This window comes from Porites lutea, chromosome 1, assembly GCF_958299795.1.
Source record: "Porites lutea chromosome 1, jaPorLute2.1, whole genome shotgun sequence".
In the NCBI taxonomy this organism is placed as follows: Eukaryota; Metazoa; Cnidaria; class Anthozoa; order Scleractinia; family Poritidae; genus Porites; species Porites lutea.
This window is the reverse complement of record NC_133201.1, coordinates 40,825,407-40,897,115: the sequence shown is the minus strand read 5'-3', so window position 1 is coordinate 40,897,115 and position 71,709 is coordinate 40,825,407. Positions and strand designations below refer to the sequence as shown.

At 39.4% G+C, this 71,709-nt stretch overlaps 3 protein-coding genes and 2 pseudogenes across 3 annotated transcripts; 2 read left to right on the top strand and 3 right to left on the bottom strand.

The window, feature by feature from the left end:
- Positions 1-7,306: 7,306 nt before the first annotated feature.
- Positions 7,307-8,142, bottom strand: LOC140929795 (uncharacterized; annotated as a pseudogene).
- Positions 8,143-13,239: 5,097 nt separating this feature from the next.
- On the top strand, positions 13,240-17,987 carry LOC140929785 (uncharacterized; annotated as a pseudogene).
- Positions 17,988-22,642: 4,655 nt separating this feature from the next.
- Positions 22,643-46,369, bottom strand: LOC140950930 (uncharacterized). Its single transcript, XM_073400149.1, has 23 exons — positions 45,832-46,369; positions 44,131-44,334; positions 43,072-43,192; positions 41,973-42,197; positions 41,212-41,255; positions 40,483-40,550; positions 40,021-40,092; positions 39,370-39,516; positions 38,692-38,857; positions 37,416-37,643; positions 35,890-36,029; positions 35,517-35,691; positions 34,302-34,568; positions 31,009-32,775; positions 30,762-30,914; positions 29,948-30,167; positions 28,022-28,644; positions 26,858-26,983; positions 26,058-26,140; positions 25,453-25,546; positions 24,913-24,994; positions 23,570-23,682; positions 22,643-23,071 (listed from the first exon to the last, which is right to left on the bottom strand). The coding sequence occupies exons 1-23, from the start codon at positions 46,315-46,317 to the stop codon at positions 22,982-22,984; spliced, it is 5,694 nt and encodes a 1,897-aa protein (XP_073256250.1). The 5' UTR covers positions 46,318-46,369; the 3' UTR covers positions 22,643-22,981.
- Positions 46,370-48,456: 2,087 nt separating this feature from the next.
- Positions 48,457-60,421, bottom strand: LOC140950743 (nuclear migration protein nudC-like). Its single transcript, XM_073399983.1, has 12 exons — positions 60,245-60,421; positions 59,036-59,158; positions 57,466-57,675; positions 56,305-56,412; positions 54,749-54,766; positions 54,336-54,404; positions 53,601-53,660; positions 51,653-51,718; positions 50,801-50,884; positions 50,616-50,684; positions 49,603-49,652; positions 48,457-48,981 (listed from the first exon to the last, which is right to left on the bottom strand). Exons 1-12 carry the CDS (start codon positions 60,320-60,322, stop codon positions 48,930-48,932), a joined length of 987 nt encoding a protein of 328 aa, XP_073256084.1. The 5' UTR covers positions 60,323-60,421; the 3' UTR covers positions 48,457-48,929.
- Positions 60,422-60,502: 81 nt separating this feature from the next.
- LOC140950627 (uncharacterized) lies at positions 60,503-62,646 on the top strand. Its single transcript, XM_073399872.1, has 2 exons — positions 60,503-60,703; positions 61,242-62,646. The coding sequence occupies exons 1-2, from the start codon at positions 60,505-60,507 to the stop codon at positions 62,453-62,455; spliced, it is 1,413 nt and encodes a 470-aa protein (XP_073255973.1). The 5' UTR covers positions 60,503-60,504; the 3' UTR covers positions 62,456-62,646.
- The last annotated feature ends 9,063 nt before the right edge of the window (positions 62,647-71,709 follow it).

Genomic DNA, 71,709 nt, shown 5'->3' with positions numbered 1-71,709 from the left:
CAGGTGGTCTGAGTAAGATTAGTGAGTTACTTAAACTGAAATAACAGCTTCTCTGTTGAACAAGCTTTCAGATATTTTACTGTTAATTACAGGTCTTCAAAATTATTGTTATTGTTTGCAGTGATCATCTTTGACCTACGGTCGGTTAAATGAAACATCACTTGCGGTGCGGAGCTAGGAGAGGTGACTGTTTTCACAGGCATGATTTCTCGGTTTTGTTTTTTTTCTATATTTGAGAAAATAAAAATAGTCCGCGTAAGTAGATAAGACATGGTAGCTAGTACATAAACGTTGAAATTATTTTAAAATTACATACATATTTATTTTACATTTTACATACAACTACATATTTTATTTCATATATATTTTTAACCCGCCACCCGTCCACCCGTCACCCGTCACCCGCTACCCGCCACCCGCCACCCGCGGAAAAGTCCTGCCGTATTTTTCTATGTTAAAGTCTTCTTTGTGTTTTTGCGCGTTTGCCTTGTCTTTGTTTTGTTTTCCATTTTGGGTCATTTATAAATGTAATGTACAAAATTAATGTAGTAGGAATCTGCATTTTCCAAATTTAGACTAAACAGGTTTTTCATACATAAGTGGTAATTTAAGTCAAACTACAGGTTATTAATAATTTGGTTTGCCTTCTCTGAGGAAAAACAAACTACAATAACAGCTAATTATAAAATTCCATGTTATTCATCCTCAAGTACAACCAATAGGAAATAGGTAAAGGATGTTAAATTTGCATTATGTATCAATTAATTCCACCTGCGCCAAGCCCCCCTCCCCCCCCCCGCCCCCCCCCGCCCCCCCCCCCCCCTCTCCGGCTTTATGGGCCAAATTTCAGCCTGATGTTCCAAATCCATTTGTTCTTATATATGTGAGTGTTTACAATGGTGTTTACAAAAATATTATAAAAAGTGTTCTTTCACTTTTCTGGATATGGCCCTTCTTATGCAAGAGATCTGGACTCATTCAGCTTCAATTTCGAGGCTGGTTAATGTGTAAACGTACCAGCACTGATTTATGTAATGTTTTATATAGCTTTTTATCACTAAAATAATGTTTTAAATAAGTATAATTTTTACAAAACATATAGTAATAATTCAATATTGCTCAGGGCTGGATTGTTCAAAGCTGGGTTAAGATAACCCACGGTTAGTGCAAAATTTGAACTCAGATATGAGACGTTAAAAAGCAAATTCAGCAATTCTCTTTGTCTACAATTTGATGATCGGATACTCTAAAAAGAATAAGAGAAAATTATCCACGAGAGTGCTTTTTATAAAAAGAAAAAGAAACCTGGGTTAAAATTTAACCCCGGGTTATTAGCGCCAACCTGCCTTCGAACAAATGGGGCCAGGTTTAAAACTTCAGCAGATTAGATTCAGACATGTTATGCCTACCAGTATTATAGTTACCATTAGATACGGTGATGTTTTAAAAGCATCTCAAATGTGGCTATGGATACAGGTTGTAGTATTTAAGCATAAATTCAGTAGGAGGCCATGTGAACTGTTAACCTGAGATCAGACCCAATTTTAGCAGTTCTCTTACAAAATAAGTCCTGCTAAAATCTCCTTTCGTTTCGCCTTGCCCACCAGAATGTTATTTACAAAGAGAAACGAAAATATAGCCTGATCTCAGGTTAGTGAACTGTACAATTTTGAACTGTTCTTGATCAAGAGGATACATTTCATTGTTTTAAAGATGAGTTTCAGTACAACGATACTTAAGTATAATAAACTAGCAGAATTTGTTCCCACAAAAATGTGAGAAATACAAATGCAAATGTATTTTGCTAATAATATTATTCAAATCAGGTTTGTTGGTATACTGAAAAGGAGGGCCTAATTGTTGGCATCCAAGTGTTACCTAACTTTGTCTGCAGTATGTTAATAAAATTTCCGGTACTAATGAACAGCGAGTTACTTTCTCAAGCAAATCCTTTCACAATGTATGGTTATAAGACAAGGTATAGAGGGCCCTTGTAAGCCTGATTTTCAATGGACCACTATCCTGGTTGCCCAGCTGATTGAAATACATGTATGGCCTGTATGCAACAAACTTGCTACAATACTAGTTGTTACTATCTTTTACTCAAAAGTGAAAAATACAAGAAGAATTTGGAGGTACCTTTAACAATTAGCAAATATCTTAACAGGTTGCCCATGCAGCAAAGTACTTAAAGGAGCTGTGTCATGAAATGCAGCCAAATCAGGTTATTGCAAAATGCCCGTTAAAAGTAACGTAAAAATAACCACTTAAAACATTAAAGGAAGGTTAAAATAACACAACAGATACAACAGCTGCCTCAGATGGGCAAAACTGAAGAAGATTGAAACGGATTGAAATTAGGGTTTTTGAAAACTGTTCAATGCCCTAACAGTTTTTCAAAGTTTATCTCTGCTGTTTGCAGCTTCCAAAATTATGCTTAGTGGACATATTTGTTTGTCTCTAATCTCTGATTTTGTTATTTACATGTAATTTCTTTGCTTACTTTAAGTTTCATAGCAATTTATTGAGGGCGAGTAATTGGCAAAATAAAACAAAATGAACTGGACTGCCGTGACACAGCCCTTTTAAGCACTCACTTATGAAACGCAATCCATTATGACAACAAGCTTAGATGATATGCAGTGAATGATTAATGGACATCATTCACAAGAATCACGGTCTTTTGGGATAAAGTGACCCACATTCAAACCAGTGTACAAATTCATGTTGTCATAATGGATTGTGTTTCATTAGTGAGTGCTAAATAAAAGTGCTGAGCCTACGAGGGCCACCTGTGAAGAGATCTTTGAATGATGGTTATGATTCCAGAGATGTTTTTATTAGTCCTTCTGGAAGCATAGCTATGATAAACAGAGCTATAAATCGTGGTTATGATTTCAGAGATTTTTTTTTTTTTTTTTTTTTTAACAGTTTTTATTGAATTAAAGACAAGTTTTGCAATTTTACTTAAGAATAAACATTAAATACAATTCTACTCAAAAAGGAAAAAAAAATAACAACAACGAAAAATGTATGTATGTATTACAACAACGACGATATTAATAAAGATGCCTGCTAATTTTAACGAACCTATGGGTATCAACTACTATAAAGTGCATTAGTTAGCTTCTCCCACTTTTGAAAATGAAAAAGAAGTTTATTTTTTTCCCTGGCGATTAATGGAGCTCAACATTGAAGACACGTCTTGCCCTAGCAATAAAACCTCTAATTGAAGGTACGCTATTATGACATTTCCTACAGTAGATATAATATTTAGCTAATAAAAAAATATGATTAATTAGAATATAGTCTTCTACAATATCAAATTTTCCAAATATCACATCAGACTCATTAATTGTCTCAACATGAACATCATTATCTCTTAGCCAGGACAAGACATGCTTCCAAAACTCAGAAGATATCCTGCAGGAGAAGAGTAAATGCTCGACGGATTCCGCTGCTTCTTGACAGAAAGTGCAGTTTGGCGATTCCACCACACCAATTAAATTAAGTTTCACGTTTGTAAAGATTATACAATTTAAAATTTTGTAATGAAATTCCCTGATCTTTGTGTCCAAAGTGCAATGAAAGGCCAAAGTGTAAGCCTTTTCCCAATCAATATCTATATTTGCGTAATTGTTTGACAATTTCTGTTTTGCGGTGGGCGCAATTTGCTTTTGCTGCAGAAAGATTTGATAGATCTGTTTAGGAGAGATATCAAGGATTGGCACTACATTACCACTTGGCAACTTAATAGTTGGGGTAATCGGTATGGGATTGGCTGATGTTACGTTTGTAGATGCTTTAATAAGTGAGCGCCATTCTGCGGGAATCGAATTGATAATACTCATAAGAAAAAATCGTTGTTCAGGGTTTGTAAGTGAAGAGAAGTCGCACAAGAAGGAGTTGTGCGCAGAAATTAAATCCTTAATCTTCACGAAGCCTAAATTTACTATATCTCTTCTGTACATCGATTTTTTGTCATAACAAAGAAATTTGTTGTTCCAGATAATTTCGTTAATGATTTCCTCGTAACAACTTGGAGTCTTCCCATTAACCTCCGACCACGCATCGAAGCATTCCTTATAATATGCTGGTAGACTGATTTTCAATTTAGAAGTTTGAAAGTTGCAATGCAATACAAAACGTCCTCCGACTGGTAACAGAAGTTTGTCTAGGATTACTTTCCAAGGACTTGAGTAATCCTCCAATAATTTCTTTAAACATGTTATTCGTTTAGCGCAAATCATAGATTGAATGTCCAACATTTTGAGTCCACCCATTTCTATATCAGATATCAATGCAAGACGCTTCACTTTGTCCTTCCCATTCCAAATAAAGTTGTAGAGAACTGAGTTTGCCTCTTTAATTAGCTCTTTAGAGACTGGTATAACCGATGCTCTGAACATAAGCTTTGGGATTGCGAAAGTTTTGACTATCTGTATTCTCCCTAAAAGGGAGAGCCCTCTCCATTTCCATACGTTGATTGATTCCTTTATACTTTTTAAAGTTTGACTAAAGTTAAGGTTGTTCCTTTGTCTATCATCATAACCAAAATATATCCCCAAGATTTTTATGATCTCACAAATACTATGAGTTGGGAAGTCTTTCTCCTGTAGGATATTATCTCCTAGAGGCATGATTTCTGTTTTTTCATCATTCACCTTTAGGCCGGAACACTCTCCAAAAGAGTTGAGAATACGAAACAGATTTGTATAAGATGTTTTGTCTTTTAAGATACAGGTCATATCATCTGCAAATAGAGACAGTTTAATCATTTCTTCTCCAATTTTAAGCCCTTGTACATTGCAGTCCTCTCTTATTTTTATAGCTAAGGTCTCAAGCGCTAGGATGAAGAGGTAAGGGGAGAGTGGATCCCCCTGTTTAACACCTCTACCTAGTAGAAAAGGACCAGTCGTAAATCCATTGTACATTACACAGCTGGATGCATTTTTATACAGAACACGCATCCACTGCATAAAAGATGGGCCAAAATTGAATTTGTGTAATGTTCTGATTAGAAATCGAAAGTCTAGTGTGTCGAAGGCTTTTTCAAAGTCAATTGCGATCATAAATCCCGACCAACTGTTCTGTTTGGTGTAATCCACAATATCATCAATCGTTCTAATTGCGTCAAATATAGACCTACCTTTAACAAATGCATTCTGACTGGGATGTATTAAATTTGGCAAGACCTTTTCCAGGCGCTTCGCTAAAACTTTAGAAATAATTTTCGCATCGACGATTAGCGATATAGGCCGCCAATTTTTAATTACTCGTTTATCCTTTCCTTTTTTTTCAATTAATGTGATTATAGCCTGTTTTTGTGAGTTTGAAAGTTCTCCAAACTTATAAGAGTAGTTGATGCAATCTACTAGAGGTTTCCCAATCAAAGACCAAAAGCCAAATATAATTCTATTGTTAGTCCATCGTTCCCAGGCGTTTTATTTTTTGGAAAGGATTGTAAGACATTAAAACATTCATTATATTCTATCCTTCCTTCACATACCATTCGCAACTCTTCAGTCAAGGTAGGAACTTCCTTTAAGTCATCTAGAAATGACGATGAATGACTATTATTCTCTTTGTAAAGATTGGAGTAAAAGAAATCTAATTCACTCATAATTGTATTAGGATCAACTGCTATTGTTCCGTCGCTTTTTAAAATTTTCCGCAAGCAACTTTTATTTTTATTTGATTTTTCCAAATTCAAAAAATATTTGTTGTTCTTTTCACCTTTTTCGTACCACGTTGCACGGGAACGAACAATAGCTCCTTGAGTAATGTAATCATACAGTTGGTCGTATTCTGCCTGTAAGCATTCTAAATCTTCAACATTTTGTCTCGATGGATCATTGTCACACTTTTTGGTACAGTTCTGTAATTTTTCTTCCAGTTCATTAAGTTTAGCTCTCCGGTTCCGAGCTTTTGTTTTGCTATAACTTATAGTGAGCTGTCGAATTTTGTATTTTAGCAAGTCCCATAAGACACGCCTATCAACAACATCCTTAAATTCTTCGAGCCAACTTTTGATGTTTGTGTCAAGGAGATCGCAATAATTAGTATCATTCACTAAAGAACAATTAAACTTCCAAAAGCTTGGACCGCGTTTACTGTCATCTATACCGTTAATCGACAATGTAATTGCAGAGTGATCTGATTTAATAGATGGTATTATGTCAACTGAAACAATGTCGTCCTGCAAAGAATCATTTACCAACCAATAGTCCAAACGTCTCTGAATAATTGGGGTCTTCTGTCTCCACGTAAAGCGTTTCTCCGTCGGATTTCTAACACGCCATATATCTATCAAATCCTGCTCCAAACAAATATCCTCAAGAATTTTGACTGATTCCTTCGTTTTCTTAATACCCCCACTTCCATCAAGATCTTGGTCAAAAATCACATTAAAGTCTCCACCGATAACAAAAGAAGAATCCGCAAGTGTGAGCGAGCTTTTAAGCTCCTCTGAAATTTTGTTGAAAAAATCGCACTGCTCGGCACATTTATTTGGTGCATAGATGTTTAGAAGTGCAAATGGAGAATCCTGAATAAGAGCCTCTAGGAGAACGTATCGACCTTGCGAGTCAACCTTTAAGGATTGCAGTCTGAAATCTAGCTGATCTTTAACAAGAATAAGAACGCCTCTACTATGATTAGTTCCATGGGAAAAGAATGTTTTGCCTTTCCACTGTTTTTTCCATTCATTCTCCACTTCTGGGGTGCTATACGTTTCCTGAAGGAAACATATATCGGCAGAAGATTTAAACAGCCAATTAAAAATAGACTTCCTTTTATCAAAAGAGCGAATTCCACGAGCATTTAATGATAAAAGTTTAAAGTTTATGTTTTGGCGCCCCATGTCCGACGAGATAATCTGTAAACTTCAAATGAGAGAAGCCAACGCAAACGGTTCTTTTGAACAACAGGCATAACACGCAAATAACAAAAGAAAACAGGACAATAAGAAAATAACAAACGAAGGCAATCAAACGTAAAACAAAAAGTAAACCTAGATCTAAATAAAGCAAGACAAATATTACAATAACAACTAGAGAACAATACAATACGAAAATAACACGAAAAACAATGACAAAAACTAACAATGGCCACAAAGAACAAACACTACAGATACAAATAGAAACAAAAAAAGCGGCCAGCCAAAGCTGTTATTGCCACCTCTGACTGGCACCTTGCAATCTTGATCTTAATTAATAGCATTCTGGTTTTTGCTCCACAGTTCTTGGCAAAATAATAAAAACACAACTAGAAAATATATGCGGCCTAAATGATTTTTCGAATGTTCTTACATCTCAACACCGTCAATAAACAATTTATCTGGCTCCGCTCTACTGAAAAAAGCGGTCTTACCGTCCTTTTTCGCTTGTTTAAATTGCTCATCTTCTTCTTTCTTCTTTCCAAAATTTCACTTGGAAGGTCCGGCGAAATTCCAAAGTTTTTTCCTTTTAGCTTTCTAGCATTGGACATAACTTCTTCACGTTGAGGATATTTCAAAAAACGTGCGATTATTTGTCGAGGTTTACCACTGGAAGAAACACGCTTTCCAACACGATGGACCCTTTGGAATTCGATTTGGTCTGCATTTTCCATACCAAGCTCTGTTTTAAGGAATCCAACCAAAACCTCTCTCGCATCCTCCTCCATATCGGCTTCTTCTTTAATTCCGAAAAAACGAAGATTTTCCCGCCGCTGATAGACTTCCATGTATAGTTTCTCGTCCCGGAGCTGATTAATTTCGCATTTCAGCTTGTCAAATTTCTCCTTGAAAGACTCGCGTTCCGTGTTCGCAAAATCCAATCCGTCTTCCAGTTCTTTGATCTTTTTTTCTGTTTTGTTTTTGAAAGCCTCGAAACAATCCACCTTTGCCTGCAAATTACTAACTTTTTCATCAACTGCTTTTACATACCGTTCCAAATTCTCAAGTTTTTCCAACACTTGTTCAAGTTTCGGGATAACTTCCCCCGCCATATTCAGTATAGATAACACTTCGTCCGATTCACACAGTTCGGAATCTGAGAGCGAAGCGTCGTGTCTTAACTTTTTGCCATCTGGGGAAAGATTATCGTCTGTGGAAGATGCTGAAGAGCTTTTCCTCGATTTTCGTTTAACAGTTTCGGCCATACAACATTGCCAAGCGCGGAGCAAAATCGCACACGTCTACTCCGACATCTTGCCCGACCCAGTCCATGATTTCAGAGTTGATTCAAGTAGTCCTGTTGGAATCATAGCTATGATTAACAGCACTGTAAATCTAGATATGATTCCAGAGATGATATTAATAATCCTATGGAAATCATAGAGATGACTAAGATTATGATGTTTCGGGTACTTGTCAAATCATATTGTGATTTGTTATGATGTATCCAGGACTACTACGTCATCACTAGTCTGAGATCATGCCCTCTCCCTATTATCCCTAATTGCAGGTTACATCATCACATGAATCATCACTTATGATTTCATAGTCTGAATTCCTTTGCTTATATATTATATTTCGACTTTCTGCCATGAAATTTAAGTTGTGCAATTTTTGTTTTCTGTAAAGCATTTCCCAGCCGTTGGTTGGTTGCTAACAAAGGTCTCAGAGATTCCAGTGATTCCAACCCTCCCTTTTTGGCCGGAAACCTCCCGTTTTCACTGAATATTCTCTGGGTTTTTGAAACTCTTCCTCGCCGAAGAAAGATATTATTTTCTCTGTTTAACCAATCTTTTTTAGCACAATTCTTTGCCGTTTTTCTGAGGTTTCTCAGCCACTTTTACCTTTTTGGCTTCCGAGCATGAGCTTGCGATAATTTTGGGCGCAGTAATGCGCTGATGTGATAGGGACTTAGACCTTAGCTTCCACTGCCTGTTAAAACTCCACTATTCTCCATTGACTGTGATCTCAAAATGCAGCAAATGGCATCTTAGAGGCACATATCTTAAAATTTTTCCTGGAGGAGCATGCTCCTGGACCCCCCTAGTGGTTCTCCCTATGCCTCTCCACAAACCTCCCTTTTTCGCAATTGACAGGGTTGGAATCTCTGGGATCCATCAGACAAAAGCGTCTTTAAGTTGCCGTATATTCTTCCCAATTATAACCCTGTGCTTGTTATAATAGATCATGCTAGGGGAAAAATTCCTCCAGTAGTCAGACTAGTGCATTGGTGGGAAAATACATAAAATTGCACAAGAGCCTGTCCCTTCCCCCCAGCCTCTAAGCATTTCAAACATGAAGTCATTTTTGAGCTATTTTGAAAAAATAGCTCATATGTCAGTAGTGTGAGCGTATGTATCTTTGTGGCTTTGTATGTTGGGATGTTTGTTGCAAGAGCCAATAAGGTTGAAGGTACTATGAGTTGATGCTTAGGAACCAATGAGATCTTGGCATCTATTTAAACACGGCATTGGTAAAGGTCGAACAAGGGCACTTTGAGACCACCATCTTGATCCTTCACAATTTTTTCGTCTTTTATTACGGGTACAGGTGTTTGGAAGCATTACATAAAATATGTCCATGATTCAAACGCTGTGAACAGTGATGCAGCTGTTTAAGGGGTCATATTTAAGTGTGGACGCTGCTTCGAGGCATTTCTGACCTAACTCGGCTATCGGTACAACGCACGTCAGTATGAGTTCTGTTTCACCTGCTACAACTGGGTAGAGTATAAAAGGTCATATATTTTCAAATCTCTTCCAATGAAGCAATAATTGATATTTAGATATAGACTTTAATTCGAAAGTATGCGCCCTATAAAATGTGGTTTTAGAAGTTTAAAAGGCAGCTTATTTTTTTTGAAAGCTGTATCGAGTATTGTTAATCCTGTAAACAAGCTTTAAAAATATTATTCTCTCGCTTACAAAGTTCAACCGACCTTTTTCGTTCTATTTAGTAAAGATGCGTAACTTAAGTAGAAACAGTAGCGTTAGGGAATAAAATTGGAAGAAGCTAGTTGACACAATAATTAGATACTGTTATATTGAGTGGAGTAACATGATATAAGTAGAAGTATATTTCGGCAGTTTGATAATTTTCTTGGAAGTTAATAAATGTTAGGCTATCAACCTTGACGATGCATGAAACATAATTTAATTGCAGATGTTATATTAAAGCCGAGGTGATTTCTTAAAATCGTTTGAGAAAATTTTGTAGTAAAACAATTTGCCTCTTTTTTACGTACGAATTGTGAAAGGGCCAAAGACCAACATCTTCACATGCAAATTGTGTGCATGAGTTATGTTTATAATTCTGTTTACTAGATTACTGTGTGATAACTCGAATTCCCTCACCTACGAACGACGGAAGGGGGCAAAGTCCAACACTTTCATGAGCCAGCTGTGTGAATGTACATCTCATGCAGATTGGCTTTTCACAATAATAATAATAACTTGGACGAATGAAGACCTGTTTCGTTTAGTGACCAATGCCTTAAAAAAAAGGCTCTTGTCTTTTTAGAAGCAATGGCTTTTAAAACATGACGAAATAAATTGTCGGAGTTAAAGACTGTTTCACAAATGTTAATAAATGTTAGGTTATCAACCTTGACGTTGCATGAAACATTATTTAATTGCAGATGTTATAATGAAGCCGAGGTGATTTCTTAAAATCGTTTGAGAAAATTTTGTAGTAAACAATTTGCCTTTTTTTTACGTACGAATTGTAAAAGGGCGAAAGACCAACATCTTCACGTGCAAATTGTGTGCGTGAGTTATTTTTATAATTCTGTTTACTAGTTTACTGTGTGATAACTCGAATTCCCTCATGTACGAACCACGAAAGGGGGCAAAGTCCAACACTTTCACGTGCCAGCTGTGTGACTGTACATCTCATGCAGATTGGCTTTTCACAATGATAAATAGTAACTTGGACGTATGAAGACCTGTTTCCTTTTGTAACCAATGCCTTAAAAAGGGCTCTTGTCTTTTGAGAAGCAATAGCTTTTAAAACATGAAGAAATAAGTTGTCGGAGTTAAAGACTGTTTCACTGAGTAGATTCGCATGTGAAAACCTCGTGAATTATGATGATGCAACCATCTACCACAATGATAAAAATCCTGGTATTTCGTATCTATTCAGTATTCGATGAGTCACATTTTGGCTTAAGAAACTGCGAGGAAACCTTAGAGTTTTCCTTCTAATCAACGTTTGGTGAGTAGAAATTTATTTCACTTTAACGATTTGTTTAACTTGCACCAGATGTAACAGGGAAAGACAGAGGAAAGTGAATATATAGCTTGAGGATCGACTCAGCTGAGCGTTTCGCGTTTGTATTTATGTACCGCGATACGCAATTTCGCACAAAAACCCAATCTACATTTAGGATGAAAGAGGTAGATTCATCACTCTTGGTAAGGTTACACCGAAGCATTAAAGTTACACTGAAGCATTCAAAATAGCTCATGCACGTTTAACGTGCCTATGTTATTCTGCTCCACATTAGTTAACTCAGGTTAACTTTGGTGGTCTATGTTTCGAATGTTGCGCGTTCTTGTTCCATACGAGTAGGGGCTTTTCTCTTAGTCTTAGCTCTGTTGTTCCCTTCATAGCTCAAAGAGGAAGGCGTATACCACACATTGTACTCCCCTTTGCTAGGCTCTTGCTCCAATTCATGGTTCAAAGAACGAGGCATTTTTAATGTGTGGTGTTCCTGTTTTTAGAGACTGGCACAATTAAAGCCACAAGTCGAAACAAAAAAGTGATAAAAGTGATAGCATTATTATATATAAAAATCTATTTGTAGAGATTTGTTGGAGTGAGTATCTGACTAATGTTCACCTTCATAAACTGTTATAAAGCAACAAAGACCTGTGGCATTTAAACCTTCCATGATAATTACTGTTGTTTGAGGGTTTTCCACATTTCTATTAATTCTTTAACGCACTCGTAGCTGTGCCAGCCAGCCAGTCTCCCTTCCTTATTCATCAGATCCGCCGAGTCGACGAGTACCTTCTCGGTTAGAGTTGGATGGGCGGTCTGATTCCTACTATCCTGAAGTGATTTCATCGCTCTTTGGTGCTGCGCCTTCTTCCAGTTCAGCTTCTTCTTGAGTTCATCCCATCTCTGCTTCACATCATCTTTAAGTTAATCGTCAGAAATTCTGTCTATATCTTCCTCTATGTGCTTAACTTTGTAACTTGTTTTGTCATCGTAACAATGTGGGAAAACGCCCTGGTATATCACGACTAGAATTCGCCGGCACAGCTGACTCAGATTGATGGTAGCTTTTTCGACCCTGGCTTGCTGTTCAGAGCTTTGGGTTAAAGGCTTTTTATCAAAGCCCCCAGACAGTGCCGTGAGCTGAACTGTTTCTTGAACGTTCTTGATCTCCTTTCTACGATCGTTTTCAAGAGCGTTTTCATCAAGAGTTTTGTTCATTTCATCCACTTTCTTCGACATCTTTTCTAACTCCTCCTCCAACGTAGCGTTTTTTTCTTCATTGGCCTTGTTCGCTTCTTTCAACTCTACTTCCTGCTGTCTCACTGACTCTAGTTCGACTTCAAGGGAACTCAACTTTCTCTGTAGGGCTGCTTTGTCACTTTCATTGGCCTTGTTCGCTTCTTTCAACTCTACTACCTGCCGTGTCACTGACTCTAGTTCGACTTCAAGGGAACTCAACTTTTTCTGTAGGGCTGCTTTGTCACTTTCATTGGCCTTGTTCGCTTCTTTCAACTCTACTACCTGCTGTCTCACTGACTCTAGTTCGACTTCAAGGGAACTCAACTTTTTCTGTAGGGCTGCTTTGTCACTTTCATTGGCCTTGTTCGCTTCTTTCAACTCTACTCCCTGCTGTCTCACTGACTCTAGTTTGACTTCGAGGGAACTCAACTTTTTCTGTAGGGCTGCTTTGTCACTTTCCAGCTTGTCGATTTTGTTTTCCAGAGCCTTTATCTTTTTGTTTTTAGAATGCAGAGCTACTTTTAATTCCTCATTTTCCTTTCGAAGATCTCTTGTCTCTTTCTTCAACCGCTCAATTTCTTCATCCTTCCCCTCTATTTCGGTTTTAAGGAAGGCGATTTGCGCGGTATGGCGACTGATGATATGAGGATTATAGACAAAAAGTCCTCCTGCAGCGATCATCATCCTAGGAGAAGCATCACCATGTGTATTTACTTCATCGTCGTCCTCCGTTGGCGTCCATCGACTGAAGTCCTTAGATAACAACGACCGAGACCAGGTTGACCCTGCGATACAAAAAACGTCATTTGGTCTTCACGGTTTTGTAGAGGTTTTGTACCAAAATGGCGGACTTGATGTCGGCCACGGGAGAAGGTTTTGTTGGGCGAAGAAGGCAGTCTTTTTTCTGGAATTTTTGTTAGCTAGTGCAGAGATAATTGTAAGGACGCAAGTAAATAAAACTGATTAAGTATTATAGACCTTGTCACGGTTTTCGACGCCATCTTGACGAGTAGGCAAACGCGTGAGAAATTATAGTGTTTGTGAGAATCTAATGTCCACTAATCTCCGTGGAACGGCTGTTCTGAAAAAAATATGATTTGTAAACTAAAGCTTCACTCCTAAGGATTATACTGAAAAAAACTGAGGGCGTTACATGCGCTAGAAGACCTAGAACCACTTTTTTAAATTTTCTATACATTTGTCTGTAAGAAGGTCCCGCGAAAAATAACAGACAAATATATGAAAAATCTAAAGCAAGCCTCTGGAGAAATTTAAGCACAGGTACGCCCCAAAAATTTTTTAGTACAATCCTTTGTTTTGTAGCTTTAGTTTACAAGTCATATTGTTTTCAGAACAACCGTTTTACGGAAATTACTCGACATTAGATTCTCCAGGGGGGAGCCCCCCCTGAGATTCTCATACAAACACTGTAATTTCTCACACGTTTGCCTACTCGTCAAGATGGCGTCGAAAACCGTGACAAGGTCTATTGTTAATAAAATGAATTTAACATCGTATCCTTGTGCAAGTTCCTTCCCGTAGCTTCGCTCGTTGTCATTAATTTAAGAAATACACTAGAGAATTATTAAACTAGTAATAGTTGACACTACAGCTGCCCTAGCCTGTGCCAGGCTCTCAGATAGTATAGTGGGAACGTATTAAAACGAGTAAAGCGAAAATAGAGACCTTTAGCATCAGGTAAACCGCAAACCGCAGACCGCAAACCCCAGTTACGCGTTTGCAGTTTCGCGTTGCCGAGATTTCAAACTTTAGCAAGGCGTTCAGTTCAGTTCAGTTCAGTTCATTTTTATTTAGCCAAAATACAATACAATACAAGAATACACATAGGAATTGTAAGGTTGCAAGGGAGCCCAGAAGAAACCAGAAGGCTTTATGAAGCCTGGACTCCCCAGTCTAAAAGAGATAAGCAAAATAAAATGATATTCGCGGAGTGATACGTTAAAAATAGGAACCAAACAGAGACTGAGTTAAGTTATGAATTCAGAAACAAGATAGAAAAAAAAAAATTAACTCTGGATTGGAACAGAATACTTTCCTTTGTTAGTACGGCAGAAAGGAATATAAAATTGATCTGAACTACGCGTTCATTGTTTAGGGCCGCCATGTTGTTTTGATCAAGTCGAAGTGCATCACTTTAATCGCCCAAAACTCAGCAATAATTCATTGATTCGAGATAAAAATCCAACAAACACATCGCAAACGGATACAAAAAGCTAGTTCATACCTTTAAACGCGAAGCTGTACAATTTTTTGTGGCAAAAAACCTTGCCGTAAATCACTTACCGCTGGAAGCCCTTCCTGCGGTTCAAACGTGAACTGCAAACTGCAGACGTGACCGCAAGGCCGTGGTCACGTGACATTTTGCGGTTTGCGGTTTGCCGTTTCCCACGAAAAACCTGATGCTAAAGGTCCCTAATAAGACGCGCACGACTTGGGAAACGGGGCGGTGGCGGCGGGAAAAATGTCTCTCCCCAGCCCCGCGCGTTTTTCGCATTTCTTATTACTGAACGACTTTCCACCACCATCTCGGAGCCTGGAACAGGCTACAGCTGCCCCCGTTCTGTATATTGTCGGTCAATAGTATTCTTGCTGGTTGTGTGGCTCTTTGAAATATACCGATTCATAATGAAGATTTTCACACATATTCCATACAATAGGTGAGATAAATACAGGAAACGCAAGGTTCCATGCACAGTTTCAGCTCGATTTACACAGCTTTGATCAAAACATTCCCAGTTTCGAGAATAGTTTATTCTAAACCATAGGAAAAGATTTAATTAGAAGTTGAATTTTTCGCTATTTCTCTTTCCCTTTTTACATTCAGTTCATTTCATTTGCCGGAAAGTAGGCCTTAGAAATTAAAAGGACGTTTGATCGATTCACGCTAGCGCATTCTAGTCTTATTTGAAACTTTATAACGGAATGACATCTGTGAGCAGGGAATAAGTCAGCATAGAATTTGATTGCCGGCGAATTTCTGTAAATGTCCATCAATCTGCTAGTGATAAGCTAGCCGTTGTTCACTCGTTTTGCTTGTTTGGGGCTGAGCCTTATTCCGGTCAAAGAGAGAGAAGAGCGTCTGGCAAGGTTTCCAATATAAATCAAAGATTTGTGAACTCGTGTCTGGCAAACTCTCCAAGTGTTTATATATACACAGTTAAACGCACCTTCTAACCTCCCCTGCGCTTAACGAGTGTCTTTTGGTCCATAACTTTCAAAACAACTGCTCCACAGAATGTCACTGCGTAACGCAAAAGAGTATCGAAGTATGACTGCACAATAAATGTCACAAAATCTACCTGAGCAGTCCCTTCGAGATTTTCTGTCTTTACTTTATCCTAACCATTTCGTACTTGCGGGCGCAAACAATAGAAACGTCATCATTACCTACCGATTCCTCGCGGCCCCAGTTCGAGCAAATCGAGATTTTTCCTAGTATACTAACTGTATATTTGAACTGTAAGTACTGTCCTTAGTATACGCGCGAGTTACTAGGGTGCCTCCTCGGGATTTCGCCTCTGGGCGAAATCCCTGCGGGGACAATAACAACGACTTGGACCAGGTTTGGAAGGGTAGGGCGGGTGGGTAGAAGTCTACTACAGTTTCTTATGTCTACGGCTATTCGGTAAATATTCCATTTTTAAAAACTGAATGGCGGTAAATTCGAACACGTGGATTGATCTTTTTACCGAGAAATTCTCGGATTATTCTGGTTATGTGTTAAGCCTTGATGACGCCGTGATAGTTTTAAAAGCATATGTTGTCGCCACCACTTCGATCTTATTAAGCAAACAAAAGGCATTGGAACCACTTCTATGACGAGAAATCCTAGAGGTATATATCAAAATTTACTTTTTAATGAGCATTCTTATTCAATATAAATTTTAATGGCTCAAGAATGAGAACTGGGGAATAACTTAATTAATGCATGGAGAATAATTAACTTGAAAATCACTGCTTCTACATTTGCATAACTTGAAATTATTTTTTTTTGTAGGAGGGACTATTGAAATCAGTGGAATATGTATTGTACACAGTAGACTAGTCCCCCCCTGATCATAAGAGGTTACTCCCAGGTATGCACTATATGTCACTCAACAGGGTTTGCTTGTTGTATCTCTCACCTTGGAACAGAGTATGAAAATCACCCTTTCTTTCTGGATCAGCAGGGTTGTCCCTAAGACTTCAAGTTTCCGGGTCCGGGGTAAATACAACAAGTAGACGGGGAATCAAACAGCTAGGGATTTATTTTGGTTCTCTTTCTATTTTTCCAATGAAAGTAGTCGGGGGCCACTGATTCATAGTTGCCGGGGGATATCCCGGCCCCCGGCTCTTTGACAGCCCTGGATCAGGGACAATTTTTTCTCACAACCCCTGAATATACTTGATGAAGCTTAGGAGCAAATCCCAACTCCCTCTTTCTTTCTCTTTTCTTTTTTACTTATCACTCGGAACCGGTCACAGGAACAGGATTCCTATTTTTATAGTTATTATTGTCAGGAACAGGGTTGCAAATTCAGCACACTCCAGATTAAATTTAAGAAAGCACCCTCCGGGGGGGGGGGGGGGGGTCCTGAATACTCTGATAGTGACCTCTTTTTATAATATTATTATTGGACAGGTTTGTGCAGAGAAATACAGTTCAAAACCTGTTAACATTAGAGGTGGAAGTCCCTTAAAAATAAGATTCCACTGTAGAAAATTTAATTTCTGATTACGCAGCCTAAAGCCTTAGAGCTCCAGACTTACAGAGAAGTTAACAAGCAAACCTTATAGAAATAATTCATTTATTAATAAACGTATATGATATGTTATTAATTTTAGAGAGCTGGATTAATGCAATGAATTGACAACAGAGTTGTAAAGAAAGTGAATGAACTGGTAAAAGATGGTGTCACAAGTGTCACAGAGATGGAGAGGCATCTAGGCTTCCAAATAAAAAAAGGAGCTTTATGATAGTTTTGCCTCTGCCAATGATTTCCCAAGTCGTAATGACACATATATAACATCATGTACACGGCCTCCATACAGATGCGTCACTCCAAAATTGATCAAGAGAAATTGGCCCATAAGATTGCTGAATGGCTACAAGAATGCCCCCAAGATAAATTCTTTTTGCGACCAAGTATGAAGTCTGCATCAGACATTTTTAAGTCAGCACAAGAAGGAGGGGGGCGTAAGGGGGGTATGAATACCGCAAAACCGCACAGAAATACGTATAAACACCGCACAGAACAACATAATTGAAATTACCCCAAAATTTCTAAATGCTGCAAACTGCTTGGTTTTGTAAAACTGCAATACTGCAACTTAATTAAAATAAAAATTCGCACAAAACCGCACCAAAAATCGAGCAAAACCGCATCACCGCAAACCCTTACGCCCCCGGCCCCTCAAAAAGTGTTAGAGGAAGATGACATCATATGGCAGCTGAATGATGGAGATTTATATGCTGACAAACAGTCAACTGATCTGCTGTTTGTTCACTAAACCCACTGGCAGAGAACACTATTTGAAAAAATATGGCAATGAAATTTGCCTCTTTGATGCCACCTACAAAACTTCCTGATAGTCCTCTTTTCTTTTGTGCATCAAAACTAATGTCAATTACTGTGTTGCTGGGTCATTTGTCATACAGCGAGAGACCAGGCAGGCAATTGCTGAAGCACTTGATGTGTTACGTGAGTGGAAACCATAATGGTCGCCAAGATTTTTCAAGACTGACTTCAGTGACCCTGAAATAAAAGCAATCAAAGAAGTTTTTAAGCTTGAGTTTTAAAAATCTTGATCAAAAACGATTTCTTTAAACACAAACAGGCGAATATTAACGTTAAAAGCCGACGTTTCGGTATCATCATGACACCATTCTCAAGGCAAAATGAATAAATAATGCGAAGATTTGATTTCTATAGTCTCTACAAATTAGCATAATAACAAAGGATCACAAGTTCTTCAAGTGAATAAAAATGCTGGAAAAAATTCAATTGTAACATAACAAACTTGAGATGACCATTCAGAATAGTTTATTTAGAAAGAAAACTGTTCCACAATAATCTCTGAAATTCTGAGAAACTAACAACCTACCCTATCCATCAGGCATTTTTTCCCTAAGAGAGTAAGTTAATGCTAATGTTGGGTTAAGGGTGGGTGAGAAGTTACCCGGCCGGCAGTCCTGTCTTCTCTGTAAATTTCACAAAAACCCAGCTAATCCAAACTATCATATGTCGATTAAGAAAAGTGAAGTGATTCTGAAACGCTTTATGGATCTCAAATTTAGCGCTTGGTTTACGCTGGGCTCAGAAAAAAAAAAACATGTTTTGTGATACTTAGAACTTTTTTCAGGTCAACTGCCAGTCAAGGTTTTCAAGATTAGCTGGATTTTTTCGATTTGTCAAATTTACTGAGAATATAAGACTGCCGGATCACTGAGTTAGCATTTTGAAAACCTTGACCAAAGGAAAAGAGACTTGCAGAACACAAGTGCTACCTACTTGTCTAGTAGAGTTTCCTTCTTCAAAAGACATTAAAAAGGAAAATAAAGAATTATTAACATAAAATTGTTTCACTCCTTCATTCTATTTATACTTAATTAAGTAAGCTTGTGGTTATTGCATGAGGTTGTTGCAAGGTTAGGTATAATCAAGGTCGATGTTGCTACAGATTAGTCAGTTATCGGCCAGCAAAACTAACTAATCTGTTAGAAGGTTGCATTGATTTCCAAAATTAACTGTGGGCTCCGCCAATGACATGACAGATATTAAATACAATGTACAAAACAAAGAATTTTATATCTTTACACATTCAGATTGTATGTTTATATGTTGACTAAGAGACTTCAAGTTAATAAAAAAATATGGCGAGTTTTTCTCAGATATTTTGATGTGATAAGCCCTTGATTCTCAAACCTGGTTCAGGTCGTTGTAACGGTCTGAACCAGATTCACTCTCAGTTTGTCAAATATATAGACTTTGAAGCAAATATAAATTAAAGAATCATAACAGCAAAATCATGGATGGATTAGGAAAAACATTCCTTTTTTTTTCGTTCAATAGAATCTTGTGAAACTTCACAGCTCTGCAACACTCGCGTGGCAAAACGGTTCCTCTAACAATGGTAGGTACTTCAAATATGATTCCTATAGTGTACCGATATATAGATTCTTATAGTGTAGTCTTTCTTCTAGTGTACCGAGGTACTTGGCTTACTTTTGTGTCTTGGCCTACCTCAGTTACTTGGCGTGCGATTGGCGTCCATGGTAGGCAAGACCGCATGACGTTTTTCGTATCGCAGACTCAACCTTGTCTTGGTCGTTGTCATCTAAAGGACTTCCGAGTTTGGGAGACCCATTTATGTATGAGGAAATAAAAAGTCTACTTGCACAGGACAACCCAGGCTCATAAAAGATCCGGAACTGCGCATAAAATGCCAACGAGGTTTACATATACGTATGTACTTTTATATTCAAAAATAATTAAAAGTGGGAAATTTCACATCTGATTCGATTGAGTACCCCGCGACAAAGAACCTGGATTTTTCCCAGTTAGACTAAACAGGATCTTAAATAAATGGTAGTTAGCACAAGTTTAGCCTATTTAGGTTCTTAAAAATGCCGTAAAATTCCGAAATTAGCCCCGGGGCTTATATTTTTCAAAGGCCCTTTTTGAGGGGCTTATTATTATTTTTTTTTTTTTGGGGGGGGGGGGGGGGGGGCTTATCTTCGGAGGGGCTTATCTATGGAGGGAAATCGATTGGGCTAGCCATATAGTTGGAAGGAAATTTACCGTTTTTGCTTTGTTTTTCTTTGTATTTGCGGGCAATTTCCAAGCACAAGCCCCCAGGGGGCTTATATTTGGCGGGGCGATTTAACGGAGGGTTTTTTACGTTACGAGTTTGGGGGGCTTATACATGGAGGGGCTTATTTTCGGAATTTTACAGTAGTTTCTTATTTTCTGAAGTAAAAAATACAAAATGTCTAACAGTATTTTAGTGTTTTAGCTGATTCCTCACATAAAATCTGCATACCATTACATTGCAGCTGGAGTGGTAAGGCACGTATGTCTCCAAAAAGGATTCTGAAAGTAGACTTTTCTTATTTGTCCAACTGTACAGAATTTTCTTTAGATTTTAGAAAATAACACCTGGTTTCAAATGTTAGGCTAAACAGGTTCCTATATAGAGGGCTTAACTGGCAAATATTAGTCTAACAGGTTCTTAGGGGTTTACTGTGCTTATTATGTGAATACAATGAAATTCTACAAGACGCAACTAATCGAGTTGAGGCCATGAACTCACAACCTCGTCCAAAGGGTCTTCTTGTTTTCTTCTATGGCGGTATAGCCTGTACGCAGACGTTGTTTTATTTTTCTTTTCGAAAACATCGGCAAGAGAGCGAGAACTGGCGGTCAGTAAATCTCCCACGGTTTATAATTTTTATCACGCGTGCTCGACGGACTTTGAAGAGAAAATGGAGAGTCTGAACAGACTAATGGCGGTAGTACTGAGGCAACAGCTAGTACCCGAGCCATGCCGTCACCTGGGGCAGTCTCCATCGAGACACCCACTGCTCGGCTGGAGACTGAGCTTAGCCATCTCCCTAATCTCTATATTTCTCTTGTGGAAGAAGAGCCTGATCACAGGATAATCACTAGGCTTAGGTTTCCGCCTCCTACTACGTAAGTTCCACTTCCTCGGCTTTTTGCTTCAGTTATTTCTCCTAGCTAGTCTGTGACGTTTTCCCTGATAACTCGCTTAATACGTACACTATTTGGCGTGTCCCTTTGGTGTCCCAGTATGACGTGTCCCCTTGGTGTCCCAGTATGGCGTGTCCCTTTGGTGTCCCAGTATGGCTTGTCCCCTTGGTGTCCCAGTATGGCGTGTCCCTTTGGTGTCCCAGTATGACGTGTCCCCTTGGTGTCCCAGTATGGCTTGTCCCCTTGGTGTCCCAGTATGGCGGGTCCCTTTGGTGTCCCAGTATGACGTGTCCCCTTGGTGTCCCAGTATGGCGTGTCCCTTTGGTGTCCCAGTATGGCTTGTCCCCTTGGTGTCCCAGTATGGCGTGTCCCTTTGGTGTCCCAGTATGACGTGTCCCCTTGTTGTCCCAGTACGGCATGTCCCCTTGGTGTCCCAGTATGGCATGCCTCTTAGTCGTAAGATATTTTGTTCTGAGAGAGCTGACGAAAACGATGTCAAAAGCGTTCATAAGTGACGATCACTAACTAGGGTCAAACACCGGAGAAAAGGCGGACTGACCAAAATCAAACACGCCTCACACTATTTCGCCACTGTTTCTAGTAATAAAATCGTATTAATCCGTAACTTGCGGGTTACCCGTGGCTCTGAGAATAAGCTTATCGTAGCTTTAATTTGAGCCTCACTCAATCACTGGAAAAATCAACGTTTTTGTTTAACGAGACACTACTGAAGTTGGTTGAATGAAATTGAACATGGTTTAGGCCGTCATTTCTAACGACCCTTTTTATTTCTTTACTCACAAGTTATGTGTATTACTGCTATCAGCGATATTTACATTTGGTAAGAAGATTAGTAAGACAAGCAACCGAGACACGTCTTTGCTTTCACCGTTAATACGCGAGGTGCTTCAACGTAACGTGTTCCTTGATTCAGAGTTCGGCTACATAAAACTCAGGCCCCGTCATGTAACGAATCCGGGTGAAATGAAACCGCACACATCACTGAGTTCGAAAATATCCCGTTTCAGTCGTCTACACGCCGGAATTCGCAAATGCGTCGGATCCACCAATAAAACAGTGGAAAAAACGGTTTAAAAAAGATGGGGTTTTGGCGACCGGATTCTCTGCTTTCATGCAGCTGGACGGCTGATTCGTAAAAAAAAAAGAAGAGCTTTCAAAACTATCCGAACTCGTGTGGACGGGGCCTCAGTTCTTTTACGATCCTTTCACGTTCGTTCATGAATGTAACGTCGGCAATGGAGCTGACAGCAACGAGCTGCGACTGGTCTCACAAGAGAATGTCGCACAGAAATGTCGTCTACACAACGCAAGGCTTTGTCTACACTATCCGGATAGTTTTTAACCCTTCACACTGCGTCAAAGAGCGTTAAAGAAAGCTAACTAATATGTGGGGATCCATTTTCAAGATCAATGCTATGCAGCTTCGTGCCGTTACAGAGACCGCACCGTAATTACCGTTCTCATGGGTGAACCTAAGCCCTTTTGACGCAAAACCTATCAGGCGGGTGTACTCTTTACCCGCACCGAGCCTCCACCCCGCTGACTGAAAAAGGAATGTTCAAAGTGTAGAAGATGGGCCTTGATTTTAGTTTCACTGCCTGAACTCCTTTTTCAAGCAAAAATTGATGAACGCAAGCCAAATTAATGAATGCAACCGTTTTTTAAGTCTGTGGATAAAATCATACGTTGCACGACGCTGAAGAAAAGCACTGGTCTCTGTAAACAGCTTAGGATACGCATAAAATTCTAAATTATGATTGATTAATTAAACGTTACTGAGAGGTGTTTTTTTTCATTACTAACGCGCCGACATTCTAGACACGGTATATACATGAGTTTAAGACTAGCTAGTCTAGTTGTATTTAATCGATCGCGGACGTAACTGCCGCGTTATAATACTCTTTGTTTTGTCCGGTTGCTCGCTCCTGTCATCTCGGCTTTCCTGTGGAAGTAATAAAAAAGCAAAATTAGATGGCCTGCTTAGTCTGCCACAAAGCTAGAAAATTCACGAATCTTGGTTATCGTCAGGATAGACTTGACATGAATTGAAAAGCGATTTCTTCCCGCGAAAACGCAATAAAGTGAAAGTTCAAGGTCAGATACTATGCGTGATAAGTCGTTTCCAATTTTGCCAACCCTAATATACGAAGTGTTTGCTGTCATCAGTGTCCAGAAGACTTACAGCCCAGGCTATAAACTAACTCAGTTATTTCCTCAAAATAACCCACTTGGAAAAGAAATCTTAGGACTGCTGATTTTGTTTAAAAACCGCACTCTTTGTTATAACAACCGACCATTAAAGCACAAGAAGAATCTTAGCAAATTCTGTTATATTTTTAAAACGTTTGTAAAGTCTTCCTTCATCTGCGCCAGTAGTTCTTAGATGGTATTTCAAAACAAGGAAAACAACAAGACAACAAACTCATAATAAATGACTCACGCTTTTGCCTGATGACAGCAAGGCTGTTAGGGAGGAGGGTTTGTGGAACAGTTTCCCGCGCTTTTTGGTTGACTGTTGGCTCGGTTGACTCGGAGGAACGTTTTCTTCTTCACCTGTAACGAAACAAGCACGATCAACACTACAACCTCGGAAAAAACCTGCTGAAACAAATTACAAAAATAAACTATTTTTTACACTCGTCCTGACGAATATGCTGACCGTCGCCAATTGAATAGAGACCTCAAGCAAGAGCGGCAGCGAAAACTTCACCCAAAAACAGGATTCACGCTGTTTCAAATTTCATCGCTCTTATTTCAACTCTTCTAGTTTGTCACAGGTTGGTGATTTTTTTGAGGAGTTGAATTCTAAAGGACTATATCTAATTCCACAAAAGAAGGAGGAAATCGTTGTCTTGTGTTCCCGTCCTCTATAAAGGCGATGTTACCCAGGACGATTCGCAACGACGATTTTTAGCACAACACAGCTTTGCAACACTGTTGCGACATTGTTTTAAATGCTTGCAACATTGTTCCAACAATGCAACACTGTGTTGCGCTAAAAATCGTCGTTTCGAATCGTTCCGTGTAACATCGCCTTAAAACGTGAAATAAGGAAGTCGCACGTCGTAGTTGTACAGTAACGGCAAAGAAATGTACAAAAAAGCGTGATGCACGTGCAAAGTTGTTGTTTTGCCAATCTAACCCGCTGTTTTGCCGTCAGCGTTAATTAAGCTCCCTAATGACTGACCGCCCCACTTCCCACTTCCAATGTTGTTTGCAATAACACCAGACACGCAAACGTTAGCTGTTAGTCCAAAACAACATTGAACAGGGGAAGAAAATGACGGCGACTTTGTTCCGTTTAGACGAGATTGTAGCATGGCGCGAAATTAGAAAATACGTAGTCATGTCTCCAGAGTTTTGTCCGGGGTTGTAGTTCTCTGCACGTCACAAAGCATGGCTGAAAAATTTCATAAGTCAATGGCCCTACCCACAAAAACAATCTTGGCTTTTATGAAGGAGAGAAAAACTGACGTATCCGAACTAAATCTGATGAAGTACGAAAAACGCCGCAGGTAAGAAAAACAAAGGGGCGAATAAAGAGGAGAGTGGATCTGGAGGCAAGCCACGCCCTGAACCAGCCACTGTGATTTATTTCTATAGTAAAGGTCACAGCTCTCATTAGGGCGTTGAATTACTCACTTAATGACACTTGAAAAGGTTTTGGGGTGTCGTCAAACCCAATAGAAAATCAACGATCTATACAGAGATACGTGTACCAGACAGGTTTCCAGAGGAAAGGCGAGAAAATGGAGTACTATAAAATGTTATGTAAATACAAACCTGCACTGGTCGCGCCTTCCTGCAAATCCTTGAACAACTTCTTTTTTTCCCTTACACTATCAGTTTTGCAGTCCTTTTCGTCCTTGGAAAATAATAATAACAATAATTAATAAAATGAAAGAGAAAAAATAAGGATTTCACCTACGGCCAGACTGGCGTCCGCTCGTTTCCACACGAAATAATCAATTTCTGACAGAAATTGATGATAGAAAATCGGATGAGTTTTATTTAGCCTTTCATTGCCTCAAGTGTAATAAACTCTTACGTGTGATAACATTCGGTCTTAAACGTAATGACGTCATGCTAACGTCATAAATGACATAAAGGACACGTCATTGACCAACTTAACTGATTATGACAATGGCCACGTGACCTGTCGTACCATCTGTCAAGTTATTAGTCACGTTCTTTTAGTCAACCTCATTATCAACGGATGACAACACCCATGGGATTAAAGAAAGAAATCGACCTTGTTTTATTGATATTTGATCGTTTTTAAATTTGCTTGAGTTTGATTTTCTCTAGCCTCATATGTCTTACCATTGTCGGCAAAACCTCTACTGTCGCTGGAGTGGTTCGTTTATAGCGAGTAGAAGTGGACCTTCCAGCTTTCTTTGTTGATGGTCTCGTTCGTCTGTACGAACAACAAACAAAAAGACATTTGTAGTGATTACTTAATCTAAATCTACATTAGTAATCCACAAATGCGGTGACCCAACCCTTTAAATGTAAAGTTAAACAAAACCACTCAAAAATCATATCTTTTCAGCTTTCAAACGATCAGCATTAAAGGACCTACGGTATGTCCGGGATTGAGAGCGAAATCTTGAAATTTTGCATTACTTACCCATCACCTCAGGTTAAAACGTAGTTATTTTCTTTTCTTTTCAAAAAGTGTCTTTATTTGGATGTGTTTTTTAATGAAACTAGTCAGAGGAGAACCACGATTACTCAAATTTTAAGGGAAATAAACAAAAAAACATAGTTCGACTTAAATAATGTGGCTTTGAGTAGGCGTGTTAAAACTGATCCAAAGGGAAAGTAACATTAGTTCTAGTTGGGGGGGGGGGGGGGGGGGAATTAGAGTTAAAGGAGTTCTACAGTAACAAACATACAAGTTATCGGCAGCATTTGCTCACACTTACGTTTTTCTCACCGATCCTGGGGTGAATTCCTCGTCACTGTCTTCCTTTTTTCTTGACTTTGATGCGGACATTTGGTTCTTGAGCTACATTGGAAGCCGGCAGAAATAATGTTGGTTCTAATCTTTTCTGTTTTTTACCTTACGTTTTGCCTTACGTATTTGTTTGGGGAATTCTCACAGGTAATCATATTCAACCTACTTATGTCATGAATCCTGGCTGCAAATCACTTACAAGAAAAACTGACTATAAATTGTGTGTTCGTTTGAGTTCAAAACATAATTATGGCCAATTTCATGGCTAAGTCCTGCCCCACTTTATTCGAAACATCCCAAGGGAAAATTGGCAAACAAAATTTTAAAAGAAACTGAAATTAAACAATTTTGTTTATTACTGCGCTTTTCACAAACAGGCGAATTTTGAAGTTCAAAAGCCAACTGACGATTGCGTTTTTCGCTACTGTCAATCATCTTAACGGACCTCTTAGGAAACAAAACTTTACTTTAACGGGTTCAAAAGGTCAAGGTTTGTGATTTGTGATTGGTGGATTTCGTTCTGTTTTGTGTTTTTTTGTGTTTCAAGGTTCGTTGCTTGTTATCGTAATTATGATTGACGGCAGTGAAAAACGCAATTGTGAAGGCGGCTTTTGAACTTTAGAGTTTGCATGTTTGTGAAAAGCGCAGTAATTCATCCAGTTGATAACTAATTGATTTTGTGGTTAGTTTACAAATAACCATACTGAAGAAATGCACACAGAAAAACTGTCATTGCTATGGCAGTAATATTACCAACTAAACAAATACCTCAGCCAAAGTTAAATCACTGCTGTTCCGCTTTAGATTTCTCTTCTGGTTTGAACGCAGAACTGACGATTTTACTTCGGTGTCAGAAGCAGGCACGTCTGTGTTCTCGCTTTGAGTGTCAAGATCCTGAAAAGCAACGAGACGATTATTTCTGTCAAACTTATACACAAAATAGGAATACAGGAATGTACACTGTGCAAATTCTTCAACTGAGTGTGAGTATGTGGTGTGTTTTTAATTTTGGTGTAATTCGACTTTCAGGAAGTGGTTAAGGCCTGAAATAGGGTAGGGGTTCATCTCTCCCCGCATTCTTCAGAATATGGCTGTGCGCCCTTTCTCCCCATCTTTCGCTCCAAAACAATAAGGTTATCACACGGAAACCCTGAGTAATCCACTGTCTTAAAAGTTGACTAATCTACCATGGACAACCATTAAGCTGGTTTCTCAAGTACCTTTTCTGATGATTAGATGTGTACCAGATTCTCTATTAGCCAAAATGATGTTTCCACTATTTTTCAACTCGTATGCAAACAACTCACAAACATCAAATTCGACTCTACCGGTACCCCCAGCCCCTTTTAGGTTTCAGCTGAAATTTCAGTCCCCAAGAAATCAACTCCAGGGAAATTCGCCCAGAATTGACATTTTCAGCTAATTAAAATTGACATGACAAAGTTTGGAAAAAACGCGTATTCATTTTAAAAGTGACTTTTCGTCACCGTCGTGGATACTAAAGCTTCCTAAAGCCCCGTGAAAATGGACGCAACAGTGTTGGTCAAAAACTCCAAACATTATTGGATGTTGACTTACATGTTGCGTCTGTTTGCACACCCTGCTGCATGTTGTTGCGAGTTGTTGTTCAAAGTTTGAAACCTGTCAAACATTTAACTACGAGCAAGCGGACGCAACAACTCCCTACATTATTGGGCCAAAAATGTTAGGAGTTGGACGGAGGCAACATTGTTGGATGTTACATGTTGCGCCGTTTGCACACCTTGTTGCATGTTTTAGCGTGTTGTTGGGAGTTGTTGTGCAAAGTTTAAAACCTGTCAAACGTTTAACTACGAGCAAACGAACGCAACAACTCCCAACACTATTGGGCCAAAAATGTTAAGAATTGTTGCGTCCGTTTGCACACCCTGTTAATGTCGGTTCATCACTTACAGATGAAGAAGATCCAGACTTGGTTTTCGCCGCCTTCTCGGCAGCAATCGCTTTCTCTACACTCTCCTTCTCGCATTGTATCTCTTCCAAACTCCTGTCCTTTTCCTCAAGTTGTCTCTGGAAATCCCGTTTCAGTCTCCGCTTTTCCTCCTCCATTTCTCTCTTCATCTCGTTACGACACTGCTCGCGGACAGTTGCGAGTTTGACTTCATACTCCGCCTTGTTCGCCCTCGCCACTTCTAAAGCTTCCCTCATGGTCTTCATAATATTATCCCGCGAATCGTTGACATTTTTTATCTCTTCGTCTTTCGCTTTTAGCTGAGCCACATGAGACGAATGATCTTCCTTTAACTTTTTCATTTCTTCCTCCATCTTTTCAAATAACTTCCTCTCCGTGCCAGCACTCAATGTCTGCTGTTTCAGATTAGCGATCTCAGATTTCTTCTTCTCGAGTTCTTTCTCGGTAAAGGAGCATTTTTCCTGCAATATTTGTAACTCTGTGGAGAGAGTTTCAATCTCACTCTGTCGCTCGTCAATGGCTTGAGCTTGCCCGCTCATAATGAGGTCTTGTTCCTGCAGAACCTTCTTCAGGTTACTCAGAGTTTCCTTCTCTTTTCCGGAATCTGGGCATACATAAAACAAAGAAAATAATAGGAAGCTTAACCACCGACGTTTTTTCAGCGACGCACATCATCCGGAAGTGACCGTTTTTCCCTTTTAATAAGCCTTGACGTTACCACATTTGTATTGCTAAGTGTCTTTACTCTTAAAAAGACGATTTGCCCAAAATTTTTTTCAAAAACAAGGCTCAAGAGTGCAAAAAGTCCACTTCCGCTTGAGGTTCGTCGCTCAAAAACGTAGCCTCTTCCAGGCTCCGAGATAGTCGGATCCTCGGAGATTGAGAAAGCGAGAGCATGAACTTTTATTTCAACACAGTAAACTCATCAGGATAAAAAAGATAAAAAAAAAGAAAAGATTAAACCTCACAGCCTAGAGACTAGGCGTCGGATATTTTCACATCGGTGGTAGCCTGCGAGCAAGCTCTCCGGGGCGCTCTGGCGGCGGGGCGCGAAAAGGAAGGAGAGCTTGCAACTACGTCTCTGAAATTTGAATATCTGCATCAAAAAAGTCGATAGGAAATGCTGATTGGCGAAGATGACATTAGTAATGACGTCATTTTCCTTGCACGTGTTGTTCAATGTTTGTTTACGTTCGCGCTCGCTTTCGCTTCGCGCTGATTGGCGAAAATGTGACAGCTTAGTCGACGGGGAGCCACAGGGGAATTAGAGGTGGAATTCAAATTCCAGAGACGTAGTTGCAAGCTCTCCTTTTCGCCCCGCCGCCAGAGCGAGCTTGCTCGCAGGCTAACATTGGTGGCCGAGCTGAGCGCGATTCTCGCTAATAGACCAATTCCAAGCCTCTGTTTCAAAGCGAGGCTAAGTGCGAAGCCATTGACATGAAGATGATTTTTTTATTCTTATACAAATAAAACTTACTTCCACAACACAGGTTTTGCACTTAGCCTCGTTTTGAAAGAAGAGCTTATATGGCCGTGCCTGAGACTGTGTCAGAGAGGCATCAAAATGCATTATGGGACTGTTTTGGGGACGCTGTCGCTCTTTTGCAAGGTATTACGAGGTTTTGAAGGAAACTGAGTCAAAAATAGTCCTGCAGTTAAATTGGACACAAGGGAGACACATTTTCACGCTCAACGCTCAGCGAATGGTGCTCGTGTTCGAACACATATCGACAACATGTGTCAGTAAAGTGGACACAGATAACAATTATCCATGCACGCCTTTCGGTTAGTTCCGATGCACTTTACCCACAATTCGCTGTTTTGCATGTTGCGTTCAGGCGGTGAAGACAGTTTTAAATTAGAGCATCAACAACACTAGTCTACCGGTATGGATTTTTTTTACATACCAGACGTCAAGAGTTCACACTTCTTTGTTAAAGCGTCAAGCCTTTCTTCCAAAGACCTTTTTTCTTGGTTTAGCTTCTGCAGTTGCTCAGTTTGCGATTTAGTACGGTCCGTCGATTTCTCAAGTTCCAAGTTGGTGTCACGCAGCGTTTTTTCGAGCGTGTCAAGAGTTCTATTTCTTTCCTCGATGGTTTTTTGCATACACATCATTTCCTGCAGATTCTAAAAACCACAAAACGAGTTATAAAAACCATACAGCTGACACACTATTCCTCTAAGTCTTACAGCTCTTGTCATTTTTTGATAATCGTTAGTTGTAAATTGTTTACTTACAGCGCACTTAGGAGTTTTTAGGAACACGTTGAAACGTGTCCGTGAGTTCAGGTCAAATTGGAATATGGAAGTGTTGGTTTTTAAGGAAAGGGGAGAACCTTAGAACACGGAGAAAAAAATTCTCAGAGCAGGGGAGAGAGCCAACAACAAACTCTCACCACTGCCCACCCCCCCACCCCCCCGACGGTGTTTGATTTCCTTTAAAAACCTAACAGGTACCTGTACGGGTAAAAATATCGGATTTTCATCTTGAACATTCTAAGTGAATCCAAAAGCCGCAATTAACAACCTTCCCCCCCACCGCACCCCTTTGCGACACTACCAGTATTCCTTTACGCGTACCTATGGGCCCGGAGTGTCCCTGGAGCTGGTTCACTAGATTAGATAACGATCTCTAGTCAGTATTTCATCCTTTGTAAAAAATACTTCCTTAAACATAAAAACATCACATTCGAAAAATTCTACAACAACTTTAAAACAAACCTTGTCAAGTTCCTCGAACTTCTCCTTTTCCGCAGTTTTTACGGAATCTCTCAAATCGTGTAGCTCTTTCGTTCTTTGTTCTATTTCACTGTCTCTTTTCTCTAACTGACAGCGGGCTTCTCTCAAATTCTTCTCCATGATTTGTTCGGTGTCCTTGTTAAAACACAAACAAAGAGTCGAGTGAGCAAACAGCATATTGGCAAAGTCTCAAAAATTTCAACTGCACTCTTAAAAAGAGAGTTCTTACCTTGACCTTCAAGCTGCTGTGTAAATTCTCTTCCTCCAAAGCTTTGATTTTGTTTTCAAGACCAGGCACTATCTCCTCCTCATACCTTTGAACTTCGGCTTGAACACGAGAACTTTCTTCATTAGCTGTGAAAACTTCATCTTCCAACTTCTGTACTTTTTCTTCAGTTGATTCCAGCCTCTTCTTTGCATCATCTATTTCAGTTGAAGATTTGCTCCTCACTGAGTTCAATTCGTCCTTGGTGGCTTGGACAGTGTTCTCTTTCTCTTGCAAAGACCTCTTTTCGTTTTCAAGCTGTGTTTGCAAACAAGCGTTATTCGAACGCTGCACGTCGAGCTGTCCTTTTAATGCCTTGATTTCTTCTTGCTTTTTCTCAGCGCCTTCTTTAACTTCGCTAAGCTCTGTCCTAGCCGCTTCAAGTTCCTTCAGAAAAGCAGCCGCCTTTTCATCGTTTTCACTTTTAATCTTCTCAAGTTCCTGCCTCGTTTCTTCCATTTTTCTATCTTTACCAGCCAAGAGCTCTTTAGTTTCTTCCACTTCTTTACCCGCCTGCACAAGGCGTCTTCGCAGAGTTTTCAATTCTTCTTTCGCGCGAAGATTTGGTTCTTTCGGCAGCTTCTCCATTTCCGACAAAAGCTTGTCCTTCTCTGCCAACGATAACTCGAGCCTTTTGATAGTATTGTTTCTGGCAATAACCTGGCTGTTTTTCTTATCGAGAGCTTTTGTAGATTCTTCTAATTGCTGCTCGAGTTCCTTTACGGCATCTTCACTCTGTAGTTTATTCATTTCTGTTTTGCAACCAGATAGTTCTGTTTTCAACTCATCGATCTTTCGGGTATATTCACTCTTGGCATTTTCCAATTCAAGAGATTTTTCACGGAGGTCTTCTTCTAATTCCTTAACTCTAGCCGCTTGTTTAACCATTTCTGAATCACCTCCTGCCACTGGCTCTGCGGTAACTCGAGTGTGGTGATCGTCAGACTTATGTTTCGCCAAGATTTCAAGTTTTTCTTCAAGTACACGCTCCAGTTCGACTGATTTCTTTAAATTATCTTCTTTGACACTTTGCAACTCAGCGTCCATTTCGATCATCTGCTTTTTCATGCCTTCCAGCGCAGCTAAGTTTTCGGAAATTTCCTTCGTCGCACCCTCCAACTTGGACGTCTTTTCCTTTATTTCATTCTTTGCCAACTCAAGCTCGGAATCTTTGCTGGTACTTTCAGCCTTAAATTTCTCCAACTCTTCTCTTGTGCTCTGCGTCTCTTCCTTGAAATCCTCCAACTGTTTTTGTAAGGCAGCTACTTCATTATTCGCTTTCTCAATCCCCACCATCATCTCATTAAGATCCTTTTCATTTTCTTCACCCTGTGTTGTCTTCTCCACATGTCGCGCACTCGCATCTTCTATGTCTCGCTTCAAAGAATTTATATCCTCGTCTTTAGATGCTACCTTTTTCTCCAACTCTACAGCTTTGGCTTCTGCCTTCTGCAACTCATCTTTGATTCTAATCAATTCTTCGTCGTTGTCAAATGCTTGGGCAACAAAGCTTCGTTCCCGGGCCAACTCCTCCCTCGTTTCTTCCAGCGTCCTCACGACTTCCTTGAGCATAAGGTCTTTCGCTTGTACATTTTTTTCTGTCTCAGCGAGTCTTATCGTTGCAACTTCTAGGGCTCCTTTTAACTGATGCAGTTCTTCGGTGTTGTCTGCCTGTTTGGAAGTAGCTTTCGCGTCTTCTAGCTCTTTTGTAAGATGCTTCAAGGCTTCATCCTGTAAAAGGGTTAAAGGATCTTTATCACGAAATTCAGCTAAATTATGCACCTATCAATGTAAATCCCGTGGGGGGGGGGGGGGGGGTGTGGGGGTGGGGTGGGGGAAGGGCGGACAAGGGGCGGGGATTCGATGCCTGAGACTATCCCCCTGTCGGGCTTTTGATCGTGCGAAGCGACCCCGGGGTCGGGACATTTGAGTTTGACCGACAGAAGCCTGGTATTCCTGGTTACCAGGTCCGTTCCTCGAGCCTTTCTGAAAGTCACGCTGTTGGAGAAAGGTATGAAGTTTTCATTCGTTTTAATCACCATAATCCGATACTTTAAACTGTCTATAATGTCTATTTTAAGAACGTTTTTATCTTCAAGTTCCCATCTGATTGTAAAACTCGATTGAAATCGAATTCCACCATGAAAGTCAGAGGATTTTTTACGAGTCACTGATCCGACATGTTGACCAGATGTTATAAAGCATTTTACGTTTCATTAATGTTATAATAGTACGGTCAGTCTTCCTGGAGTGATTTTGTTGTTCAAAATAAGAAATGCTAGTGGAGAGAGAAAATACTTAATTACAGCGAGTAACTTAACGGAGCTTCCGTTAACCTTAAATAAAAGTAGTAAGAATGTACTTTTGAAATGTTCTTTTATTCGTTTTATATAGTATTATAGTATTGTTTGTTTAGATTTTTTCCCCTGGGGTGGGGTCTCTTTTGACACTTTTGATTGACCTTTCGTTTCCCACCCTGGGGAATTTGATTAAAAAACTTTAAAATTTGTCAAATCCCCACCCCTTACCTGCACTCCCCCCCCCCCCCCCACGGGGTTTACATTGATAGGTGCATTAGGAAGTTACAAAATGCTCGTTAAATTAAGAGAAACATAAAAATAACTGCTTAAAACTTTAAAGGAAGGTTAAAATAACATAACAGAAACAACGGATGGGCAAAACTGAAGAAGATAGAATCGGATTGAAATTAGGGTTTTTAAAAACTGTTCAGCCTAACAGCTTTTCAAAGTTGATCCCTGCTGCTTGCAGCTTCAAAAATAATGCTCAGGAGACATATTTGTTTGTCTCGGATCTCTGATTTTGTCATATACCTGTAATTTCTTTGCTTACTTTAATTTCCATAGCGATTGAGGGCGAGTAATTGGCAAAACTAGACAAAATAAACTGGACTGCCGTGACACAGCCCCTTTCAAGAAATTTCGGAGAATGAAACGTCATAATTGAACAGCTTATCATAATTACTGAGACAAAGTACAATCCTATATAAGGATATGGCTCAGCTGGTTTTTTATACCACTTCGCAAAACTGACAGAGTAAATTCTTATTCCGTTTTGGCCTGAAGACGAGAGCGGAAAAGTAGTTTGTTGCAGAAGGCCAATTTTATGCAGGCAAAAAAATCGCGGAGTGGAGTCTTATGAAGTCAATTCAGTTGGTCAAGGCGTTTATTCTTGAACGTTTTTTTGGCAATCTCAGTTATCTTGAAATGGACAACAAGTAGTAAAAATTAGCCACGCACTTGGTTTTTAAAACAGGTCTCCTGATCATCCAGAGCTGCTCTAAGTTTGTTTATCTCAGCTTCCTTCTCAGTGAATGCCTCTCCAGCTTCTTCCAGCATCTGTTTCAGCTCATTTACTTCTTCATTAGCGTCGTTTAAGTGCCCTTGTAGTTCAAGAACAGCGTCGGATGTTGAAGTCTCTTCCTGTCTGCTGTCTTTCAACTGTTTCACCTCTTGACGAAGCTCGGCGATCTTGGCGTTCAACTCGCTGATTATGTGCTGCTTCTCCTACAAAGTGGCAGTTTTATGGTATTCAGTTTAATACAAAACACCCCTATAAGAATTATACATACAGTAGAACACGGGTAACTCGAACTCTGAAGGGAAACGAAAAACAGTTCGAGTTAGCGGGGTAAATTTCAGTGAAATTTTGATCGAGGGAAAGGAATTTAGTTCGCGTTAGCGAGGAATTCGAGTTATCCGAGTTCAAGGTATCGGGGTTCTACTGTATTAAAGATGGGAAAACAAGAGCGCAGTAAGTCTGTTCTCATGTAGACCCTCAATTTTCTCTTTAGCTAACGTCGAGCGCGCTTATCCGTGCAGCTTTAAATACCCGTAAAATGGGGCAATGACAAAGGGAGGGGGGTATAAAAATGAGTGCACCGCCCGCGCTTCAGGTTTGTAAGTCTAATGAGTACAGTTACGTGTTGCCGACGTAGCATAAGGACCTTTACTTTACTTTTTACCCTGCAAGAAACTACACCACTACTTTAAATCTAACAGCTCTGGAGTTGGAGACGTTTTAAGACGCCCAAATCAGAATCTAAGGGTAAAAGCTAGCACAAGAGTATCATTCATCTTTATATGTGCGTTACTGACCAAGCGAGAGGTCAAGCTGGCTGAATACTGGCCAATTTCTTTTTTGCGTTTTATTCGCCGAGGCGAAGTCAAAGTCAATAACAAGGCAAAAATGAACGAGACCCATATTCAGCCATCTTTGCCGAACAAGCTTGGTCAATAAAGGATTGTTTGTATGGTTAAAACTAGAACTTTTACTTGGGGGGCCAACGTAGGCAAGATGCGCCCATCTTGCCTGCTCGGTTAGCCAATCAGAACGCAGGATTCGCTTTATTTTGCCCGCTCGCGGATTCAGTTGTTAGTTTATACATAACCTGTATGATGATCCGCCTGTATGAAGGGAAGGCGCAAACAAAGGCAAGTTCATCCAAGACTTACCTGAACCTTGGTCTGCTCTGCATGTAAAAACACACTCGGTACCCATTCCTCGTCGTCTTCTTCTATCCGCTCGATCCGGGCTCTTTTCCTGGTCTTTTTGATCGACTGTGTCAACAATTCAATTCTGCGATCACACTTTTCTTCAACAGCGGTTACCTCCATTTTGACACGTTCACTGTAAAAGAAAAATAAACAACTTTTCAAAAAAAAAACATACTGAATCATCCTCTCCCTTACACTTATAACAATAATGAAACGAAGAGTTCAAATAAAACATAACAGCGCCAAGAATCCCAGCTGGTCGAAGGCAAACAGCGAAACCCAGCTGTCTAATTACAAGCGTGGCCGAGGATTACGGAGACCGCCATCTTACCTGTAAGCGTTTTCAATAGAAACCAGCTGCTCAGCCATTTCCTTGCAGACTTCTTCTCTTATCTTCACTTCCAAAGTCTGCATTTTTCGTTTCTCCTCGATCAACTTTTCTTGTAAAGCTTTGACCAAGTTCACAAGTTGCTGTCAGTGATGAAGGAGTAATAAAATCAATGACCAAATACGAGCCTTAGATAGCATCAACATTGTTATGTTAGATTGAGTAAAAGGAGAAAAAACGTCTGTTGTTAACCGGACTAGTTCTGAAAAGTTCCCATCCGTTAATGTTGATTTTTTAAGCTACATGCATTTGTGTGTTTAGGTTTCTGGGAAACTGCCCACCTACCCCTCCCCTAACTAACATGAACACTTACTTCTTACTTAGGGCAAAATGATGGCTTAGGGGAGGGGTAGGTGGGTAGCTTGCGAAAACATTCGTTTCTCCTCGCTCTTCGTCGCTGGAGACGTTTCGCGCGGAGGAACGTCTGCGACTCAGCGACAGAAATTCCATACTGATGACGTTAAGTCTGTCCGGAATCCGGTCAGAAGCGCTGATTGGTCGACGCAGAAGTTACATTGTTTTAGCTATTGTTTACGAATGACAGACAAAAGACAAAAAGCCACAAAGGTCAAATGTAAACGCGAAGAATCTCTAACAAAACAGTCAATATTTGTGGAATATAGACTTCTCTAGAAGAAGCATTTGAGTTTTGCTGGAGCTCGTGGGCAGATCAACACAACACTTTACCAAAATCGACCAGAAGACGCGCAAAATTACACAAATTTATATTTGTAACCCCATGACTACCGGATTTATTATGTAAACAGTGATTTGCGTCATCAGTATGGAATTTCTGTCGCTGAGTCGCAGACGTTCCTCCTCGCGAAACGGCCCCAGCAGCGAAGAGCGGGGAGAAACGGATGTTTTCGCAGGCTGGTAGGTAAGCAGTTTGCCAGAAACCTAAATTGATCTCTTTTTTTTTGAGTGGCTTCAAATATTTCAAGTGCTTCTTATTGACCACTCCAGAAAATACAATAACAAACCACGATGCTCTTTGTTTGACACCCCAAAATTTTGCATACGCATTGTTTTCAGTTTCTCTTGGGAGTTAAAAATGGCCCCAAGAGAAACTGAAAACTATGCTTATGCAAAATTTGGGGGTGACAAACAAAGAGCATTATGGTATGTTATGGTATTTTGTGGAAAGGTCAATTTTCAACCAATCAGAAACACTTCCCAGATCTGGGTAGTGAAACGTCATCCGTATAGGGAATCTTTGCGCTCATTTCTCAGACGTCATCGCGGAGACACCAGAGATAGCGTCGCGACACGTCGGCTGCTTTTCAGGCTAAAGCCAAGAGGGAATAGTCCTTGAGAGCTAACGTTTTCAAGCTAATTTTGAAATTCAATTTGCAAGCTACATCCAGGATTTTACAACAAGTTATCCTGATTTTAATAGCTGCATGGCCTAAAAATAAAAGAAAGACTTTATGTAAAGAGGTAAATAACCCTTTCACTGTTTCACATACCTGTTGATAGACACTAGGCTGACCTTCGCCAATTTCAACTTCTTCTTCGCCATCCTCTTCGTTTATCTCCGCTAGAGATTCATCAACAGGATGGGCTGGGGTACAAAGGGCTCCATTGGCCCAGGGTATAGATACCCTTGTAGGCTTGGGGCGTGGCGTGGCAGATAGGGCCCGTGACTTTTTAGCTGGTGGTGGCATATCCACGGGTTTGGTAACTCTGGTCGTGACCTGACATCAGAAGATGATAAATATCATATTAATAATCTACAATCGGCAACAAAATTGTTGAGACATTGTACTCAAACAGGGTAACTTCAGAGAACAAAAAAATCCGCCCCGCTCCCCTGCATTCAAAGTTGGGGTGTTTGTTGTTTTCTTTAGGTAGCTCGAACAGCGGCACAACACTGCATGGAGGGGATGGGGAGGGGAGGAAAAGCTAAAACGTAGAAAACCCCAGTTTATGGCCTGTTCCAGGCTCCGAGATGGTGGTGAAAAGTCGTTCAGTAAAAAGAAGTACCAAAAACGCGCGGGGGCTGTGGAGAGACCGGGCGGCATTTTCCCCGCAGCCACCGCCCCCTTTTGCAAGCCGCGCGTGCCTTATTTTTGCTTTGCTCGTTTTAATACGTCCCACTATACTATCTGAGGGCCTGGCACAGGCTACCCAGTTTAGGGCTAAGTGTCTCAACTTACATGCGAATACACTTGCCTCTTATCGCTCTTTGTCCAAATAGCGGGAAGCGAGGAGAGGCGACCATATTTGTAAGCTGTAATGCTTCGCGCTTGGTTAAATAACACACACTGGGCAGGTTAATTATGGTGTTAAAAGTTTCTCAAATTCAACAAATTCTTGTTCGTTATTTCTTTTGTCAATACAGTGTATCAGTTGAGGTGATATGGAAACCAAATTACCATTAGCACAATGCAATTTATATTCTCCAAACGGTCCATTCGTTTGGGAAAATGAACGAACACAAACACTCCGCAATAAGCGGCTTTCCTGGCTGAAAGACTATTAAAAGAACCTAAAATTTTATACTGCTTCTCTTAAAGTGCAAAACGAGGGAAAATTCGCTACGAGGGCCAAAATGTTTTGAACTTGATCTGCATATAACTGTTTCTGGCGTCCAGGAAACAGAATTTGCGTCAGCTATAATTATGTTTCTCGGGCATTCCGTCCAAGCTGTTAGTTCTCTTTTTCAGTACTTTTTTTTTAGTGAAATGAGACTTCAACTTTATGAATATTAGTATCGAAAAATAATGAGTAACTTTTCTTTACCTTCTTAGCGATTGCTGAAAACTTCATCACGTGGAAAGTTTCGTCAAACGCGGAAGCGCACATATTTACGTTCACAATCATGGAAGCGCGTCCTTTGCCGCAAAAAAACCCTTGAAACAAACGCGTCAGCTTGCTCTCACGGAACGGGATGATTAGAGGTTGATTCCTGTAAGAAAAGAGAGGTCATTCACAAGCATGTCCTCGTTTATACCGGATTAGGTTAATTTGTAATGCTCGAAAATAAAAAAGACCAAAAAGTTTACACGCGCAAAAGTTGAGTAATGCACTTTATATGTACAACTGTTCCAGTATTAACTTTCCAATATGCAAAGAAAAGCTACCGTTTACCCACTCAAATGAAAACTGCAGTGTGAAAAAATCACCCAGTTGAGAAATTATGCAATCAACATGTCAAGAGCATGGCCTGGGACAAAGAAAAATCTGAGTCCCCGTAAGGAATTGAATCTATAACCTTCCGTACACATGATGCTCTAACCACTGAACCACGAAGGACTCGTGGCAAGCTGGGCCATATACAAGGTTCATGTATGACATGCGTCCTGATGGGATGAAATAGCCACTTTTCTGTAAAATTTTCTGTATCCCCCGGCAGATAGAGAGTCCGTAATTTCAAAGCAAACAAAATTAATAGCAACAACATTAAATATATTAACTTACGGATTTTTTTGGTTGTATCTCAGATATTCCAAGCATTTTCCGAGAGTCATCAATGAAGTGTTGATATTGCCTGCTTCCTTCAATCTATCTCCTTTACTGTGTGTTTTGGAATAACGCTCTGAACCAGCCAGATCAACGAACGAAAGTCTGCAAAAAGTAAACAAATCCAAATTCAGTCCACTCTTGAGGTTCCTGTAAGATCAGGTTTCATGCAGATTTTTGGATCCAAAATTGAAGAGACTTCTTTCAAAAACAATACTTTTTTTCACGATTCCAGGGTTAACAGATAGGTGATCAACAGAGACCTTGAAAAACGCAGGGTCCAAGAGGACATAATAAGAGAGTTCTGAAACTTCTCATTCTGTAACTGAATGTCTTGGCTAGAGGCGAGAATGAATAAATTTGACTACGGGAAAAATCTCACTTACTTTATAGTACACTGTATTTGAGGTCTCTTTGAAGAAAAAAAACTCCAGACATTTTTCTATTTTGCAGAGCTAATCTCTACTATCCATATTCAGTGCTTTGCATAGGATTCAAGACTATCTAAGAACCCTGTAAGGTTTACCGTGTGGAATCCTAAAGAAAAATCTGTACTCTTCTTCTGGCTTTCCAGCAGTTTTGTCAATATTCATTCTTTGAGTTATTTACCTGCTGACACGTGCCACATGGGGATCTTCCACATCCACGACTCTCAAAACTTTTACACTAAATATACAATGACTGCAAAGAATAAACAGAACAAGTAATGTTTACAGTAAATGGCACAGAACAGCATAATGATATCGTCAAGCCTCTATATTCAGTGCAGGCCACCCTCATAGTCTCCCTAGGCCCGTTTCAAACTTCGTGCTACTGCCCTGCCGAACTCAATTGATCGAATTAAATTCGACTTTAGCACAGCAGTAGCGCGACGTTTGAAACCAAGTCATGCTACTGCCATGTAGCACGGCAAGCCTTGCCGTGCTACACGGCAGTAGCACGACGTTTGAAACAGGCCTTAGCTAAGTGGTCTAAAGTACATCTAAACATTATTTGGTGGTGAGCACTGTGTCCTTAGGCTTTTCTTGTACATACATGTGTTGTCCACAGCCATAAGGTTTGTAGATTTACCTGCGACTAGAGCACTGATTTAACTTGGTCGACGCAATCCTTTGATTCTTTTGACCAATCTTAAGAATCTGAAAGCAAATAATACAACATCATTCACTTGCTGACGAAAATAGCAGTTCCACTATCAAAGATTATAACAAGCTTCTCTAACCCAACCTGACACACATTGCACGAAATAACAGCCACCCTGTTTTAGAGACAGATCAATAAGTTTAGGCCACAGAAGGCTTTAAAACTGGATCAGCTCATGGGCAGCCTGTAACTCACCATTAGTAACAAAAGCAAAGGGTTTAACAGAAAGTGACAGAAAGGATTTACAGGGTAGATCTGATCCGTTTTAGCTGATAAGGTTTTGTCAATGAATAGACACAAAAATGTGGTCATAAAAAGGCTTCCAAGATTAGAATGGGATGACAAACCATAAGGTTAAGAAAACATCAGTTGGATAATTAATTGTAAAGGTGACACAATAAAAAATATTAATGGCAATAAAAACTCAGAAGTATATTGAAGGATCAGGGCGGTGCTGTGCTTGGCACCAGTGGTATAAAGCAACTTTGCTGCTGTAAGATTAAGAGTGAGCTTTCTGATAACTTTCCCTGCGTAGAGAATTTTCTTGTCCCTATAACAGTACTTTGTGTTTCCTGTTATATCATAAAACTATTCACATCTTCTTTGCATGGCCAGAACAAAGGGAATGGTAGTAGAAAATTTGATTGTCTAACATACCTTATAGGCTTCATCGGCACTGGATACATAGATTTCCCTTAATCCTACATTAGATTAAAAATAATAATTTTATCTCTATCACATTATTTAAACAAAGCATAATTTCTATATAAAACATGTGTCCCATTATATTTAGAACTAATCCATGATATTAGGATCAGATTGGTTTATTAATGCTTTGAGGTTGTTTTATGTTTTTCTTGACTATAAGTAAGCCTATTATGCTGCCCTCTCTACAGTTAAGCTATTACTGTTGGTCAATAAAATAAACAAATGACGTGGGATGTTAGAGCTAAAGTCTGAAGAGTCAAGCGAATTTTTCGCATAATTTCAAAAATAAGTAAATAAGCTTTAAAAGGTCTAGGGTTCCAACATGTAATCCTTTAGCACTATTTTATGACAAATATCAACTTGTCTAGAGGAATTTCAGTTAATTTTTGTTTCTCTTTTGTTTTCAATTCATACATTACCATACCCCCAAAAATGGAAAAATCAAAATTAAATGACACAGAAAATTAACTGCAAGTCATAATTATTATACAATAACATGTATACATTTATGCAATGTATGGTGTTGTTTACCCTGCGAGCAGAGGCTCTTTGATCTTCCTAGTCTAGGAAGATTGAAGAGCCTCTGCTTTCATTTTTGTTTCAAATTCTATTTGCCTTGGTTTTTTTTGGTATTGTAATGTATGCAAATGAATGTTAAAACAAAGGAAAAAAAAGTTTAACCCAGGGATAAAACTGTGGCAGATTATCACCTTTAATATAGGGGTTTCCATTTGTATCATCTCCTAGCCTGAGAGTAGTCCTCTTTTTTCCTTTTCCCATCGGACAAGGCTCCAACAAATCATAAATAATTTCATTGTATATCTCAGCAAAAGAAACCCAAACAGAAAATTTCACAGGTCCTTGGGCTTCAACATCAATTGTGGTGTCATCCACAACTCTTGAATCATTCTCTCCTGCATCCATTGAGGGCAGCTCTGTTATGAAACAACAAGAAATAATAATAAAATAATAATGAGTCTTTATTTCATCAAAAGATAAAGCTACATATCCGTATGTTACAATAATACGGAAGATAAAAAACTATGATAAAAATATCTACATATATATATATTTTAAAAGTGTGTCATTACAATAAATGAAGCTTAAAAATCAACCTATTTACAAAGGTGTTCATAAAACACTGTGTATTAATTTTCAGGCGTGCGCAGCCTTTTTCCTAAGATTATGTACATAAGTCTTCTGAACAGGAATGATATCTTTCAGGGGGTGGCAATCCATTGATATTAATTTCTTTAAAATGTTTCGGTCTTGTTTATTTAAAAGGTTCTTGATAAAAACTGGAAATGAAATAAAACAGTGTTTATGGCATTGGTCTAAAAAATTTTGTATAACTGTAAGATTGGACTCCGATGCCCCATAGACTAAAAGCACATAGCTAAAATTAGGTAAAACAATAGATATAAAAAGGTGATCTATCTCCGCCTGAGAGTAGTGTTCCTTTCTTAATGTTTGTAGGACGTGCTTTGACAAACTTGGTTCTTACATGCTCATTAAATTTCCCATCACTCTGTAGACTTACTCCTAGTAAAACGAAGCTATTACATTGAGGAATGCATTTAGTTTCTCTACTTGATAACATTTTAATACACAAATAGCATCATACAAATGTTTTTAAGTCAAGGACTCTTCAACTTAGTATCAGAATTCAAACTGTGGGAAAAGTTTTTCAATTAAGGTGGTTCAGTCATTAATAAAAACACATTGAGCTATGACAAAATTTTTCTCACAACAACAACAAGCAACAGGACACAAGTTTGTTTTAAAGGGCTTTCAAGTGTACTTCCCTACCATGTTCAACATCTCCATCTTGAATTGTATTATGAAGCATTGATTCCTCAGTACAACTGGCCTTTGACACATCGGCAGAAAGATCTTGATCAAGTTTGAGAAGTGCATTGATATCAAATGCCTGAAATGACAAGAAAGAGACGAGATTTGGTTAAGAGAAAATCTGGCAACCAAGCTTATTATTTTTTATGCAGACATGATTGATGGAGAAATGTAGTTGCCTACTAGAGTAATATAACACTACAAAGAAATGTACGTTAATGTAACCAAATTCATTTTGCTAAGGGCCTATCCACACTTATGTTGGTGAAAAAGATGTTTGTTTAGACACATTTTGTTGCAGTTTTACAAATTTTGTCCAAGACAGGACAGTCTTCAACGGCATTGTGGAAAAAATTTGTCCCAAAGAAAAACAAAATAAACGAAAACATGTTTTTCTTGTCAATCATTTGTTGTATTTAAGCCATTATTCTTTTCATTGAGTAAAGAGAGATGTGAAGGCCTGTTAAGAGTAAATAGTTTGCAATGCAGACATTTTTTGGTTTAGAGGCGAGAATGAATAAATTTGACTACGGGAAAAATCTCACTTACTTAGTACGCTGTATTTGAGGTCTCTTTGAAGAAAAAAAAACTCCAGACATTTTTCTATTTTGCAGAGTTAATCTCCACTATCCATATTCAGTGCTTTGCATATCCATATTCAGTGCGTGGCATAATCAGGATTACATGTAAGCTAGTTGTTAAATGCAGTGTTTATCCGTCGTTCATGGCCATAACTATAGGGTGCATTTATGGAAAGTATCTGCTTGATGTAGGTTTCTGTTAGCACATGAGATTCCAATGTATTTTGACATCTTCAGGATTCTGCTTTTAACACTGGGTTTTTGCTAGCAAAGATAACTTTCTTTGCACATTTTGCTTTGAACAGTACATGAGTTTTGTATAAGTAAAACAAAACCCCCAAGTGGGATAATCACTTTGCTCTAAAGCCATTTAATGAGAAAGCATAACTACTGGTCATTATGGTCAAGTAATCCGTAATGACATCTAGAGACTTACATCTTTATCCAGAGAAGAGATCAAAGCATTCTTGTAGCTATTCTCTCTCCTTTCTTCATCCTCTGTGAGCCTAATAACATCTGTGCAGAATCTGGGCTTGAGATTCATCCTGGTATAGTGCTTTCCTTCAATGCTGTTGAAGAGTACGTCAAGACTTCTTGGAAGAATACCACCATCTTTAGGAGTTCCTTGAATTGTATAGGTCTGAAAAGGGTTTATAATCGACAAACTAGGATTAAGTACATGTAAAGTACAAGGCAAGAATGAATTTTGATTTAATTTTATCATTTGTGTAATTTCCATTTTCTGTTGCACAAGTCTCAAAAAAAAACATAGCTTATCCTTAATTAGTAGCTCATGTTTTACTAAGCTGGGGCCATTGCTTGCTTGTCCTAGTTGATGAACAAATCTTACTACAAGCTAACTCCCCTTGCCCATTGGGTATACATGTGAACTTAAAAAGTTTCTTGCCTTGCAAAAAATTTACTTGTCCTGAACAAATGGACAGAACTTCTTGATCCCTAGTGCATTTCCAAAATATTGCTTTTGCCACTTGTACATGGTCTCAGCTGCTAACGCTTGCTTTTACTTTGACAGCATTTTCCCATATTATGATCTCAGGTGGTTGCCTAAGACATTGCCTTAAGTACAGCAAAGGTCATACAACTCTATTTACATTAACCCTTATTATATCATTCTCCCTTCTCACCTGTTGCAGTGTGACTTTGTCACATTTTTAATGCAAATCAGAGGGGAACAAAAGGCAACTTTTCACCCTGTGATGTTTCAAACTCGTTTAGGCCCAGTTAAATCAAATGTCGATCTTTTCATGTACCAAACTTAATACCTATTTAGGTCAACCCAAATGATATTATAAGTTCGACGGTTGATTCAGAAGTCAAACTTAATTAGTCAGACTCAATTCTTTTTCATGATGTTCCATGGTCTAAGATGCTTGAAATTGAAATAAAATTTTATTAATTTATGTATTAGGTTCCCCACATGAGAAGTTCGACGTTTGAAACCAAGTCACCCCACAGTCAAAATTCTTTATGTGGGCCACTCAATCTTAATTCAGGGTTGACCCAAATTAGATATGTCGAACTTTTGATTCAAACATCGATCCTTTCTTATACTCAATTGAAAGGAATAGGTTCGGTAAAAATCTACGTTTAACCTGGGCCTTGCAAACACTTGAATCCATAGCCAAGGCCAATAAGGAGATAAAACATCATTGAAACCGTAGTTAAATTTGAACCACAAGAACATTGATCAATGATGAATATGGTGCCTGTGTATGAGCTTCACAAATTAAATTACGTACTTTCTACCCTACACAAATTAGATGCTGATTAATCTGCTGTCAAATGATAAAGTGGCTAAGTAGTCAGCCATGACATTGTGGTGAGCCCTTTTGCACTAACTTGGTCTAGGATTGAGGAGTTAAGCCAGAGGGGGTTTAATGTATATGCTTCTGGTTAAGCTTATTTTGAATCATCTAAAGTTCACATGGAGTTTGATTCTTAATTTCCTTTGTCTCCTAACTAACCCAACAATAATTATATGATCAGTTAAGCGACAAATTAAAGGATATTGCCTCATCACAAAATAACATTTCCACTCTATAAATTATTATTATACAATGCATGTTGAGCCGTCTGTCTCACAGTCTCCGCTTCGATTCACTGGACATCACCTCACCTTTCCAGAGTTGGTGACTCCATAAGTAAAGACCAAACAATTCTGTCCATGAATGAAGTCGGCCACCAAAGGCAACGTTGTTTCGTCAAAAAACTTCTTTTGCGTTGTGTCTTCATTGAAAACATTGGAAAATGAAAATCGATGCGAAATCTCGCCGCCAGCACGAGTGCTGTTTTTGAACGCAAACGATTCCTTCGGTGCATTCATCAAAACGGCGGTGGCACTTTCCTTTTCCAAACAATTCTGGTTTTCCTTCGCTTCAATTTCTTCATTGATAAAGGGGCGTATTCGTAAGTAAACTTTCATATATTCTCGACCAGAGCTCGAGCTGTCCGTAGATGTCTTTTGCTTTGTAGCAACATCAAATTCGTCGAAGAGATTCTTTCGAATCTCGGCATCGTTGTCGCCAACAACGATGGGATCGATTTGACTTTCCTCGGGATCTTCTTCACCATCCGAAATACAGTTGTGCTGCTGTTCAGCCATTTTCCAAATACCACAAGAGATCACAAACGAGAATTTAGGAAATGAAAGAAGAAATATACAGTAAAACCCGCAAGATCACATCACACAAGAGTCAAGCTGTAGGTGGGCAGAACTAGGCAGACTTTTGAACTTGCCACTCGTTGATTTCATTTCCCTCTGATTGGCTCATACGATATCTCCGCTGGCCACACTGAGCCCACAGATCGGGCAAGTTGGGGCGGTGAAAAGTCACTGTTCCGTGAAGGAATGAAACAGTTTCCTTCGCCTTGAATACTGGTATGGCCCGAAGAGCCGAAAAAACTGAACTCAAATGGACTAAGTCCGCCACAAGTGCTCATTGACTGGCGTGACCCTCCCGAGTCCGAGTAAACTCTGGCGCCGCGAAGCGAAAGGCATCATGGGAACAAGAAAAAATGGCGGGCTTTTCCGACCTCCTTTGCGCAAACCTGAGATCAGGCCCAATTTTAGCGGTTCTCATACATTCTGCCCGCCGGAATGTAATTTTCAAAGCGAAACGAAAATAGAGCCTGATCTCAGGTTACCTTTGCGCATGTTGAAAGGGAAATTTTGAGGGGCGAAACTTCTTTGTTGGCCTTTTTCCCTGATTATTAACAGTGATTAAGGCTAACCACTCCGCAGGAATTTAACTGCAGTTCGTCCAAGCTTAATATGAGTGTTTGTATGGGAAATAAAGAATTTGCCGTATTCAAAATGAAAACTTACAAACAATTGAACTAAGACGGGTAACCGGGGGGGGGGGGGGGGTAAGTACTGCCAGATATGGGCTATGTAGCAAGAGAGAATAAGCTCATTCTCTCTTGCTACGTAGGTATGTGCCGCCCTGAAGGGTATGGTTTTCAAGCATTTTACGTTGGGATAGGGTATATGAATCAGCGAGTTCGGGTCTAGAAGGGGGTATCATTTCCCAGGAAACTGATGAATTGGTTAAACATTTTAGTCTGGACTAGGGAAACCGGAAATTGCCAATCCAAAAAAAATTAAATCGGCAAGTTTAAATTTACGCAACTCGGTCTAAAATCTACTCTAGGATAGGGGGATTTGAGGAGTTTAGTCTAGTGTAGGGTAGCAAAATTCAGCTCAACTAGCTCTGATATAGGCTGAGGGTTCTATGGTCTCAGCGGCACATCCCCACCCAAAAATTCCTGAAGACCCCCCCCCCAACCCCAGGGGACGGGTATAAGTTATCAGTGCCGTAAAAAGGCCGTGAAATTGTTGCCTGGTCGTCGTCTTTCTTTCTAAAAAGTCAGTTCAGCGCGGTTTTGTCTGACTCGTGACATGGAACGGGCTATCCATGTTCACAAGTGGCAACTTTTCGAACTTCAGTGAACCGCGGCAAATAGCAACATGACGATTTCTCGAAAACCTTAACCACGGAGTACAAAATCAACTCGGTCCAGATTAAAAGTTCTGAGCCGGATTGTTTAAAGCGGGGTTAGGATAACCCAGGGTTAGCGCAAAATTTGAATTCAATTCTGAACTGTTAGGCAAATACCTGTCATTTCTCTTAACTTACAACTTTACAACTAGTAGAGAGAAAAGACCTTTGAAAACGAGAAACAGTGAACTGAAATTTAACTTTAAGTTAGAAATGGGAGTATCCAAACCTAGCCCAGCCTTTATCACTGCGCGAACTGTTAATGTCCGTAAATGCCTATTTATAGCTTTTCCTGAATTCCGCATTCAGTGCAACATGCTTTTAATAATAAAATTGTTTTTCCTACTTACGACAAAAGGCTTCATACAAACCCTACCCGTCTCTTTAATACGAACACCTCTGTCATACAGATACTTGGCTTTACTATCCCTTCATTGCGGTCCATATTAAGAAGGTTTCAGTGTATTTTGAACTTGGACAAAAAAAGGCAGATATAAAGTTTGCATTTAGATTGTATTTTATTAGTAAATTGAATGTCTTGGTAAAACCTGTGCAGACTTCAATTATCAAAACTGAGTTTTGATTATTGAAGGGTCGAATGTTTTATCTTGAATGCTTTCTTCCCAAAGGCCGCTTTCGCTAAAAAATTCGAAACTAATGTCCCGACCTTCGTTATTAGCGTTACATAAACTGTCTAACAGGAAAATGACTCTCTACAATTTTAAACCGCTTGAACGCCTACGTAGAAAGGCTATTCTGTATCTGTACTTTTCATAATAACTCTAGGCAAACTGAAATGAGATCCTGTAAAATGAAATGAAGTACCCAGTCTATTTGTTCAGATCACATTAAAAAGTAGCCCGCGTGGCAGGCTTTTGAAAGGGAAGGGAAACGGGTTTTAGGCGCGAGAGAAACGCTCCTTCCTCGCGCGCCCCTCGCGTTTCTCTCGCGCCCAAAACCCCTTTTCCCTTCCCTTTCAAACGCCTGCCACGCAGGCTACAGGAGCAACTAACAATGCGACTGTGAAATGACAAATAAAGTAAAGTTGAAAAATACGGAGACAAATACAGTTATTTCAGCTCGAGGTGCTTTACATTAGCAATGCAAAGAAAATTTTATCTTCAATCTGCTGATGCGTGGTAACCTAAACTTCTACGAAGCATCTTTCGCGCAACTTGTACGGAGAGGACATTTTATTTGTCACATGTTGCATCTCTCAAGAAAACTTCGCCTTCGAGAAGTCCATCTCAGGGTGCTGTTCCATAAATCTGAGAAAAAAGAAATACACTTAAAAAATACACTAATTGGCAATTAGTGCATTTGCACTCTATGATTTTGGGCGTGCCTATAAAACCGAGCCAACTGTCAGAGCAATGGTAGATTTGCGTCACCCTAGTTTTATGTAACCACTGAGTTGTTTCATTACAATGTCGTTTCGTTGCATATCGAAGAAGCTGCGCTGCAAAATGAGCCTGAGTCTGAGACTACAGAATTTGCACTCAAGACTGAAATGAAGAGCTTCAATCTATGGAATCACATAGATCTAAAATTGATTTCAGTTTTCTTCTTGCACTGCATTCTCCATTTCCATATTATTTATTGAAGGGTCTCAGCTTGAATATTTTTTATTGCAAGGGGAATCTATTTGTGATGCAGTGCAACAGAATATGTTTTGCCGCAAATCAACTTCATTATGTAAGGAAAAGACTTTGCAGCGAAACGACCTGACACCCGTCTAATAATTGTGCACAGTTTATACCATATTGCTAATGGATGAAAAAAGATTGTAGAAAGGATCTTTGCTGCTGAACAAAGTCAAGTGAAATTCATCGTACAAGATCTTTCTTCACTCCCTGTTTGAAAATTTTGTAACAAACATCGAGACTCACTTTTTAAGAATATCCTGCTTTTTCTGTTCATCTGAGGTTGGTAGTCCCATCTGTGAAAAAATTGTCATTGCATGAAGATAAGTGAAGGGTAATCTTAATAAGTAGTATGCCAAATGCTTTTTAAGTACGGGCATCCAGGGAATACATAACCCGCATCGTCATCACTATAATCATCATCATCATGATCATGATCATCATCATTGTCATCATTGTCATCAACATCATTATCAATATCATCACTCCCAACAGTGTCATCAATACCGTCACCGTCATTACTGACACTGGCGACCCTAATAATCGCCATCATTATCATCAACATTAACGAGATCTTAAGTGAATCCTTCTTAATCACCATTACTATTCAAGCCACTGATTTATTAATTTAAGGCTATTTTCTTGACGGGGGGCGGGGGTAGTGATAGGAAAGTAAACACTAGACTTGTTTTTCATCAATACTATACACGGGACCTATGCAACATTGGCTACCCTTCCTTAACAACAGCAACCAGAAGATCCTTTTTAACGGCAGAGCACTGGGTTCAATTTTAGAAAAGAGATTAACTACATCTCTCCTTCCTACATTAAAGCCAGTGTTGAAACCCACCCTCCCCAGTTACACAATTTACTCCAAATTTCTCCCCCTTCCATCCCTGACATTTTATGGGCCTCCCCTTCCGAGCTTCACGAGGTCCTGCGATACACGCATTTCTAGTTTTATTGCCACCAGTAGTAAACCATTTGAATGTTGCGTATGGGCAATGCTGGCCTCCCACGCAGACGTTCTTAGGGATTCATCACGCGTGACGTGACCCAGGAACGCGTGATGAACCCCTAAGAACGTCTGCGTGGGAGGCTAGGGAATGCAAAATGACATTAGTTTATGTTATTAATTATTATTCCACCATGCCTTGTGGCCCAGGTTTTTCATTGACCAACTGGTAGTTTTACAGGTTCGTTCAATAATCAACAATATTATTACAAGTGATCAATAACTTAAATACTACAGCACTTACTGCCTTCTGTCTTTGATCAAACATCATTTTTTCAACCATCCCTCTTGTTTCATCATCTAAATCACCCAGCTGTAAGATGAACCCCAAAATTAAAATTATAACAAATAAATGTGAACAAAAAAGCTATCAAAAGCACAACCCATATCAATCCTACGATCCCACTCTTCCTTTGGATTTCCACTCACCTTAGAATTTTCCGGTTGGACTTTCTTTGTGTTGATTTCTGGATCTGTTGAAACTAGTTTGGACCACCATTCCATTTTATTTACCTGAAAGAAATTACCACTCATTGTCAATAACTGGTACATGTGTTTTACCCTGGGTGCGAGACGTTTGGAGTGGGGCAATGGAATTGAGCGGACAAGATGTCATGGCAAGAACCAGCACTTTGCCATTTATAAATGCCTAATGCAAAAGCAAGCTTAAAAATGTACACAACACAAAAGGATTGACAATCAGGAACTGAAGAGTCATTGTTAACTTACTGAATTTGCATTTCTAATCACGCACAAAAATAACGATTCAACTCTTTAGCCATACATCAAGGCCAAGGCCTGAGATTTCTTTAAGATGACCAAACAGACAAGGTTAATAAGTTATTTATTATATGGCCTTTTCAATACGGACCTGAGCCGGCAAACAATTAAAACCAACCACTGGTCAGCAGATAACTTAAAAAACCACGTCACCTCAAACTTGTACAATGTACACTTGAGCCCAGGTGACACTGGTCAGCGAATGCCCTTTTTGACAGCTGTCAATTGACCATAACATGGACAGCCATAAGGATGTCCACCATCAAGTTGAACAAAGACTGTATATGCCTTGGACATCTACCTACATTTGTAGTCCGGTCATTACAAGAAAACAGCCAATCAGAGCGGGCATACTATTGTAGTCATATAATAAATGAATTTATCCAACCACATACAATTGTACAGTATAGTACTTGCCTGCGTGCAGACGTCTCCTATTTCCTTTGTTGCACGCGGAAAAGGAAATAGGAGACGTCTGCACGCAGGCAATATAGTACATACTTTTTCTAACTGAACTACCACAATCTTCTGGTCCTGCAATGTCCATGAGCACTCTTCAACTTTAACCTGATAAAAGAGACCGTTTTTCAGTCAGTGGTGGGCAACAAGGTATCAAGTAACGTTCTTACCATTTTTACCAGAAATTTTGCTACCATGGCAGGGTTTTCATTAACAGCCGGGGGCTGGGGATTTTCCCCAGCTACTGAGAGAGTGGCCCTTCGACTACTTTTATTGGAAAATAGAAGAAAAATAGAATCAAAAGAAATCCCTAGCGGTTTGATTCCCCGCCAACTTGTTGTATTTACCAGGCAACTTGAAATCTTAGTGACAACCCTGCATGGCAACGTGACGTAATGACTTCTCCTCTCTATTCGCCACTTAGAAAACAAGAAGGAAACTAGACCAAGTTGCCTTTTGCAAAGACTTGAGGGACTCTTACGAGGAACAGGTACAGAATTGGCCAACAGCAGACTGATGCATCCTCAGTAACCCTTCAAGCCCTAGTATCCACATACAAATTCTCCAAACTGATCTCTATATATTTCCTTAAAGAATGAGTTGAGAAAATTTGATAAAAGATCAAAGCATTTTCTCTTAGGTGATCATTTTATTAATTCTCATAACCTAATCTCTTGACAATGTATTGATATTGTTAGGAGAAAATTAATGTTGGTCACTATTGGGACTTAAAGGGGTAAATGATCCAAGAAACAATTGTGGGACGTATTTTGGCTCCAAGGGGTTCCCTTTCCGAAGAGAAAAATGAGAAGCCAACAACACAAAGTAAGGTTTTATGTCAATGAATGCCAACACTTGCCCCTGTATTTATTGTTAAACTTAAAATATGCAATTAAAAATAAGAGAAGAGTTTGAGAAAAAAAAAACTGTCAAATTTGCCTGCTGCAGGATATAATTTTCTCAAGCAAATTTGTATTTATACATGTAGCTCTCAGTTTACCAAGTTTTTCCAGCTACAAATAATGGTCCTAGAAATTAAACTTTACTTACTTATACAGGGTCCGAAATTAACTTTTTTATAGGGGCGCCAACTGGCGATCAAGTTTAAATTTTTGTCGTCGCCAGAGGGCAAATTGTGGTCGCCAAAAATTCCCCTCCATTTTTTTCAAATAAAAGTTAAACACGAATAAAAAAATGCATGGTATGGGCCTTTTTATGCTCAAAAATTGCTCTACTTTCGCTCTCGATACCAGAAAGCAACCGTACGTGTACGAGTGAAGTCTCGTTTTTTCCACAAATTACCTTTTTGGAGATATAAAGCTATCTAACATAGAACATAGGAACAGAAAGCTGTCTGCCCATGACTGCACTGATCATATCAAAACTCTATTTTCTTCCGATAACTACCACGAAACACAAGAAACATAAACACGAGTCAAGCGTGAGTCAAGCCGCCTTGTTACTCGTACCAGGCCACAACTGTGCCACATTACTCGTACCAGTCCACAAAGTACATAACGTACTTACCGTATTTCAGCTGAAAACAACATGGCGGCTTGGAAACGTTCAACTCGTATTGATCGTAGCTGTTGTGGAGCTATTATTACAAGAAGATTCGTTTCACTTTTAATTAAAAAATATCAGCAGGACAAAAAGGAAGACATCTGTTGGCAAATAGCTTCGAGGTTTCAATTCTTAATCAGTTTCTCCGAACGTTAAAGTCCACAATAACAACCAGCTTTACAAGTCGCTAGCTGGCAACCAGCTATGAAATTCTGGTCGCCAGGACTAAATTTTTAGTCGCATTGGCGACCAGGAAGACGCAATTTCGGACCCTGTTATATCATGGTTATATAGGATTGACCTGGACTGAAACTTCAAAAGCAGTTTTACACACTTTCCAGCTTCAAGCTGATAGTCATGTTAGCCTCTAGTACCACCATAAAGCTAAGGATTAAAGCCCTTACAAGCTTAAAACCGTACATCATACCTTCTTTGGAAGCTCTCCATCAATAATGAGAGGATGGCCTTTCAGGCCAACTTTTAAATGCTGCAAAATAAAACCTTCTTTTTCAGTTTTATGATCTACACTGATATACATCTACAAAGAGTTTACTGTGGTTATAGAATAATGAACATGAAAATTGAAGTGTTTGCATGGTTGTTTCCAAACAGTACCAAAGGGAAGTTACTAGGTACATATATACATGTATAAGCGATAATTTCTGGGTGAGTAACTAGCTAGGAAGTCCTTTTGGTTCTTTTTCTTATTGTTTCCTATGAAGGCAGCTGGTAGGGGGCACATTCATAGTAGCTGGGGGAAATCCCGGTCCGAAGCACTTTGTGACAGCCCAGGTACGTATGTTGTAGGTAAAGTTTCCTCTCAAGTTGAACAACAATTTCTCTTGTCCTATTTGAGTAATAATTATATAGGGCTAGGAAACAAAGAAAATTCTGAATCAAACTGGGAACTTCAAATTTGGTGTCCACTATACTTGAGACTGTGACAGATGTCTACAAAAAAGTCACACTGGTGATGGCATTTTGCAGTGTAAAAGAGGATTGTCACAGGTCACAAAGACAGCATAGTACTCAACTAGAAGACAGTGTTTTGAGCAGTTTTGACTTTTTTCTGCCCTGATAATGACCAGAAACAGAGCGTCTAGGTTCAAACAGCATTTTTTGCCAAAAGTTCCAGGAGCAAATGAGCAAAAAACATACTTACATTTTGTTGTACATCCACGACCACATCCCTTCCTTTTACTTTAAAACTGACATTTAATGGGATTTGGACCTCGAGAGAAAAGATGAAAGATCTAAGCTTCTAGACCTGTAAAAATTCCTTTTAGAAACAAAATAATTAGCCAGCCAGCATAATCAGATCTTATCAGCTTGATAGATCATCACTTAATCCAATGATGTTGTCAATGGACCAAAATGCTCAACATAAATAAATATACATCACTTTATGCTGACAGAAAACTTAACACTGATAATGAGCTGCCTTGAAACAGCTTGGCCGGGGCAATAGAGACCTTATGAAACTACGACGGAAGCAGCATCATAAAAAAAACAATAGGTTTAATGAGGCTGAGCAAAACAAGTATCTTAAATCAACAGGAATGTTAAAAATCTCACCTCTACTTCTTGGAGTGTCTGTAATAAAAAAGAAACAAAGGATCATAATTTCACCCCCATGTTCTGTTTATAAGGCTTTTGTGTATTCTACACAGTACATGTAGTATCACCCACCTCCCATCCACCCCAGAAACACCATCACCTCCACCTCCCTCAGGATACTACCCTATGAAAATAATGGGGTTGCTTGTTTGGAAAATGTTCAAAAACCGCGTTTAAAGGTACCAGAATCTTGATTTGTAGGCATGGCTCAATCACAAGCAATCTTTAGATCAGAAACAAGTAGATAAATTGAAGTACAAGTATGACTTTAGAATTTGGAGTGATGTAATAGCCTGCGCCACAGATAAAACTTAACTCTGGTTAAGGCTGTTTGTGAAACAGCGCCAAAATCCTTGTTCTGGGCCTTCACCTGTGTACTAGGATTTGAGTAGATTCCATGATTAGCCTTGCCTTGACTCTCGCTAATTTGTTGAGTCCATTGGGGGCCCAGAACAACGGTCTATCTCATCTACTTCGCTGGTGCTAAGAACAGGGGTTAAATTTTGTCTGACACCCATGCAATTGCATCCCCCAAACTATAACTCCCTTATGTTACATACCATAAATCCTCTATTAAGCCCCCCTCTCAAATAAGCCCCCTCCCTCTAATAAGTTCCCCCCTTCTAGGGGATGAAAGTTAATAATCCCCCCTCTCTATTTAGCCCCTTCCCCCCTTCCGCACCCCTAATTATTCTTCACTAATAAATGATAGACTGTATTAATCAATCACGACCGTAAAACTTAGTGTGGACTGATCTGGGATGGTTTATTTACCAACTGGAAGTTCGGATTTGATTCTAATCCTCAGCTGCATGACCTAAAACTTCTTGACTTATGCTTGAGCTTTTCCACTTTGTATGCTAGTTCTTTATGGAGAACTGATACCATCGTCATTTCTAAATTAAATAAGCCCCCAGTCTCTATTAAGAGCCCCCTCAAATGGTCTTGAAATAAGTAAGCCCCCTGGGGTGCTTTATAGAGGATTTACTGTAACCAAAAGTTGGGGAAGGGAATTGCATGAAAAAGATTTTTTATGAGGTACACAAATTTGGTTTAAGACCTTGTACACTGAACTTGTAGTTTACTCTAAAGGTCCCCATTTTTATGTCTTACAAGTACCAATTCACCAAATTAACGGGCACTGGCAAAGTAACCACTATTAAGTGGCCACCCTAAAAAAACAGAAGGGAAAAGTGGCTGCTTGACCCCTTACGGACAAACTATGGCAGTAGCCATAGCAAATTACATCTCTTTTTTTGCCACTATTAATTTTTCAGTCGATCAATGGAGAGAGCAAGACACATTAATTTGCTTACAAGCTACTATTGGCCTAGTTTGTATTAAGATTCATCTCTCTCTACTGTACAAGTTTTTGCAACTTTTATTTTAGTTTTAATTGCCAAGGGTTAAGAAAGTTGGTTGCCTAGCAGAGATTTACATCTTATGCCAAATTTCTTGGGGTATGCTGCGGAAATTTTGCACATTTTAGTACACAGCATTTGACTAAAACATACCTGGATCCATTTATAATTTGGAAGATCAGCACCGTTTCCTGAATTTGGTTTTATTTTCCCTTTGGCATCTTCATCTTCTTCTTCATCTGAGCCATCATCTTTGGAAGCCTGTTATACATTGTTATTAAGTCATTTATATTAGGGAGTTTAAGCGACAAGATTTTTGAGTGACACAGGTCAACTGCAAGTGGACTTTTAGCCCTCTTTGGTTGGGATTTTGAACTCTATAAGAGTAAAGGCACTTAGCGATACAAATTTGATAGCATCAAGGCTTATTAAAAGAGGAAAATGCTCACTTCCGGTTGATTTGTGTAGCTCAAAAATATCGATGCTTAAACTCCCTCTTAACAATTATCATCAGCAGTCGTCAAATGTCTAAAATCCCAAGGAGTTTCAATAATAGCCAGTAAGCAACAATCTAATGCCACTCACAAGGCTTGCTACAATAATTACTATGGCTGTCTCTGACCGTTCTAAATTTCCGCTGTCATGCAGTTTATATACAAGATACTTTGTTAGTTAAAATGTTGGAGGTAAACTTGAGTTCTCTAGTAACAGAAAGCAAAGCCTTTAGCCAAATACCAAAGCCACTAGAATTTGAGAGGGAGAGCTACTGTTTTTATTACAATGTTATTATAAATGTACAAGCCCTGCTTAGTGCTTGTTTCTTTAAAAAACATAAATTTTCTCTTCTCATCTTCAGTCTGGTCAGTCACATTAATTTTTGATAGTAAATGTAAGTACAGTAGCAAAACAGAATGTGGGATTTTTCAAAAATTTAATACTAGCACACTTACCATTTTCATGCTTTGAATAAAAACACCAACTGAGATGCATGTAGCTTATGTTTTAAAATGTCTTGAAAATAAAGAAGTTTTGCTTCTCAAGAAATGCAGTGGCACATAACTTTTGGTAGAGCGCTTGACTGCAAAGCAGGAGGTCTAGGGTTCGATTACCAAGGCCACACTAATACTCAGGGTCAGAAATAAAGATACTTCTTCATTTGCTCTGGCAGCGGCTAAACCTTTGCATGGCTCAGACGACCAAGTAAAATGGTGGTCCCATCACCAGTTGGAGGTCTATGCTATTACTCCACACATTGACACTCACATAAAGTGCATTTTTTTAAAATGTGGCTGTCTTGAAAAATTTTATACCAACCTCTCCATTCTTTTCATCTTGGTTGTCACTTTTATCCTCTGTTTTGGTATTTTTTTCTGCTTGTTGTTTTTTCTGTTCTTCTTCTTTCTTTATCCTTTCTGCTTCTTCTTCTGTCACTTCTTGTATCTTAGGTTCAGCCTTTTTCTCAGCTTCTTTTTTAGCCTTTGCTGCTTTCAATGCTTCAGCTTCCTTTCTTTCTTTTTCTTTTCTCTGTTTAGTTACAATATGACGGGAATGGATGTTTAAAAGTTAGCAAGATGAGTTTAAATTTTTCTGGAACCAGATTTCTTCTCTACTAAAGATTTCACTTCACTACTTCAAATTTAAATTGAATGTCCAGAGCTCACAGAATAAGATTATGTTCAGGCAGCAAAACATTTTATGGAGAAGAGAAGCAGAGGAGGTCTGCATAAAAGGCAAGTAAGATGAACTAAAAGGCAGTTTCTGTATCTTAAATTGAAGCCTAAAAAATGGTTGTTGGAGGATTAAAACATATATAGATACATGACCTTATTGGCACTTAATTTCACGATTCTTTAATTCAATTTTTTTCGCGACTGTAAAAAAATTGTTAAAATAGACTCGCAAAAGTAAATCATTGCGAAATTCCAGTACGTGAAATTAAATTCTCGTATAGAAAATTCAAATCACAGAAAGAATTATTAATTTGCAATAGCAACAGCATATACAGGATATGAAACAACAATAAAACTTGTTCACTGATTTTAAATACTGGTAAGCTACGTTTTGTATCTTCAGTAAGTAAGATAACAATAATTTGTAAAGCTTTCACACATTGTTTGTCCAGTTTAACTAGAAATTTGAAAACTTTCAGTCTTTCAAAAATAAAATGTAGTTGAAAACACTTAAATTGCATAATTTAATGCCTTTTTTCATGTATGTTGAAATCGCGAAAATAATATTATTATTCCCACAAAATACTTTCTCACCAAAATGATAAAATTAAGCACCAACAAGGTAAGTCAAATTATGTGGCCATTTTACCTGTGAGGGATCACTAAAATTTTGAAGTTGTTGGGCTATGGATGCATTTTCCCTAAACCTACATATACTGTAGTGCAAATTTAGGTATATCACCACTAACCCCCTAGCCTGCAGTGCAGTCGTTTTCTTTGAGCGCTCAATTTGCTTGCGAAAGCGCCATGTTGAAACTTCTCGAAGAGAGGAGGAGATGGGGCGAGTCAAAGGGAGCGGGGAGGGGGCGGGAGAGAGAGAAGTATTTTTTCTCCCCTCCCTCTCCCCCCTTTCCTTCTTTCGCCCACGCACCTACCGTAAGGGTTACTATTTCTACTCTCCCCAATCTTCCACTGTCATAAAATCAAAGATGGCGGCTACAACAACATTACAATTACAAACACGAACAAGGTTTCGCCCACCCAAAATAAGCCCGCACTGCAGGTTACTAACCCCCCACCCCCAGCCCCAAGACCCATAACACTGGTCAAACTGAAATTTACCATTAAAATAATCAATAAAATAAAAGTCCCCCATCCCAGCCCAATTAGTACAATCTGTATATGATAATATTCTATTTACTGCAACAAAATACCTCTTCAACATTTTCTAGATGCTCTCTAAACTTGTTGATCACAATTTTCTCTGCCTCTGTTTTCCCAGCCCCTGTGAAAAAGTCTGTTTTTCTTTCCAGAAATCCAAAGAAAACATCCAGCAGCTGCAAAGAAAAAAATTCTACTGCAGTCACTTTCTACAAAGCCAAACTAAATGCTAGATCATTGTTCATCACGAATATTGTGACTGGGCATATAACATACACCAGAAAACCAGTACAGTCCAATCCTGCTTTAAGGGCACCTGTGTAATACACTGCAGTTGTGTACTGTCCCTGGGAAAGAAAGCGCTTCAATCTGCTTAATTTGACGGACAGCCTGTTAATACAGACACTTTCTGTGGTCCCCTCAGTGTCCATAACTGTAGTATCTTATCTATGCAAAAAATTCAAGGCCATAAAGAGGATAACCACAACATGACCGTTCTAACCTACAACAATAATGCTGCTTTTTCACCCCTTTCCCATCCACATTGATTTCTAAGAGGTATACAGTGCATACTAGTGGCACCCTTATATGCTGATTTCCTAGGTAGTTTACTGTTTAAATGTTTATATAATGTAAAGAGGTCTCTTGCCCACTCATCCGCCACTTTTCACTCATTTATATAGTATCATGCCTTGTAATTATGCAAAATCAAGCATCGTAGTTTTATTCTTCTGCTGATAAATGGAGCCCCTTACATGCATTCTTGCTGCTTTTACTGAGTATAAGTTGGAGAACTTTGAGTACAGTGTAGCTTTGCACGGGATTCAAATAATCCCAATTTAACCACACTAGGACAATGTTGCTCAGTTATTGTACAATAATTATACTGAAGTTCGCCACCTTCCAACTTTAGAAAATCTTTTTTTGCAAATTTCAGGCATCCAGAAAGGCGTTTCTCGTTTTCTTGTACCAACTTACAGTTTACAATAAAGGTTGAAGCGACTCCAGAACACATCGCCAATTATCGTCAGAAAGTTTTAAAGAACGAGGCATAGAACAGTAAGGCGCTTTTGTTATTTAACGAGATACAAAATAAGGTGGATGGGTATTCTGAAGATTAGCTCTTTGAAAAATCTTACGAGCTTTAGAAAACAACAGAAAATCATTGCATTAATTTCTCACCCAGCCCACAGCAAGTTGAGGTATTAAACAGATCAGAGTCTTACTGGCGAGAGCCATGCATAAGCTTACATGTAACATACCTCGTTAATACCCCCTTCGCACTGCTGAGCTATTGCAAGCAGCATTCCATCGAAACGCTCCGAATGTGAGTCGGTCATTTTCTTTCTCAAACAGCGAGAAACGTTTCAAAAAGGGTGAAAAAACGTGCAAAATGATTGCACAAAATGACGGAGGACTCCACTTCCCAACGCGTGTTCTCTGCTGAGCACTTCATGTATGTGTTCATAAAGTAGCCGCTGTACTAAACACCAGCGGTTCACCTTCTTTCCCCTTGTTGATCATGGCGAGTAAGGAAGTCGGATCACTCGCATTTTCGTTTGATGATCTAGTGAACATTTTTAGCTACCTTCCTCCCGAAAGCCTATCTAAATGTTCCCAGGTTTGTAGAGATTGGCATGAAGCGTCCCAAGTCGGCACTTTATGGAAGAGACATTGTTTACAGCGATGGAATTTTTGCCACTTGGCAAAACTGAAACCCGGTACGGTGATGTATGAACGGCTATCAACATCCCTACAATCCATCATATAATAGTTAAGGAAAGGTGCTTAAAACTTTTAGTTCCTGTTTTACAAAAGGCCCACATGTATTACGCTTATCAGTCTCTCCAAGCATGGGGCGGGGAAGGGGAAGAGGTAGCCTTCGAGCAAGCTCTTCGGGCGCTCTAGCGGCGGGGCGGGAAAAGGAAGGAAAGCTTGCAACTACGTCTCTGGAATTTGAATTCCACCTCCAATTTCCCTGAGGCTTCCCGTCAACTGAGCTGTCAGATTTCCGCCAATCAGCGTGAAAAATTTTGTCAATTTTTTTTTTCACTATTCTGTCAGGTTTTTGCATAAAAATGTACAGTTAAGACATAAAAATTGTGTTTGCCTTTATTTGCTCATAAACACCATAAATGGTGAAAATGCGGGCAGGAGATGATTTGGTTTGACCCAGTGAGTCGAGCTGCTCAAATTGCAATGTTTCCAACTTAAATGGCCATAAAACATAAAAAGGTATTCCATATATTTACTTTTTAGGGAAGAGAACATGGCAAAAGTACTTCATTGCCCGGAATAAGATAGAAACTGGGGTGGCCACAGGTAGACCAGGTCTGGATTATGTTTGCAAAACCTTGCGTGGACACAAAGGTCAAGTCACAGACATGGTATTCCTAACAACTAACAATATCTATGATGAGGAAATAATAGAAAAGAATGCATATCCCATTGTCGCAAGCTGTAGTCAAGACAAGTCTGTTTGCCTATGGAATGTGCGAGAGGGAAAGAGTTTGTGGAAGAAGCAGTCCCATGAATCACCAGTAGCTTGTCTAGCTGTGGTATCCAATGATTCAGTCATAGCAAGTGGTGATGTTGAAGGAGGCATTAAATTATGGGATGTTAAAACAGAGCAGGACACAGCCTTGCAAGGCAGTCATTCTGCAGTTGTTACTGCCATGGTGTCTGGTAAAGATGTGATAGCGAAAGGAAAAGGTGACACAGGAAGCAACCTCCTTATTGTTGGCTACAGAGATGGGTATGTCAAGATATGGGACATACGAGTGACAGCAAGCCCTCAGTATGAGCTGACTTGCCCATTGGGTTTGGATAACATGACACTGCAAGGAGACCATCTCTTGGCCACAGCATCTAAATTTGAAAGTACCATCAAGATTTTTGATATCAGATATCTAGCCCCAGAGTGTTGGGAAAGACCTGAGATACATACATTACAGCATCCTTCAGATGCTACAGTTTCATGCTTAAGCTGGGCGCCAACCAAGGGGAACCATCTCGCAGCAGGCTACAACAATGGTGACATCATTCTGTGGAATGGTGACAGTGGACAACAGATTCACTGTTTTCAGGGACACCGTGATGACATATCTTGTATCTGCATGTTAGGGTCAACTTTAGTATCTTCCAGTCACGACAGCACAATTCGTCTCTGGGATTTGAATTTTCTGAAAGAGTCGCAAACACACAGAGACCACAATGGACCAATCACAGGCCTGTATGTGGATGCTTATCGTGTTATGTCTTGCTCACGAGACTACTCTATCAGAACATACTGCTGGTCTAAGAAAGCGTCTTCTCATGGAACAGGAAGCTCAAGAACTCTAGACTCTAAATACACCTTGCTTGGGGGTTCCCTTCAAAGAGCAGGAACTGGATTTGAAAAAGTAATTTGTGATTACTCCACTTGTGTGGGAATGGCTAATGACGTTTTAAAAGCTTACTCTTTTCAGGTGTAATTAGTGATAATAGTTTATAATAGGGTAAAGCCAAGAAATTTTCCTTGATATACTGTCCAGTTAAACAAATCAAACAAGTGCGACCTATTCAGAGATCCAGAGCAGGTTTTGACAATTTTTGTGTCTCTCATATGTCCAGCAAAAGAAAACAAATGAACAAGTTAATTAAAATAAAAGGATGATATATTTTGCATCCCGTGTGATTCCAACTCTTTCAGTTTAAGTCAGGTTAAGCCACATCTTAGTCCTTGTAGGTACATGAATGCAGTTACAAACAGCTCTATCTGTCTATCTATCTGTCTATCTATCTATCTATCTATCTATCTATCTATCTATCTATCTATCTATCTATCTATCTATCTATCTATCTATCTATCTATCTATCTATCTGTCTGTCTGTCTGTCTGTCTGTCTATCTATCTATCTATCTGTCTGTCTGTCTGTCTATCTATCTATCTATCTATCTATCTATCTATCTATCTATCTATCTATTTTAAAAGTGAATACAAAGAAGAAGGCTTTTGACTAAGCAATAACATAATGTGAACTGTTGAGAATACATATCATACATATCTCCATATTTTGCAGAATGCCAGTTGTATTAAAAAACTGTAGGTCATTTTAAGGAGGGAGTGCTCACCCCCTGCACCCTCCCCCTAGATTCACCCTTGCCCTCACCCCACGAACACCTGTCATGAAGGCTATACTGTACATACCGGCTACATACATGCATACTTTATTGTATAGCTTTCCCTTGGAGGCTCTTTCACCATACATAACAATGAGAATAATTATTACGGGAATTATTACATTTTGAGGATAGAATAACGCCGGAATCAAAAATTAAACTATTTACATTTCCATAACAAAATGATGTCTATGAACAGGAAAGAAGTTTGAAACTTTCTTTTTATAAACGCTGAGACTTTCCGCGTATAAAACGATATGGGAGGGAAACTGAAGAATATTAGACATTTCAAGGTGTCTGAAAAAACAGTTGCACAAGTCAATATATTACCATACTGCTACATAGAATCTCGGATCTTTTGAAAAGCGTAAGTGACATTAAAGGGACAGTGTCCCGATTATGCGCACGCGCAAGCGTCATCTGTTTTTTCTTCAAAAGACAATAGAACTGTCAAATTGACTCGACAAGATTTCCTTCCGGACCCCACCGCCGACAGAGATTTGTTGTTTATATTCTCAAGTAATATTTTAGACTTTCGATTAAGTCTTTCGTCTTATATAAAAATTTGGCTCGCGGTTCGAAGTCTCATCGCGATTTTATCGCTAGCTGGGCCGCCTCGCGACCCGAAAATCTCGTTCCGCTCGCTTTAAAAACATATTTTTTAATTTGAAACTCGTGTCAGAGGTCAATCGCTCCAAGTCCAGAAATATCTGCCTGATTTGCTCGCGTTCTAGCCTCAAACGTTTGAAAGACATAAATAAAAATGCAATCTCGACGCTATGAATCATCACAAAGATTAGTCAAGAATGATATTTTGATTCATGTCACTAGTTTTTCAAAACGTGTAGCGCCTGTTTGTTCGATTTTGTCGGCCGTAAGGAGATTCATTTAAAAGTTTACTAACTCGTCGTTGCAAAACATTCTGCTTCACGAAGCTCCCCTCCACAAGATCTCCTCAGTCACATCAATGTCTCAACGGTTTCTTTCTTACAGTCTTTATTGTTGCTGTTTCATTTCTGCGTATTCCTTTCAAAATTATCTGAGCTTCTATGGAAGCTAGCAGAAGAAATAAGCCTTCAATCGGCATCAAAGTGCTTCCAATCTTTTGGTCCTCCGGCCAACGGCAACAAAAGTAACGCCAAAAAATCCAGATTTTGCCCAAATAAAAACTTAACAGGAACAAAATATCATTGATCTATAATCCTGAGAAGTTTTAGTGTCGTATTGGTCCCGGCCAAGCGCGATGCAAACGGATTTTTCAAGATTCTCTTACTCTCCTCGCATCTTTTGATTTCGCGACATCCTGTCCAAAAATCAAAGTTTGGTGCATGCGCAGTAACGGGATACTGTTCCTTTAAGAAGAGTCGCTTCTTCAAACTTCCTCCCAACCATCAGCATTCCAACTGGTAATCCCTGACTAAAGCCTACATTGATGGACAAGGCTGGGTGACCAGTCATGTTAAATGCACAGTTGTTCACCATGTTTTCACCGCACGATGTAAGGTATTCTGTAAAGGAATTGAAAAGAACGTGCACCATAATTAGTCACTTTGCCTGTGATTAAAAGTTTCGCAGAAATATTCATTTCACTGAAAAACTGAGATAGTACACGTAGTCAAGAGCCTGTTTTTAGTTAGAAGCGACCAGCAAACCAGGAAACTAAAAAACTTTGTTATCATGTAAAAGCATCCAGTAGAACTCTAGATCGCAGTCGCAGTCTTAGGGAAGAGTATCTCTTAAGGTGTCCGTTAAGAAAGAGAGTTGACTCTAAACTTATACATAAACTATATTGTTTTTAATTTTGTTTATTAATTAATTTGCTTGTCAATTTCAACTTGATGGCGTTTTAACTTAGACTACGAGTTGTGCCTCATTAGTAGAGCGAGCGAAACGCGCGAGCGCGTGTGAAAATCACCCCACGCGAGAAAGGCGAGCCGCGGAAGGGAGAGAAATGAATTTTTCTCCCTCCCTGCCGCGTCTAGCCTTTCTCGCCGTGATTTTCACTCACGCTCGCGTTTCGCTCTACTATCCTCGAGGGAAATTGAGGAAATATTCGTAGTCTAGTTTTAACTCACATCTCACTCTTTATAGTATCACTTGGCAAAGGTAAAACAGTAATACAGTCACTATGATCCATCCCTGTAGCTTCAGAAAACTAACCGTGCACCCGTAAGAGATAACTTGCCTGGCCCAAAAAGAACACTTAAAGGGGATATGTCACGCTATTTGCTATCTTCTTAAAAAGCTCAAACTTTTTTCGCATCCGTTGAATTCCAAAAATAATGGCCCAGTTTTGTTATTTAAGACTATATTTAGGCATATCGACACTGTTTCTCGCCGTCTGTTGCATCGGATGGGGAGGATGGACATGAATTTAAACTTGAAAGTTTTAATGCTATGCCTGCGAAATCACCAAAAAAATATATTATGATTAGTGCTCCCTGATGAAATTGCTTGAACTCTACAGGAGCATTTTGTGAATGAGTTAAACGCGGCACCGAGTAATGACTTAAGCACAAAATTGACCTAAAACAGAAATATCCTCTTGACATAGCCTCTTTAAGGAAAATTCGGATGTAGAGTAAAGGGATTATAAAGCGACGATACCCTAATGGCCCATAACAATTACTGCGCATTACCTTTTAAGGTTACATTGACATGTGGTATGGGCCTAACCTTCTTTGGAGTTGTAGGCATTATCAACACATCAACGCTGGTCAGCGCTTCGTCGAATACTCGTCGCAATTTCCACACCAAATTACATGCCTTGGTATAAAACAAATCTTGATAGTTATCTTGCAAATATTTTCCTTTGACAGCTGCAACTTTCAAATCAGCACTGAAGTCATTCGCGCGGTTCTTTAATCCTTGAGCAAGCATTTGCTGAGCACTAGTCACTTGACAGCCTTGTGGGAGAGCCCCCTCACCCAAACTCAAAGTCTAGAGCCACCATTGCCTTATAACCTGCGATGAGGCTTTTTTTTTTGGGGGGGGGGGGGGGGGCAAAAAAAAAATTGCGTGATCGCAGGTTGCCATTGCCTAGTCTTTGTAAGGCGTCTTCCCAGGCCTTGTCCGTCTCTTGGGCCACTTGACCCTACACGCATAGGCCGCGCGGAAGAATGAGGCCTAGGGACTAGGCAAGGTCCACCACTGAACGCCTTTGTTGGTCGAAGCCAATTAGTTGAACTTTTACAAGTAACTTACCACTTGTATCCAAAAACCTGTTAGTCCAAATTCCTCCATCTGAAATGGCGTCATATATCACAACAGCTAAGAAAGAAAAAAAAACTTTCAGAAACCAAAGTTCAAAAGTATCAAACAATACAACAGAATATGTTAAATCGCGGAATATATTAATTTGCACCGGTGTCCCTCTTTCTAATGAGCTTCTGGCAAATGTTGAAGACGCTGCTACAACAAAAATACATCATTGTAAGCCACTATAAATTATTTCTTGTAAATGTTTTTGCTGGAAAAACACTACTGTACATCTTTAAGTTAAGCGGTAAGGAACGCAACTTCTAACACACTTGTGTGACACTGTCCCCTAAATGTATAGTCATCGTCCGTTTGATAATGGTAAAATGTCACTGTCCTTGACATTTAGGCCCCGAAATGTTGAAAAGACTAAGGCCCGACTTGTGCCTAAGAGGAGATGTCAAAGGGACCGCATAGAGAGTCCGGGTGAGTCAGGGTTCCTTGCTTATCACAAACAGCAACGGCAGTTGCAGTTCCAGGGGCCCGTTTCCCGAAAGGCTCGGAAACGTTTCGGGCTCAAAGGCAAATTTTAAAATCAAAACCTATTAAACAGTATCCCAGTTCCTAGCTCACAAACCGGTCAAGTTTGCTTCGTTAACGGACAGTTTTGTTGTATCATTTTCAAAATTATTGAAACTTTGATCTTGAATTCAAACACGGCAAACATAAAACAGCTTTTCGGGCCCAAAAAGGTACCGCGACTTTCGAGAAACAGGCCTCTGGGGACGGTTGTTGATCTTGATTCTGTCTCTGTTTCGTCCTAGAACCCGTCTGCACCGTCTTTTCCTTGACAACACCACAACCACCCTCAACAAGGGCTACAAACAGCTGTACATATTTTACTGTATGTGATTCACAACATCGTTGAGGCATACCAGGATCAGGTCTGGTTCTTCCAGATTTCTGGCTAATTTGGGGAAAACTCCCTTTCTCGTTTGTAGATTTTACAGCCAAACAAGGTCTCGGCGGGTGAAGCAAATACCTTCCTTCCGGTCTGGTCAAGTTTTTTATCTACTCACTACCATAAAAGAACTAGAACGTGAAAAGTTATAAATTTTTTCTATCCTATGAAGCAACGTCTTTGCAAACTGAATGTTTGTTTCAACTGGTACTTCCTCCAGTTTTCTCGTATGTTTTCTAATTCACTCAAAGGTCGGAGGCGCCTTTCACAATCCAAATGGCATCACCACACACAGCCACAGTTCATTACAATCTGTTATTTTTTAACATCCTATGGGCCGACCTCTACACAATTACGTTTCCTCTGATCTTCGTAAAACCTCTTATTAAGTACAGATAAACAACTTGACGCGGTTAAAAAAGTTTGCTCATTCAACTACCCAAGGCAATAACGGTAATTCATGCTAGTTCAATTCCCTTCAAAAAGTTTAAGAAACCATCAAATATAACGCCAGATTTGGAAGGTGATTATTTTCAGGTTTTTGATTTCGTTTCCTTATTTCTCGTTGTTTGCTAATCACTTTGGCAAGGTAAACTAACAAAGACAGCGGAGAGAAATTCTCTAGGACGCCCATTTCCCCTCTTTAGAGGCGCGCTCCAACGGGCGCATGTCTTTTCTAAGCATATGCTTAAGCCGTAACTAACACAACTACCAAAACATTTGCGTGAAAATAAAGTTAACTATTAGATGTCTTAGTATTATAAACAGAACAAATTAACCTTATCTTAACACTAACACCCCTGTCAGACTCAGGGAAACCCTAACCAGGGGTTTAATTCAGTCTACCCAGTGATTTATTTAGCCTCCCCAGTACCCGGCGAATAGTTTTCTTCTACCCGGCTGATTTTTTGCCTCCCCAGTCACAAATTTATATAAAAAACATTATCACCATTGATAAAAACAAAATACGAAGGTTACAGGTAATCAATCTCGCATAAAAAATGGTGAATCGTCTAATTCTTGTCGCTACGGCAAAATTAAAAGGTTTTCAAAGTTCTCATGCCGGTAAAGAGGTAAGGTATGCCCTGGCTCCCTTGGATGGGAGATACACAACTAAGAAGAAAAACCAAGTGGAAAATAAAACAACCCAGGGAAGTTTTCTCCGAGAACCCAGTGAAACTAAACATTTTCTTGAGCTTTTTCGAAACCTTTTGGGCTAGAGAGGGAGTGTGTTATACATAATTCAGGTCCCTGTTGTTTAAAAGGTGGATAGCGCTATGAACCTCTCAACCCAGCGCAGCAAACATTTGCAATGAGCTACGACAAAATGAATGCCATGGTCAACACTCTTGTCTTTTAGATTTCATGATAATTGAAAGAGAAATTCGTAAAGCTGTGGAGAAGTTAGAGAATAATAGATCACCATTTTTGGATAAAATTAGAAATGAAATGATAAAAGCTAGTATTGATACACTGATGCCCGTATATGAAAAATTATTGAATTCAATTCTTAACCAAGGGGCCATGCCCTCAAACAATCAAACTACGAAGGATATTAGGCATTACCCTTTTTGTGGATGCAATGTAATAGACTAAGACGAAGTTCACTTTCTTTTTCAATGTCCTACATGCTCTATGATAAGGAATAAACTTTATTATAAAATCAAGACTCTGATTCCAAATATTACCCAGTTACCTATAAACGGTTTGATCAATAAACTGATGAATTCTTCTAATTACTTTATCAATATACAGTTCATAAAATATATTTCAGCTTGTTTTGATGTTCGTGACAAATTATTATCAAAGTAACGTAATTGCCCTGTGTTGTAATTTTGACTCCTAAACATAGCTTTTGCAATACTGTATGTGCTTGTAAGGTCATGCAAATAAAGCTCGCTATCCTCTGGATAGCGCAATTGGTTTCCCTACTATTTATCCACTGGATAGTGATTTTTCCGGTGGATAGCGCTTTCCAGCTTTTGAACAACTGGGGCCAGTGCGACGCTAAGAGACATAAAAAATGCCCGCATCACACGTGCTTTGTCTAGTACGGAACACAATGCACAGGAAAAGTCGCAGGCGTTTCCGAGTCAGTCCTTCAGCTACCTACTAAGCAAGGCCGTCATCCGTGTCATGACGCTCTTCACAATGAAATGGCGACTACTCTAACCACCATAAGATCCGCAACAAGTTGAGGCAAAGTTCATCGTCAGGCACGCAGTCTTAGATCTTCAAGAGGGAGTGTCTGTAATAATTTACAGTATTTCCTTACTGGTATATGATTCAGTTGGCTGCATACCGTGTGCCTGATGGCGGTTATCAAGACCATCGTCCCAACCAGCGATAACCTTACAAAGAATGGATAGTAATAATTTGATATTATGTTTTTAATATCTCAAAAGACATTATGTTTTTGTGCTATCGTTATTGGCTTTTGTCACTTAACTACTTTAATTGCATTGGTCCTATACATTAGGGAGCTTAAGCAAAGACGTTTTTGAGCGACGCACGTCAACCGGAAGTGAGGCCTTTTCCCTTCTTATATACCGTGACGATAAGAAATTTGTATTGCTAAGTTTCTTTTCTCTTATAAAGACGATTTACTCGAGAGTTTCAACCAAACCACTGCCCAATGATGCAAAAAGTCCACTTCCGGTTGACGTCCGCCGCTCAAAAACGCTGTTGCTTAAGCTCCCTATTATTCAGCTAACACCTGTAAAGTGAAGTTTTCAAATTTGCAAACAACAAAGCGTTTGCTAAAACAGTAACGTTGGCAGGCTTTCTAAATTGACCCATTTCTCCCTCAATCGAACTTTCAATTTCTGTGAGAAAACGTCCTTTTAAACTGTATACAAATACCTTAAATTTATTTAAAAATTTTTCTGAGAAAAAAAAGTCAAAAAAGATTACCAAAGCAAAGCACTACCAATTCAAGTGGTTCTTCTAACTCATTCCCACATCTACAAAACTCGTAGAGAAATCTCCCTTTGTTGCATCTTTGTAAGGTTCACAAGACTCTTAGTGTAAACCTGAACTAGATTGGCATGATCACAGACATATCGGCTTAACACAGTCAAAGAGAAGTCTGTCCCACCCTTCCTCTATCCTCTTTAAAAAAATTCCAAAAAGTAGAAGAACTTCAGCGAATTCAGTTGGCCCAAAAATTGTCTTTTTTCAGGAAATGTTTGTTTCAGAGATTTGAAATTCATGACTGTTCTTTTTGCCTTGCGTTGTTATTTTTTTATTTGTCTTTGTATTAAAGTTTAGAAAATGGGATTTATCCAATTTCACACGTTAGTTTATACAAAGAGAAAGGAAAATTACTCAATAGCTAAAAAAAATAAAAGCCGTACTAAAATGAATTTTCTGTAGTTACCCCCACCCTTTCTCGACGTCAAGTTCAGTTCCTGCTGTAAGGGCTGAGATAAAGGATAAAACCCCTATATATTGGCCATACCATGGAGTTGGTACGTGTGCTTCAGTGCTTTCTTTGCGTTGTTTTCAAAAACGCTATAATATGCTGGAAAGACATGTTTGGTCAGTCAACCCACGAATACCTTAAACTTCCGCTTATAAGCCGTAGGCTTATACAACTTTGTAAGGAATTTTAGGACGGCTTATAAACGGGGAGGAAGGGCTTATATCTAGGAGGACCTTAAACCGGAGTAATGCATAGCCGCCCTGATCAAAAGACTTTTTGTATTTAGTCGCTTTTTTAAGTTTCAAATCTCGTAAAAAGTCCAATTCATTTCAATGATAACTAGAGGGGGGCCTATACCCCCAGGGGGCTTATAAATTATAACTGGATGCCGTGTGTTCATTTTGTTTACATGAAGATTGGCCCATAACATGGCGGGGGGGGGGGGGGTGGACTTATAAGCGGAAATTTACGACACAGCTTGACGACTTTCTAAGCTACTCATAACTGTGTTTCAACACGACAAGTCATTGAAAAGTAACGTTTTTCTTCAGCTGGAAAGAAGCGTACACGTGTCAGCAGGTTACTTCTCAGAAATCCCATGATTCTGCGTCCTTTTGTGATTTGGATGCTCCGTAACACAACTGTAACACCTGGTTATTTTTGCGTGTCCAGAACGAAAATTATTTCCCGTGTGTGGAACTAAATAAAACGCAAGATAGCCAGGAAAGCGTTTGTGAAGCCTGACTTGTTAAATGTTAATATAGCTATTGTTACTGTATTTCCATTTCGTGACAAAAATGAGAAAGTTTATACAAACAACTGTGACCTGTGGACCCGGAACAACATCTTCGCCAATTTATTTGCCTTAGGTCACCTGTTGATATTTATGTGCCAAACAGAGGCTTATTGGCTATCGCTATGATCACGAGACACTACGCATCACTGATTCAGGTTGAATATAATTTATTCAGATCTAGTTTGTA

What these genes read in the sequence shown, in the direction of transcription:
- LOC140950743 (XM_073399983.1), bottom strand. Translation starts at nt 60,322, where the DNA reads ATGACCGACTCACATTCGGAGCGTTTCGATGGAATGCTGCTTGCAATA. An exon ending in ATCTAGAAAATGTTGAAGAG is followed by an intron (nt 57,676 to 59,035) that starts GTATTTTGTTGC and finishes GTAACTAAACAG; the next exon opens with AGAAAAGAAAAAGAAAGAAA. An exon ending in TGGTAGTTCAGTTAGAAAAA is followed by an intron (nt 50,885 to 51,652) that starts GTATGTACTATA and finishes AATTTCTTTCAG; the next exon opens with GTAAATAAAATGGAATGGTG.
- LOC140950930 (XM_073400149.1), bottom strand. Translation starts at nt 46,317, where the DNA reads ATGGCTGAACAGCAGCACAACTGTATTTCGGATGGTGAAGAAGATCCC. An exon ending in GTGCCGATGAAGCCTATAAG is followed by an intron (nt 40,551 to 41,211) that starts GTATGTTAGACA and finishes ATTTGCTTTCAG; the next exon opens with ATTCTTAAGATTGGTCAAAA. An exon ending in TGCTGTCATCAGGCAAAAGC is followed by an intron (nt 23,072 to 23,569) that starts GTGAGTCATTTA and finishes TTACTTCCACAG; the next exon opens with GAAAGCCGAGATGACAGGAG.
- LOC140950627 (XM_073399872.1), top strand. Translation starts at nt 60,505, where the DNA reads ATGGCGAGTAAGGAAGTCGGATCACTCGCATTTTCGTTTGATGATCTA. An exon ending in CTTGGCAAAACTGAAACCCG is followed by an intron (nt 60,704 to 61,241) that starts GTACGGTGATGT and finishes TTTACTTTTTAG; the next exon opens with GGAAGAGAACATGGCAAAAG.